This window comes from Tenrec ecaudatus, chromosome 2 (assembly GCF_050624435.1).
Source record: "Tenrec ecaudatus isolate mTenEca1 chromosome 2, mTenEca1.hap1, whole genome shotgun sequence".
Taxonomy (NCBI): domain Eukaryota; kingdom Metazoa; phylum Chordata; class Mammalia; order Afrosoricida; family Tenrecidae; genus Tenrec; species Tenrec ecaudatus.
The window spans coordinates 200,326,098-200,398,186 of record NC_134531.1 but is presented as its reverse complement, the minus strand read 5'-3'; the positions used below and the strand labels follow the sequence as shown (position 1 = coordinate 200,398,186).

General features: G+C 38.2%; 4 protein-coding genes and 1 non-coding gene across 5 annotated transcripts; 4 read left to right on the top strand and 1 right to left on the bottom strand.

Annotated features, from left to right (window-relative positions):
• The first annotated feature begins 3,062 nt into the window (after positions 1 to 3,062).
• On the top strand, positions 3,063 to 3,986 carry LOC142441226 (olfactory receptor 2AK2-like). The gene has a single exon (XM_075543279.1). It carries the CDS (start codon positions 3,063 to 3,065, stop codon positions 3,984 to 3,986), a length of 924 nt encoding a protein of 307 aa, XP_075399394.1.
• A 21,931-nt stretch (positions 3,987 to 25,917) lies between these two features.
• On the top strand, positions 25,918 to 26,850 carry LOC142441225 (olfactory receptor 2T33-like). The gene has a single exon (XM_075543278.1). The coding sequence runs from the start codon at positions 25,918 to 25,920 to the stop codon at positions 26,848 to 26,850; it is 933 nt and encodes a 310-aa protein (XP_075399393.1).
• Positions 26,851 to 49,326: 22,476 nt separating this feature from the next.
• LOC142441224 (olfactory receptor 2T33-like) lies at positions 49,327 to 50,259 on the top strand. The gene has a single exon (XM_075543277.1). The coding sequence runs from the start codon at positions 49,327 to 49,329 to the stop codon at positions 50,257 to 50,259; it is 933 nt and encodes a 310-aa protein (XP_075399392.1).
• Positions 50,260 to 53,468: 3,209 nt separating this feature from the next.
• Positions 53,469 to 54,392, top strand: LOC142441223 (olfactory receptor 2AK2-like). Its single transcript, XM_075543276.1, has one exon. The coding sequence runs from the start codon at positions 53,469 to 53,471 to the stop codon at positions 54,390 to 54,392; it is 924 nt and encodes a 307-aa protein (XP_075399391.1).
• Positions 54,393 to 71,247: 16,855 nt separating this feature from the next.
• LOC142441881 (small nucleolar RNA U3) lies at positions 71,248 to 71,459 on the bottom strand. The gene has a single exon (XR_012783174.1). It is a non-coding gene; the product is annotated as a small nucleolar RNA U3 (small nucleolar RNA).
• Positions 71,460 to 72,089: the final 630 nt, after the last annotated feature.

The following is a 72,089-nucleotide window of genomic DNA, read 5'->3' as shown; positions in this document are numbered from 1 at the left end:
TATTGGGGGCCCATACAATTCTTATCACAATCCATACATCCATTCATTGTGTCAAGAACATATGTACATTTGTTGCCGTCATCATTCTCAAAGCATTTGCCTTCTACTTGAGCCCTTAATATCTGCTGCTCATTTTCCTCTTCCCTCCCCACACCCCACAACCTCATGACCCTTCATAATTCATAAATTATTATTATTTTGTCATATATTACACTGTCCAATGTCTCCCCCCACCTTCTTCTCTGCTGTCCCTCCCCCAGGGAGGAGGCTTACATAGATTCTTGTAATCAGTTCCACCTTTCTACTCCACATTCTCTCCACCCTCCAGGCATCACCACTCTCACCACTGGTCCTGAAGGAGTCATCTGTCCTGGATTCCCTGTATTTCCAGTTGCTTTCTGTACCTACGTACATCCTTTGGTCTAGCCAGATTTGTAATGTAGAATTGGGATCATGATAGTGGGGGGGGGCTATCATTTAAGAACTAGAGGAAAGTTATATGTTTCATCGTTGCTTCCCTGCACCCTGACTGGTTCATCTCCAACCCACAACTCTTCATTAAGGGGTGCCCGGTTGGCTACCAATGGCCTGATGAATTTATTTTTATCTAATCGATTCCTTTTCAGTAACCTTCAGGATAACGTTAAATGTTTACAGGGATCCTTTAACTCCTACTGTGTATTCAAAATGTAAAATATTTCATTTGATAGATTAAGAAATGGTTCTACAATTAGTATGCAAGTATAGAAACATTTTGAATCTTGTGTTTAGAAAAGAAATTATAAATATATATAATGTTGAGGTTTCTAAACTACTCTTTAAAGACACACACATTATGTCATTGGCTGATTTTTTAGTACACTTCTCATTTTTATTGTTTTCAGTAGTCCAAATTAAAAAATAGCATGATTGACATATTTTTAATAAGCTACATTTCATACTTGTAATTATTTCCATTTGAAAATGTCCTAATATGGAACTTAATTCAAAAGGTATGAAAAGTGTCAACCTTATGATCAAATGTTAGAACACATTTTAAAGATGAAGCTCATAGCAGAGTGGTTGGTGGTACATACAGTTACGTGTTCTACATGCAGTAAGTGTTGGAAGGATGGTTGCTTGATGCCGCTCAGAGGCACAGAGGAAGATCTGTCTATAGAAGCACATGGAAGACCTGTCAACCTGCTTGTGAAAAGTCACAGCCTTGGAAACACTAGGGAGACGTTCCATTCTGCACATATGGGTGTCTGTACGTTGGAATCAAATGGAAGGTAACGATATCAACATATTGATATAAAATAGTGTTAGTGCACATGTGGCTACACTGGTGATATTTTTGATAACTTAATAAAGTTGAGTTATATTATATCATTTTAATATAATTTATAGATTTACCATTTATCTATTTTAAAATTGCTATCTCCTCTTTCATATAACAATCATCTATATCCTCTTTTCACAATGCAGTTGTATTTTTCAAAGTAAGGTAGTTATTTTATGTTTGAGATATTAATTTTATCCATGCTGCAAGAAATCCAAGTTCTTGTTAATATTTACAATTTTTGCATGTTTTTGAAATGTAAACAGTAAAAAAAAACCCACACAAATAACATGATAGAATGAGTATTTTTCTCCTGCATGATAATATAGCTCCTTGTAATACTGCATTATGTAATTTTACTTTCATTAGTTGCAACAGCTATTTTTTCTCTATATCTCTATCTGTCCTTGTGTACCAGTATTTTATAAATTATAGTTTTATAATATACTGTATTTTGCCTCTCCATAACTTCACAGTCTTATCAACATTTTTAACTTTTCCTTTTAGTGTGCAACTTTTATGACAACTTTTTATTAAAATAATTCATCATATGCTTTAACCTGGAAATTTAGGTGGCATTTGCATAAATTAATTTTCAAAGAACAGCTATATAGTTACATTTAATTTTTCTCTATATTTAAATTCTATCAATGCATTATATTTGATATTCAAAACATGTCATTTTCTTAAACAATTTTTGAAATATTGTTAGTCATCACATTTATTATCAGAGAATTGAAAATTTTATTATAATATTATATATAATAATAACATATTGGAATTTTACCAGGTAGCATGATTCATCCAATTGATTTATTATCTTCTTTTAGTTATTTGAATAAATTTTATTTTTCAAATTTTCAGAGATAAATTAAGTGTTTAAGCAAAAATTAAAGTTAGATATGATATAATCTTTCAAAATTCACCATTATTTCATATGTGGTATAATTTTGATTTTAGGATTAACATATCTCATGTAATTTCAGAAGTAAATTGGAATGAATGGACTTTTTGATGGTTTTATATATATATATATACAAGTCTTATTCTAGGCTACTCTAATGGTTTCTTTCCTCTTTTGACATTATTAAAATCCTTTCTCCGATGTTTGTAATTATCTTACATTCTAGGTCAATTGTGCATTTTACTTTAACTCATCATTGCCAGCCCTCTATTTGACTGGCCTAATGCAGAGCAAAATATAGAAAAGCACTATACAACACTGAAAAGAAGAAATTGTGTGATTCACTTTTAGAGTTTCAGGATCTACCACAACTAGGCCTACCTAAGAGATGTTGTGGATTTGATTCCAGCTCACAAAAAATAAGGCAAACATAGAAATAAAGTGAGTGACGTGATATTTTTGTTCCCCAGTACAAATAAATGAATGCTTACCCTTAATGTAACTTGTTAAGGGTAAAAATACATGATGGAAAAGATTGAAATAATGTAAGAATACCAAAATATCATGCAGAAACACCAAATGAGCATGACATTGACACAATCTCATCTCTGTTTACAGGAAGAAATCATCGTGTTCATATTGGGGGTTTTTGTCAGAAAGGTGATTGTTCATTACGCATGTTTAATGTGTTGGAGAGGGACTTTTATTTATCTTAGGTGATTAAAAATTATATAGCATTTAATTATCATTTTGTCACTTTGTTTACTCTTTAAGGACAGTCAATGTTGTGAAATGGGGATTTCAGATACTGCCTGACTCCTTTCTTTGTTTTAAGCCATGAAGACAGAAAATCAAAGTTGTGGAGCAGAGTTTATACTTCTGGGTCTTTTCCAATTTGGCCGCATGAACATTGTCCTCTTTTTGGCCATCACCGTCCTCTTCTCAGTGGCTGTAACAGGGAATGTTATACTGACCTACCTCATTAAACTAGACACTCGACTCCACACTCCCATGTACTTTCTCCTCAGTCAGCTATCCTTCATTGACATGATATACATCTCCACCACGATACCCAAAATGGTAGCCAATTTCATATCAAATAATAAGACCATTACTTTTGTAGGTTGTGTGATTCAAACGTTTGTGTTTTTACTCCTGGGTGGAACTGAAGCCCTTCTTCTTGGTTTCATGTCGTATGATCGATATGTTGCTATCTGTCACCCTCTACATTATCCTGTGCTCATGAGCAAGACAATTTGTCTGTCCATGGTCACAAGTGCATGGGCAAGTAGTTCTTTCAATGCTTTAATGCATACATTGTATGTATTTCAACTTCCATTCTGTAGTTCTAGGCTCATTAACCACTTTTTCTGTGAAGTCCCGTCTCTGTTGCCTTTGGTGTGTCAGGACACTTCCCATTATGAGTATACAATTCTCTTGAGTGGCTTTATTATTCTGCTAATACCATTCTTGGCTATCATAGCTTCCTATGCCAGGGTGCTTACTGTGATATACCAGATGAGCTCAGGTAGAGGGCAGAAAAAAGCTGTGTCCACCTGTTCCTCTCACCTGATTGTGGCAAGCCTATTCTATGGGACTAGTATTTCCACCTATATGAGACCACATTCTTTGCGTAATTCTAAACAGGATAAAGTGGTTGCAGTGTTTTACAGCATGATCACCCCACTTCTTAATCCATTTATCTACAGTTTAAGGAATAAAGAGGTCTTGGGAGCCTTGAAGAGAATGATGGGAAAATGAATATTTGTGCAGAAAATGTGGCATTTAGAATCAATGTTACGTTGAAACTGCTCAACATAAAGCAAGCTATTTTTTGTTTTTATTTGCTGAACATATGTGTATGAAGATGTGTATATGTATGTATATAGCATAATACTAATTCAGCATTTTCAAGCATATGATTCAATGATTTGAATTATACCATGCACATTGTACAAACATAATTATAATAACTGCCAAATTTCCAATCACCATAAAGAAAAACCTCAGTGCCACTCTCTCTGTTTCCTCTAGTACCTAAAAATAAACTTTGTTCTCTAAGTGTTTGCCTGCTCTTGTATTGTTATAAAAGTGAGATCAAGGTAGCAGACAGACATTGGGGCTTTACTCAAGTACTCCCTCAATGCAAGAACTCCTTGTACTAATAACCTGGAACTCCGTGATTCTCACCTTTCCTTACCTGGTCATTGAAGACAAAATGGGTGCATAACCAAATGTGGTGAAGAAGGTTGATGGTGCCTGACTATCAAAAGACATAGCACCTGAGGTCTTAAAGGCTTGAATATAAACAAGTGACCATCTAGCTGAGAAGCAATCAAGCACACATGGAAGAAGCACACCAGCCTGAGTGATAATGAGGTGCTTATGGGATCAGGTATCAGGCATCAAAGACCCAGAACAAAAACTCATATCGACGTGAAGAATGGGAAGTGCAGAGTGAAGAATCAATGCCCATCTGTAGACAATTGGACAACCCCTTACAAAAAGGTCACAGGAAGAGAAGAACCAGTCAGTGTGCAGTGTAGCAATGATGAAACACAACTTCCCTCTAGTTCTTTAAAGCTTCTTTCCCACCACTATCATGACCCCAATTGTACCTTACAAATCCAGCTAGACCAGAGCCTGTACACTGGTACAGATAAGAGTTGGAAACACAGGGAATCCAGGACAGATAAACCACTCAGTACCAATAATGAGAGTAACAATACCAGCAGGGGAAGGGGAAGGTTGGGGGAACTGATCAGAAAGATCTACATATAAACCCCTCCCAGGGAAACGGATAACAGAAAAGTAAGTGAAGGGAGACATTGGATGGTGTAAGACACGAAAAAACATATATAAGTTATCAAGGGGTTGTGAGGGATGGAAGGTGGGTAGAGGGCAAAATAAGCTGATACCAAGGGCTCAAGTAGGAACAAAATGTTTGAAAATGATGATGGCAGCACATGTACAAATGTGCTTGACACAATGGATGGATGGATTGTGAGAAGATCTGTAAGAACCCCCAATAAAATGATTTTATAATTCTAAAAAAAAATGAGATCAAATAATATTTGACATTTCACTGGGCATAGTTTTCCTTGGTTCATCCATTTTATAGTATGAATCAGAGTGTAATATATACTATAATTATATTCTTTTATTTTTATGGCTTAGTGCCAATCCATTGCATATTTGTTGTACACCTTTTGGGCTTGCACTGAATTTTAGCCCCAAATCCAAGAACAGTTAGTTCTATGACATGGCCCTGCTTTATGCTCACCCTCATGAAGAGACTGAACATATGGGTGCTACAGACAATGTGGTGAAGAAACCAGTTGGTGCCCGTTTCTCAGAAAGAAAAGCATCTAGAATCTTAAAATCTTGTTTCCAAACAAAGAGCCATTGAAGTGAGATATCTACTTAATCCACATGAAAGAAGCAAGTAGCCTGTGCGATCAAGGCATTGTAAATAACATAATCCACATCTAATGGAGGGAATGGAGCTGCAATTGTGGACACCTCATTTGCAGAAGGCTATGGATAATGGTGGAAGGCCAGAATCCATTTGTAGGGACCACATATGGATTAAGCCTCTGTTGAATCCACTTTGATTATAGTTACAGGAAGTTAATAGCCCTGTTATCAGATAGAGAAAATTGTCAAGTTGATTATGTCACATGTGGTTAGATCAAAATATAATAACTTATCATTTGATCTTCCTTTCGACAAATTTTAATGCTGCATTAGTTGAAAGAAGAAGAAGAATACTTGGATTAAGTTGCAGGTTCATCTGCTCAGACCAGAGCCTAAGGATATGAATATCCAAATACGCTTGCTACCTGGAAAAATACAATGGAAAGTGGATTGTTGCAGATACAGTTACATTAAGATTTAGCAGCTTATCACCTGATCGCCCTTATGAGTCCTTTAACTATCTTTTAGTTTTTAATATTTTAGATGTTTCATTGATGATTTATGTTTTATTTTATTATTCTTGTTGCTTTCTTATATTTGTTTTTTAATGATTTTCAGTATATAAAAATCAGGAATACATAAGGCTATAGAGACAGGAAATAATTGTGAGTGCGAGAATGAAGAAATTACTATAAAACTGATATTGTGTAATCCTTCTCCATGTGATCAAACTATTGAAGTGTATGATATGTGAATTGTATACCCATAAAACTGTGGAAAAACTGAAGAAAAAAAAGAGTGTATATGCCCAGAAAATTGTTGAAAAAACTTATGTGATACATAGGTTTCACATATGTTAAAGACATTTTTTTTCTTTTAACAAAAGTCATGTCTGACTTCAATATCCAAATTCTCCATTATTCTTGAAATATTTGCAGAAGAAATAAAACAAAAGAAAAGTTAAGGGTGACAGGAAAATCAGGACTAGTTAAGATTCAGCCATCAGAACCTCCTGCTGCCAGACCAGAATATTTGGAGGTAAGGTGAAGGAAACTGGGAGGTGGAGTCCTGAAATTAGAATTAGGGTACTAAGGTCTGTCCTGAACCCTTTGTTTGTGTGCGACTTCCACTCACAAAGCGAACCAAGAATGTTCTAAGTATCTCTAGGTTCTGTGAGTTGGGCTCGTGGACTCCAGCCTAAAAGCTCCTCCCGCCTTTCATCAGGTGTCGCAATTCCTCGGGCCGACACCACAAAGGGGACATATGTCCAAGCCTGAGGAGTACCCCATGCCAGAGTTTCCCATGCTGTTAGCTTCCTTGAGCTTGCAATAGTTAACCTAAATAGAGCCATTTTATATTAAGCAATCATTCTGCACCAGTCCTAAAGTGCAACTTCGGGCCTTAGAGCATTAAAAAAAAAAATCCAAATAGCCCCTTGTTTCTAAAACCAGCAAAAGACTATCCTGTACCAGGAAATTGTGCAGCCGCAAAGTCTCCTTGCTCAGTGGCGCTGCTTAACTGCAAGTTCTGCTTGCTTGCACAGCTTGCTTGCACGACTCAGCTGTTGAATGAAACCTTATAAAAACCCAAGTCTGTAAGCAAGAGGGACCGGCGAGTTATTTTTCCTTTCGGGCTCCTGGTCCCTGCTCAGGTTCTTCTTATTAATATTTTGTCAAAAAACTTTTCTATTTCTTTCAATCTCACGTCTCAGTTGTTCTTCTCCGGCTCATGGACAACAAGGTCATAGGCTAGGGAGTGGGGGTTAACAGGTAGCCATAATTTGGAGTAGAATAAAAAGTAGAATTTTACCTGAGGCAGATCGTGATGTTGTAAGGTCTCTCTCTCCGGGCTAAATTCCAATCTCAGTCCTTGGCTTCACATGTGAAAGAATTCACGCCAAAGGCGGGCTCATGATCCAAGTGAATTTGACGAGAATTAAAAGAAGCATCAGGTTTTACGCAGCACCCATAGGATTCCCTTTTACCATGCGGGCTGGCAGAGACTGCTCAAGGTCACGCAAGGATCTCTCTCCCAAGTTTTCTTCCGAAACAGACCAGGCAAGTCAAGACAAGACAAGGCAAGCACCTCTCCCTCTCGGTTCCTGCCTTTTCAAGGATTCCCGGGCGAGGCGTGGTGAACAAGCCCAGGTGGATCCCATTGGCTGAATTGCAATCACCTGGCCCAGGTGGGCTGCTCCAGGTGTAAGACCCATCCATGCCCACCAGCGGGAAAATCCAGCTTTGTCCTATGCTGGCTCTCCTGGGTATGCATCAATGGACTTCTCATCCCTGATGCTAGTTACCTAACAATGTGGGAGAAAATAGGTTGATAGAGTCCAGGGGGAAAATTCAGTTCCACTTGGCCAAGAAGGAAACAACCCCCCTAGACCTTCCCCTGTGGGTGTCACCATGACAGCCCTCAGATCTGAGCACCTCACAAGCATAATATAAAAAAGAGTGAGAAAATATATTATTGGTAAAAACTCAAACCCCAGGCTTGTTGCTCAGCTATAAGGAAAACATAGAAGGAGTCCCTTAACATAAATCTGCCTGAAAAGAAGTCCATGTTAAGGAATGCCAGAATTTAGCTTCAGGGCCTGGAGGCATTTTGCATAACAAAAACACACTGAAGCAAGTCTAAACTTCGAACAGAACACAGAGCAAGAGCCCAGAGCCAGAGAGACAATTTAATTTGATTTCATTCTAGCAGGCCAGGGAGAAAAAAAAAATTAAATCCTCTGATCCAGCAGTCTGCAGGACAATAGGCTCAGCTTCCCTCTCAGTGATTCTATACACAGAAATGGAGGTCTTGACTGTCCTGGGGCCCTACATGGGGCTGTGGGAACACCCTCTTCCCCCTGCTCTATATATAGTACTACATACAGCACAAGGCAGGTATACCAGTGAATTCCAGCACTCAATACTACAGTGCAAACTGATAACAGGCCACTGGTACAATCTTGTCTTTGAGAGTAATCCCACCCTGCATCTGTGGAACTGTAAGATTTCCCTCTCCCGGGTTACACCTCGGTCCTTGGCTCCGCATGAGAAAGATTTCACGCCGAAGCCTGGCTCAAGATCCAAGTGAATTTAATGAGAGTTAGAAGAAGTTTCATGTTTTACGCGGCACCCATAGGATTCCTCCAGACCATGCAGCCTGGCAGACACTGCTCGGTGTCACACAAGATCTCTCTCCCAAATTCTCCTCCAAAGTTCTATCTCAAGTTATTTCTCAAGTTCTCTCCCCAGTTCCTCCAGTTCTTCCTCTCTCCCCCTGGCTCCTGCCTTTTCAAGGTTCCAGAGGGAGGCATGGTGAACGACCCCAGGTTGATCCCACTGGCTGAATTGCAATCACCTGGTCCAAGTGGGCTGATCCAGGTTTAATGCCCATCCATACCCACCTGCAGGAAAACCGAGGTTTTTTGTTCTATGCTTGGCTCTCCTGGGCATGCGTCAATGGACATCCCATCCCTGCCTATCTGCCTATCAGAACCTTACATCAAGAAGGCACACCACCGCACAAAACTGAGGAAGAAATGGAAATCCTACAGCCTCATGGACAGATAATCAAGTCTCAGGTATCTCCTACATTACCACAATATTTTTCTTTCTTCATTCACTCACAATTCTACAGACGGTTACAATAGGCTCAGGTTTTTGTTTGTTTATTTTATCTCTTTCTTCGTTTTCCCTCCTTTTCCTGTTCTCTCCCTGTCTTTCGTATCATACACCACTACTGCCTTCCAGATCACTACCCACTGCCTAGGGCAAATTAACCCAAATAAGAGGTAGAACTCCAGCCTGTGAAAGCCATTTACCGTGAGCCATGCTGCTGAGGAAACCTCAGTCTTACCTCTAAGGTAATATCGCCAACTAGAGCAATTCTGCCCGGCACTACTGGGTCAGTGCAATAAAAGGGCATACCAACTTGCCATCATCAGGCAGGGTTTAAACCCCTCTGGCCACACATTCAGGCAATCAGGGATCAACTATCTCTTTATTCTATATTTCTTCTTTCTCTCTTTATTTTCTTCCTTCCCTCTTTACTATCACAGCCAAACTTAGTGAGCGCAGTCGATTTTCTTTCTTTCTTTCTTTCTTTCTTTCTTTCTTTCTTTCTTTCTTTCTTTCTTTCTTTCTTCTATATTTCTTAGTTTTCTTCTCTCTCTCTGCTTTTATGATTCTCTCCCTCTATTTCTTTCCACAGGCCTCTGCTGGTTTTCAGACCCCTACCTTCTGCCTAAGTCAACTCTGGCCACCTAGTGGGGAGAGAAACATACTGCTGCCTATGACAGTAAAACACACATCATGAGATAGTGTTACATATAACACAACATGGGTTCAGTTATCCCTTTATCTGTTTTTTTTAATTTTCTCTCCTTCAGTTTCTTTTCTTCTTCATTTTTTTCTTTTTCTTTTATTTGTTCTTCTTTCACTTTTTCTTCTTTTCTCCTCCATCTGTGATTTATCTCTTTCCTATCACAGTCTCAGCAGATAAAGTTCTCTTTTTTTGCTGTTTTCTCTTTTTTCATTGCTTTCACTTTTGTTTAGTCTTTGTATTTTGTGTGTGTTGTGTGTGTGCGTGGATATTAGTTTGCTTGCCATTGTTGCCCCAGTGTTTGTTTTCTTCTCCTTTTCCTCTCTTTACTTTCACAAGCCACTCAAAGAGTTCATGCCACTCTCCTCCATCTAGAACAGCTCTTAAGACCCAATTTTGGGAGCTCCAGCCTGCATTTGTTGACTTTAAATGCTGCTGAGGAAATCATGCCAGTCCTCCTCCAAACACTAAGCAGCAGGTGTTCTCCCCTTCAAACATTGGGGGAGAAACCCAGCCTAGATTCTGGGTCATTTAAGTTACTGGGAGAATATACTGCCCACCACTGGCTGGACTCCACGTTGCTGTGGGAACATTCACCCAAACTCCAAGGTGATCACTCTGAGAAAGTTAATTCCCCCAGTCTGCTACATTGCTCTACACCAAGGAGGGTAAACCCACACGTCCTCCTTGGCACTTCAGTTGCAGAGGGAAAGCCACACGAAGTGCTCCAAGCATCCTGAGGCATAATTAGAGATCAACCAATGAAACGACATCCTCATAGGCCCACAAAATCCCAACCAGTGTCACATGAGAGGAATATCCAGCTCATATTCCAAATAATGGAATACTGGGAGGCTAGGGTAAGATTGAAACAGAAGCAAGATAAATCGGTAGCCTGACCCCTGAATACAGCTACAAGCAGGTTGTTCGTATAAGCACACATATGAGTCCTGCAAGAGACTTCCCAGTGTTTTTGACTCTGGAAGATGGCTCCAGGATCCTCTAATACAACGCAAACAGAACCAGCCCTAACAGCCTCAACTAAAAAGCTGGAGAAACAGAAGACAATTCTGGAAGAAGTCATGAATCTAACAATGTGCATAGAAGAAACAGATATTGACCTGTCACAGAAAGAAATTTTCAGAGTGCTGCTTGGAGTCATACAGGATAGGAAGAAAGCAATATAGGAAAAGGTAGAAATGATTAATGAGATAAAGGCAACACACTATTTGACAGACTATGCCAATAGACTTGAGGAAACAGAGAATCACAAAACTGACCTACAAGATAATCAAACAGACCTCGGCAAACCGGAAAAGCAGTCAGATAAGGCAATCAGAGAAGCTGCAGAAAACTTGAGAGCCATGTCTGATGCTATGAAGCATAACAATATTAGAATAATTGGTTTACTGCCACAAGACACAATGAAGAAGTCAACAGTGAAAATAGCAAGATAATTCATAGAGGAAAACTTCCCCAGCTTATAAAATGAAAATCAGCCACCATTCAGGTGGTAGAAAGTACACCAACTAGACTGAATCCCAAGAAATCACCAAGACAAATAGTAGTCAAATTATCCAACTATGAGGAAAAGAAGATCATAAAATAAGCTAGGGAAAAACAAATAGTCACATATAATATTACTTCAATAAGAGTATATTCAGACCTATCAGCAGACACGATGAAGAAGAGACGGGAATGGAGTAATATTTCCAAAAATTTGAGAAAACAATGCAAACCCAAGAATTCTTTATCTGGCCAAATTATCTATTACGATAGATAGAGAAGTAAGCGTATACCAAGACAAGGAAAAACTCGGTGAATACATAAAAAGAAATCCAGCCCTACAAAAGATCATTATCAATCCAGTATGGGCAGAAGATCAACACTGACCAAGGGCAAATAAGTGACCATCACATAGAACAACTCCACCCATAGGACAATAAAAAGAAAACAGCCTCCAGGATAGCACTGGCTCAACAGTAGAAAGAAGGCTAAAATAGATCACACACACAACACAAGCAGATATGATACGTAGGTAGGAAAATACCCAATACAAAAGAACAAGATAACATCACAGAGTCCACAGATGGATGTAATAATACTGAATAGCAATGGCCTGAACTCAGGCATTAAAAGGCAGAGGTTAACAGACTGGCTCAGAAAACATAACCCATTAGTGCTCCCTCCAGGAGGCACATCTCAAGCTAGCAGAGAAAAACAGGTTGAGAATTAAAGGCTGGAGATCAATATACCAATCAAATGGCTATGCAAAAAATATCAGGGGTAGTGATCTTAATATCTGACAAAATTGACCTCGAGTTAGAGGCCATAACAAGAGACAAGGAAGGACACTATATAATGCTCAAGAGATCAGTAGAAAAAGAACCAGTGATCACAATAAAAATATACGTGTCCAATGAGAGACCCGTGAAATTTGTAAATCACACACTTAAATAAAAGAAAAAAGTAACCTCAAGCTCAACAATTATAGTTGGTGACTTTAATACACCACACTCTGAAAAAGAGAGTTCACTGGTACTTAAACTCAACAAGGAGGCTACAGATCTAAACAGCACATTTTTTTCAGAGCTTTACACCTACAGGAAAAAAAATTCACATTCTTTTCAAGTTCACATGGTACATATTCAAAAGCAGATCACATGCTGGGAACAGTTGAAGTTGAGTAAATTCAAGCACATAGAAAATACACAGACATCTCTGTTCAATTACTGTGCCATAAGGCTGGAAATTAACAGAAGGATTTTGAAGAAAACAAGGGCAAACAACTGGAGCGTGAACAATTCTCTGTTATAAAAGGAGTGAGTTTTGCCCCAGATCAGACATAAAGCAGGAAGTTTCTAGAAACCAATAAGAACGAAAATACAATGTACCAAAACCTTTCGGATACAGCAAAGGCATTTATCAGAGGAAGCCTGAGAGCAATAAATGCACACATGAAAAAAAGAACACAGACTCGTGGATGATAAACTGGCACCTAACTTACACCAATTTTAGCATAGTTGAACAATCCTACTAATATCAAGAGCATAGATATAATAAAAATCAGAGCTGAGATACAGGAAATTTATGGAAAAAAATCAATGCAGCTAAAAGTTGGTTCTTAGAAAGAATTAACAGAGGTGATAGACCCACTGCCAACCTAACCAAAGAAAGGAAGGAACAAACGACTATTGCAAGGATGAGGGATGAAACAGGGGATATTACAACAGACGCTAATAAAATCAAAAGGATAATTATAATACTATGAAGGCCTATACTCTAATGAATTCAACAACTTGGAAGACATGGACAAAGATTTGGAAACACAATACCTCCCTAGACTATCCCAGATGGTTGTCAAGAACCTCAACATACCCATAGCAATGGAAGAAATAGACACGATTATTACAGGATTACCAATAAAAAAATCTCCCCGGACCAGATGGCTTTACAGAAGAATTCTATCAAGCATTCAGGATAGAACAGACATCAATTTTACACACTCTTCCACAACATAGAAAAAGACAGAAAACTCCAAAACTCTTTCTATGAAGCTAGTATAATGCTGATACCTAAAGCTGGCAAAGATCCCACAAGAATTGTGAACAACAGACCAATATCCCTAGTGAACACCAATGCAAAAATTCTTAACAAAATACTGGCCAATAGAATACGAAAGCATATAAATTCACCATGACCAAGAGGAATTCATCCCAGGGATGGTTCAATGTACGAAGGACCATCAGTATTATTTGCCACATTGGCAAGAGAAATGATAAGAACCACATGATAAGATCGATGGATGCAGAAAAAGCATTCCACAACATCCAACATGTATTCTTGTTTAAGACATTAAAGAAGACAGGGATAGAAGGAAAATTCCTCAATATACAGGCTATATTTGAAAAACCAGTTCCACTGAAACTGGGGACTAGACGAGAATGCCTGCTGTCACCACTGCTATTTAACATTGTACTGGAGGTCTTAGTTAATAGCATAAGACAAAGAAAATATATTAAAGGTATTCATTTAGCAACAGAAGAGGCAAAATTATGATTATTCACAATTGATATGATTCTATACATTGAAAATCCCTTAAGTGGAGTGTTTGGAAGCAACAGAGGAATATGGTAGAGTGGCACGATATAAAATCAACAAACGGAAGTCTATCAGACTGCTCTACACATCAGATAAGAGCACATTATTGATAATTAAAAATGTAGTATCCTTTATAATAGCTAAGCACAAATTGAAATATCTATGGATATACCTCACTAAAATATGAAAGATTTATATGAGTAAAATTATAAAGCACTACTATATAAAAAACAAGAGTGACCTCAACAAATGGAAGATCAGCCTATGCTCATGGATTGGTAAACTCAATATAGTAAAGATATCAGTTCTGCCCAAAGCACTATATAAGTTCAATGCTATTCTGATACAAATACCACCATCCTTCTTCAAAGAATTGGAAAAACTGAATACCTGCTTCATATGGAGGAGCAAGAAACCCAGATGTAGCAGAGAACTCCTAAAGAAGAAGTACAAAGTGGGAGAGCTTGCGTTATCTGACTGTAGCATGAATTATACAGCCAACGTAGTCAAAACAGTGTGGTACTGTTATAATGAGAGAATTTGAGATCAACGGAAAAGAGCTGAACACCCAGAAATAAAAACATCAGCATACAGGCAACTGATCTTTGATAAGGGTCCAAAAAATATCAAATGGAAAGAGATGTTCTCTCCAATAAATGGTGCTGTAAAACGTGGATATCTACCTGCAGAAACTTAAGCAAGACTCTTATCTCACTCCATGCATAAGAATAAACTCAAGGTGGGTCACAGATCTTGAAATAAATCCCAAAACAATTAGGGTCATTAAGAGGGAATTGCGTCAAACCTGAGAACCTTGGCACAGGGAATATTTAGGCTATTGGAAATAGGGAAGGAGACAAATGCAGAGGAATCACAAATAGACAAGTGGAATATACTGAAGGTAAGTCACCTGTGTACATGGAAATAATTCAACAAGAGAGTAAAATGACAGCCCAATGGCTGGGAAAACATATCTAGCAATGACACATCAGACAAAGGTCTTATTACTAAAATCTACCATACTTAGCAAACTTACAAGAAGAGAAAAACTAATTACTCACTGAGAAAGTGGCAAAGGACCTGAACAGAAATTTCACAAGGTCTCAAATCTGAATGACCAATAAACATATGGGAAAATGTTCCTGATCATTAGCCATAAGAGAAATGCAAATTAAAATAACTATGAGATACGGACTAACACCTTCAAAGACAGCCCTATTCAAAACATCAGAAAGCAACAAGTGTTGGAGGGGCTATGGTAAGACAGGAACTTTCATTCACTTCGGGTGGACCTGTAGGTATATACAGCCACTAAAGAATGTGATTTGGCAATTTCTAAAACAGATGGAAATTGAGCTACAATATGACCCAACAATCCCCCTACTGGGCATATACCCAGAAGAGACAAGAAATAAACCAAGGCCAGACATCTGTGCTCCAGGGTTCATCACAGCACAGTTCACAATTGCAAGGAGATGAAACAACCCAAATTTCCATCAACAGATGGATGGATTAAAAAACTGTGATACAACTAACTGAGAAACAACAAACTCCACATGGAAGCAGCACAGGCTTTGAAGGGATCAGGCATCAAAGACCAAAAAATAAATAAAATCATAGTATTGTGTATGAGGAGTGGGGACCCAGGGCCCATCTGTGGGAGATGGGACATTCTCTTGCAGAAGGGCTGCGGGGAGTGGACAAGCCATTCAGGGTGTGGTGTAGCAATGATGAAATATAAAAATTTCCTCTAGTTCTTGAATGCTTCCTGCCTCCCACAATCATGATCCCATTTCTACCTTACAAATCCAGCTAGGTCAGAGATTGTACACTGGAACAGATAGGAACTGGAAACTTCGGGAATCTAGGACAGATGAACACCTTAGGATCAGTGGTGGGAGTGTCGATACCGGGAGGGTGGAGGGAAGGTGAGGGAGAAGGGGGAACAGATTATAAGGATCTACATATAACCTCCTCCCTGTGGGACAGACAGCGGAGAAGTAGCTGAAGGGAGATGCCGGATGTTCTAATATATGACAAAATAATAATAATTTATAAATTATCAAAGGTTCATGGGAGAGCACATCCTGGCCCATCAGCCCTGGAGGTTGATATCTCTGTTCCAAACAGCCAATGCACAGAGTGCAGCATATAGCCGATCCCATTAGGAGACACGATGTCCTTTGCTGACCCATGATCCTACAGGTGACAACAGTCGAGACTCAGTGTCAGCATTGGCTGGTCTGACCCCACCACAGGCAAGGAATACACTAAAGGTGTGCGGCAGATCTTCGGCGCAAGGGGTGGTGGTGGGGAGCAAAGCAAGGAGCTCCAGAAGGAGTGCAATGGATAAGCTTTGGGGCCAGAGCGTGGCACCCTATGGGACTTGACTGGAGGACTCTCCTAGAGGTCAAAAATCAGACCTTGATCAATTTATAGGTTTTTCTTTCTTTTTATTTTTTAAAAATTAATTAGTTCTTTTCTTGGTCTTTGGTTTTCTTTTTTGTTGTAATCATTTTGTTTTCTTTTGCCCCTTTGTCTTGCTATGCTTGATTTTGGGTGTATATTATCTCTGCAGATCTATCTATATAAGATGGGCAGGATGAACAGTCTGGAGGAGAAAAAAACGGGACCGATGGCTCCGGGGGACACGGGAGGGGAGAGACTAGGGAAAGGAGGTGGTGTTGACCAACCCAAGGACAAGAAGTAACAGGTGATCCAATACTAGAGGCAAGGAGGGTGTGAGTGACCTAGTATGAATTCAGCAAGGGTAATGTAACCGAGAGAAATTACAGAAACCCAAATGAAGGCTGAACATGATAGAGGGACAAGATGAAAGCAAAAGGAAATAGAGGAAAGAACTAGGAGGCAAATGACATTTATAGAGGTCTAAATACAGGCATGGACATAAGTAAATATATTTATATAGGTTGGTGGGGAAATAGATCTACGTGCATATAATTATATGTTCAGTATTAAGGCAGAGATAGCCATTGGACCTCCACTCAAGTCCTTACTCAATGCAAAAACACTTTGTTATATTAAATTGGCATTCCATGATGCACACCTTCCAAACATGATCTCTGAAAACTAATGTGTGCATAATGTGGTGAAGAAAGCTAATAGTGTTTGTTTATCAACAGATATGGCCTTTGGCGTCTTAAAACCTTGCAGATAACCAGGCGGCCATCTAGCTCAGAGGCAACAAAGTCCATGAAAGAAGCCCACCAGCCTGTGTGACCACCAGGTGTCGAAGGGATTAGGTATCTGGCATCAACGAACAAAAAATCATATCATTTTAAATGGGGAGAATGTAGACTGGAGACAAAAAGCTGTAGGCAACTGGACACCCCTTCTGTAGGCAACTGGACACCCCCTTACAGAAAGGTCATGGAGAGGAGATGAGCCAGTCAGGGTGCAGGATAGCCACGATGAACATACAGCTTTCCATAAGTTCTTAATTGCTTCCTACCTGCCCCTCTCATGATCCTAATTCTACCTTAAAAATCTGGCTAGACCAGAGGATGGACACTGGCACAGGTAGGAACTGGAAATGCAGGGAATCCAGGACAGATGATCCATTCAGGACCAGTGGTGAGAGTGGCAATAGCAGGAGGTGGTGGGGAAGTGGGGGAAAAAGGGGGAACCGATTATAAGGATTCTCATATAAACTCCTCCATGGAAGATGGGCAACAGAAAAGTAGGTGAGGGGAGACATCGACAGTGTAAGATATGGAAAAATATTAATAATTTGTAAATTATCTAGGGTTCATGAGGGAGTGGGGAGTTGGGAGGGAGAGGGAAGATGAGGAGCTGATTACAAGGGCTTAAGTAGAAAGCAAATGTTTTGAGAATAATGATGCCAATAAATGTATAAATATGCTTTACATATAATGAATGAATGTACGGATTGTGATAAGAGTTGTACAAGCCTGAAATAAAATGATAAAAAAGATAAACAATGAAGGAAGAGTGAGCAAAAATGAAATGCAAATGACTTTTTTTGAGTTGGAAAACCCCATGGTATACAATGCAAAATGACAAATCCAAGAAGAGGATGGCACTAATCATTAAAAACAACATTTCAAGATCTATTGTAAAGAATAATGCAGTCTGTAATGGAATAATATCTACATACCTACAAGGAAGACTTGTTAATATGAATTTTACACAAATATATGCACTAATTTCCAAAAACAATAATGAAGAAAGATAATTCTACCAGTTTTCTTCAGTAGAAATAGATTCAGCATATAATCAGGATGTATTTACAGTTATTGAGATTGTAATGCAAAAGTTGGAAAGAAACAGTAGTTGAAAAATATGGTCTTGAACACAAAAACAATGCGGGAGACTGAATAGAAAAATGTTCCAAGAACAATGACTTAATCATCGCAAATATTAAAAAATAATTTAAATGAAAATTATATATTCATCTTGTTTGATAGAATAAACAGAAGTAAAATTCACCATTTATCTGGAGCTTGACAATGGAGAGGCTCAATTTCATCAGCTAAAACAAAGGTAGGGAGCAGCTGTGGAACAATCTGTGATTTGTTTACGCCCGAGCTTTGTTAAATTATGTTGTGTTAAAGGTGAAACAATTCAGATTACTTAAAATGCAAAGAAACTGAAGCACTTGCTGACAAAGATAAAAGATTGCTTTTATTTTTCTGTGTAAATGAAACCCATCCTCAAAACTGGACCCATATGCAACATCTTGATAAATGAGAAAAAGATGGACATTGTCAAGAATGTAGTCTTGCTTGAATCCATGATAAATCATCATGGAGACAACATTTGAGAAATCAAATGCTAATTATTGTGGGAAAATATGCTCTACAAAAACCTCTTTACAGTGTTGAATACCAAGGGCTTTATTTTTTTGAGGACTAAGGTCCTACTAACCCAGGCTAGGATATTTTCAATCACCTCATGCATGTGAAATTTGGACATCAATAAAAAGCTGGAAGAAGAATCCGTGCATTTGAATTGGGGGCTGAAGAAGAGTACTGGAAGTACCATCACTGCCTAAAGGTCAAATAAATATAACATAGAAGAATACCCAGAGTATTACTTTGAGCAAGGATGGTAGAACTTGTTCTTTTATATTTTGGACATATTTTCAAGATAAACCAATCCCTTGAAAATAGACCAGTCCCTATTTTCAGGATGTCCAGACCCAAGGCATCATGTTTGGTAGAGTGGAAATGAAAGAAAAGGTGATTCTCAATAAGTTGGTTGAACAATGGCTGCAACAATGGGCTCAAATGAGACAGCAATTTTGATGATGGCACAGGACTGGGTAGTTCTTCCTTGGTGTGCAAAGGGTTTCAATAGACTGAAACCTAAAATTTTACAAAATGAAAAAGTCTGAAATCTGACCTAGAATATAATGCAGATTCATTTAGAGACCATGTCAACTGCATGTTTGACAGAGTCAATATAATTTGAAAGGTGATGTAGGATGACATGAAAAGCACCATATATAAGGAAAGCAAGAAATCACACAATGGGAGAGAAGAGAGACAGAATTGGGTGTAAAATAAAATTGAGAACACCTCTAAATTCTATTCCAGAACAGTATCTAAAGCAAATGTTAAGACAAACCAAACCTCACAACTGGACCAAGGAGTAGCACCGGGATAAATAGAGAAAAGATTGAAATTGTCAAGGAGTTTGTCTTGCTTGGATTCCCTGGTCAATATGCATGGAACCAGCAGTCAGAAGATCAAATGATGGGTTACAACATGGACACATGCTGCACAAGACATTTTTACAGGGTGGGAAAGCAAAGATGCTACTTTGAGGACTAGTGTGTGCCTAATCCAAGTCATGGCATGTTCCACCATGTGGAAGTTGGACAGAGAATTAGGAAGGTCAAAGCAGAAACAATAGATTTGAAGTGTGGTGGTGGCAGAGACTATTGAAACTTTCTGTCCAAAGGACAAACAATTCTGCTTTGAAAGAAGTACAGCAACCAAGCTCCTCAGAAACAAGGATGACAAGATTTTTACTCTGTACTTGATTGTGTATCGTGCTTGGTAAAGTACAGGGGCAGAGAAAAAGAGGAAGGTCTTCAATGAGATTGATTGAAACAGTGGCTGCAACAATGAACTCGGGATGAGGAACATTGTGAGAATGGCCCAGGATGTGGTAGTGTTTCCTTCAGGTGTACATAGTGTCGCTGTGGATTGGAACTGACTTGGTGGCACTTAACAACAGCTCTGCCTCTCTTATAACCTCACGGCTGCTATGTTCTATTGCATGATCTCCTTACTGAATGGTAATCTCATTGAATACTAATGAACCCTCTGCTTCAATTTCTGATGACGCTGGTCTCTCAGTCGCTTCAGGCAGAGATCTTGAATGTGCGCCACTCTTGGCTCTCTCCTTCCTTGATGACTCTAGAATTTCTATCTGTTCTTGCTTTTGCGATGGTTCATTTTTATAGCCAAAGAAATGACAACTGAAATTGACTCATTTTTCCTGTTAGTGTTACGCCTGTTCTATTTGCACAGTCTCATCCAATTCATTTTTGGGATTTACAGAGACCTAAATAAAAAAAGCCTTATTAAATTATTTCACTTCATCACGGCAAGATATTGTCAAGTCTGGTAGTTATTTTCAGGGTACCATTTTCTGGGGCAATGCATTTCTAAGAGTACATCCCTTCCCTATACTTTATTATCTCTTTCTTAACATACTGAGCATTTTGAAAGTGTAAGTGCTAAGTACCATTCTCAGATATGAGATAGTTCTTGATATAAACATACTATAAGGTGGGTATAATTTTTATAAATGGGTTTCATCCTTGTTTTAGTGTGTTAATCATATCTCGAGATACAAAAATGAATTGTGTGTGGAGGTACTCAGTGGAGAAGGTATTTGATCATCAGTATTCTTCAAATGGTTTCCCATTAGCATTTTATTAGCCTGTAGACCAGTATTCCCTAAGGCTTTCCCCAGGTGCCGTGTGTCTTATATCCGTAATCCAAGCATTAGCTGACACTCGAATGTCAATTCTGGAACCAGAAGCAGGTTAGTAACTTGACTCTGGGATGGCCTGTTTTGCAGGGTAATTTACTCTAGAGCTTTCGGTGTTTTCTACTTATTTTGTTTTATTTTAAGAACTATATTATAATCATACTGCTTCAAAATCACAGAAATTAAAGTTCCAAGTTACCTCAATAACATATGACTATTTCCTTTTACTTTTATGCCAATCATATTCATCACCTTGAAAAATTTTGGTTTTTATTATATCAATTGCCTTGATATTCAAGACTATTCCAGATGATATATTGTGTTCCATGGAAATATACCAGTTCTATGGTAATTCCTGGTGAACAATTGTGAAAAACTTGCAAGATACTTCTGTGTTAATTAATGCGCCCATACACCTTTCTTTGGCGGTAATATTTTTTAGAATGATATCCAGAACTTATGGCAAAGTTTCCAAGGACCAAGACTAACTCTATGATGCTTGCTCCATATTGCCAAATTGCCTTTTACAACATTTATAACTTTTACCCTGTGAATACTTTTCATTACGTTTCAACTGGTAACACTTGCCATAATGAAGCACTTAAATCAACATTTGAGCATATATAAATAATAAATACTTGGTTTAAACTATGTTGTTTTAAAATTTCTAGTGAGACAAAACATTCTTTCATATTTATGTTGCACAACTATCATTTGATCAAATAGTAAAAGACAGGGTTTCATTCTAGGGACTCTATCATAATATATTCTGATATAAGTTGAATACCTAATTTTAAGAATAGTTTTCTTATTGTTGCATTTATTTTTTGTATTTGCATTAACCTGTTCTTTATTTTCCTTTGGGACAAGCATAATAATGATAACATCAGCAAAAGCACAACCATAAGTATACTTCTTTTTTAATTCAAATATGTTCTTAATTGAGTGTTAGCTGTACAGGAATTTTTAGAAGAGTTGACTTTTGTTTGGTTAATACTCTAACTCTAAGGATAATTTACTAGTATCTTTAACAGTTTTTTCTTGTGAAACAGACATGTGTGTGTGTTTGTAGCTAAAAACTATACTGATGGTTATTTAGTGAAAGCATATTCTCAATAATTAATTTAGCCTTCTATGCATACTACCTTAATTTCATTCTTACAACAGGCCTGCAAGATTTTAATTGAACTAAACTGAATATAAGGTATAAGAGAAGTAGGTGATTAACTTCATACAAGTTACAAACGCTCACATACAAACTGTAAGCTAGCTCTATCTGATTCATACTATCTGATTCATATATTCTCATCCTCCACCTCTCCACATCCTCTTACTCAAACTGTGGAGTCTCTGGAATCTTTAATAGAGCAATGTGATTAAAACTACAAACAGGGAAGAAATTCCTCTTTCCTTTGATCAAATCAATGTTACTATATATTAATTTGCTCTTATATTTATTAAAATATATGTTTTCTCCATGCTTACGCTTTGCAATGATATTATTGAAAGAGTCTGAGATTGTGCCCACTGAAAATGGCTACAACACATATTTTGTCTTCTTTTGTAATTATAACTTTTGTAAAAATGATTATTCAGGATAGATTACAGGTTTGAGGTAAGACATTTATGATTCAGTGGTAGAATGTTTGCTTTCAACCTGGGAGATCCAGTTCTGATTCACAGCTTCAACATCTAGGTGCAACCATAATCTTTCATTGGAGGTTTGCAAGTTGCTGTGATTCTAGACCAGTTTCAGAAGTTTTCCAGATTAAATGGAGAAGTAAATTATACGTAACCACCTCCTTACAAAATTTCAGCTAATATCTGTTCTATGAATCAAGATATTTGGATCAACTGCTGATGAGGATGGCAGAGGCCTGGGCAGCATTTACTGTCATTGTGTCTGAGGTAGCCATAATTAGGATGACTTGAAAACACCTGAAAACAATGTGCTGGGTAGTTCATTCTTTATTTTACTTTGTTTTACTTTCTAAGTACTGACATTAGTAAGATAATTTTTGAAAGATAATTCTGTGAAGCTCAAATGACTGCGGAGTTTACTTTCATAAGCAGGCATCCAGCCTCATGCTTCCTACTTTTGAAATGAGAGACAAATAAATTAAGCTTTCTAATTCTTCATCTGAGGATCTGGAACAGTACCAAAGTTTCCGCATTTTGTTACTGGGACATTGGACAAGACAATCTGTATCGAGTTAACATAGTATTTTGAACATTGTTTTCTACCATTACCAAAATTCTTATGTCTGAGGTCCTTCATCTGTATCATTTAGATGTGAAATAAGAGTGACTTTTACTTTAAAAATTTTGAGCAAATTATGGTAAAAAACATACTAGATCAGACTACAATATTGGTCTGAAAAGGAGTAATGTAGTCCATATGGGAACAGAGAAGTTTTGCTAATATCTGGAATAGGAAAAATTTTTCTAATTTCTGGAAAAGATAAAAATGAAATAATGTATTTAAAATAATAATTCTAGAATCACATATTATATGAAACTAGAAAATGAAACCACATTTTTATCTGATTTTCAATGCATACAATAAAATAAAAACAACTAGGCAGTCTTTTTTTACCTCATTTTCTCTTTCTTTGATATTGTTGAATCATACATCATGTTCATGTTTTTACTTACTACTTTTTTCATTGTAAAGGTAATTTTAATATATGAACAATTCCATGAAATATATTAAATATTCTCCATATACACTGGCTATTAAATGCATAAGGACACATTTAAAATTTAGCAATCAAAGAACATAGTAGGTTTGGAAAAATTAAAATTAACTGTGATCATGTGTTATGTTCAAAAGAAATTCATAAAAGTTAGAGAGAGGGCAGAGGAAAAAGAAATCCAAATGATACAAAAAATGTTGGTTATGTGGAATAAAAATAAAATTATTGATAAGTAATTCTGCTCTTTGTTTAGAGAAAATAATGTCTTATTTTAGATATATGTATAAATAGTAATTTATTATTTAAAATCTTTGGTTAGAATATCTATCGATAGATAATATATGATTATAATCAGTACATCCATTGAACTCATGCACATTCTTCTTTACATTGCATTTCATTTTTCTTAAAGAAATTAAGATATAATCATTTGCTTGATTTTGCACATAATCACATTAATTTTTAAGCACATGGCTCAAATTTATTGAGCTTCTAATTAATGTCATAGTTTTTAAACTCAAGCAAGATTTTATTTATATTATAGGTTTTTAGATCCATGCAGGTAAAGAAAAATATTGTTAATATATTTGAACATGCATTACCAAGGAAGTCATGTTGCATCTCTGAATTTAACAATTCCTGTTCATTTTATTTAAAATACACATATATTTTACATGATATTTGCTTTGAAAATGTCAGATTCAACTACTTACCCATAAAAGGGTAAAAGTAAATGAAATGACTCATATACTATGTTCAAATACTGCTAGTAGAAAACAATTCCTTATTCAATAGTAAATCTAAAGAAGACTTTCAGGATCACATTTCCATGATCTTGGAGCAGAGGAATGTTGGAAAGCTGACCTGAAGCACAGGACAATAAAAATTGGTTATCCATTTACCAAAGTATAGAGTACTCTTCAATGGAAGCCAGGACTATAAAACAGTAGTCCAAGAAAATAGTCGATCAATTTTCAGTACAAAAGACAAGTAGACTGACTCCAGGGGAGTAATGAATTTCCCCCAATACTACATTTGATTGCAAAGAAATTATGTACAGGGACTTATAGTTCTGGCTCCTGCTCATCAGGTTGTTTAACTAACTATAGTTCATTTTTCTATGTCCAGTATGCCTTGACCCAGAACGGACGACTTAACTGATTGAACTCTAAGCTTATGACCTTTAATTCAACTGCAGCCAGAGAACTAGAGATCTGTCCGTGCACACAATGTAGTAGAAATGCTAACCATGTTTGATGGAATTCGAAAAGAAATCCATTAGAAAAGAAGCATGCTGTTGTCCTAGTTAATTGCTCTATAGCTGGTTCTGACTCATTGGGACACAACGTGCAAGAGAACAATCCGTTTCCTGGTTCTGTGCCATGCTCACAATTGTGACTATGTTGTTGCAGCCACTGTGTTGCTCCATCACATTGCAGGTCCTCCTCTTTTTCTCTTATCCCGTATTTCACAAAATGTGATGTCTTCCTCTCGATCCTGGTCCCTCCTGATAACACGTACAAAGTATTTGAGGTCAAGTCTCACTATATTCACTTCTAAAGAACATTCTAGCTGTAATTCCTCCAAAATAAATTTCTTTGTTCTAAAAATCTATGATACTTGAAGTGCTCTCTGACAGCACCATAATTCAAATGCATCAATTCATCTCAGATCTTCTTAGTCACTGTTTAATTTTACATATATATATAAAGCACCAGCAAACACGATGACTGGGGCAGGTACACCTTACTCCTCAAAGTGATATCATTGTTCTTTAGCATTTGGAAAGCTAGATATCAATGACCACTCCTGCTGCAGAAAGTAGCTCAAACATGACAACATATATGATGATGACACAGGAGAGTGTAATGTTTAATTTTGTGCAAAGAAGGTCGCTGTGAATTGGAAACAACTCAATCGCATCTAACAATAAAAAACATATGCACATTATCCAGGTTACATGCTATCTTTATGTGAATCCAAAAGAGTTGTGTGGTAAAAGCAGAGATGGATAGTAAGATACTCTGGTAAAAATCTTGTTAGTTACTGAAAGATTAAAGTAATGATTTGCCTTCCATGTCTGCAATTTCATAAGTCAAATTTTCATAAGAAGTTATCCAATTTTCCTTTTAAACCAATCTTCTTTCTTAGGTTTTCCAAGCACCGTTAGAGGTATGGAAAATGCAAATAACACCAGCGGAATATATTTCATTCTTCTGGGGCTTTTTAACCACACAAAGCTGCACCAGTTCCTCTTTGCTATGGTGTTCTTGATCTTCATCACCTCACTGATGGGCAATGCCCTGATGATTACCCTCATCCTTGTGGACCCTCAACTCCACACACCCATGTACTTCTTGCTTAGCCAGCTTTCCCTCATGGACATGATGCTGGTCTGCACTATTGTTCCCAAAATGGCAGCAAACTACCTGATGGACACGAGGTTCATCTCTCCCACCGGCTGTGGAACCCAGATATTCCTGTTTCTCACATTTGGAGGTGGTGAGTGCTTCCTCTTAGCAGCCATGTCCTATGACCGCTACGTGGCTATATGTCATCCACTGCGCTACCCTATTCTTATGAGCCAGAGGCTCTGCTTGCTCATGACGACAGATTTATGGCTTCTGGGAGCAGTTGACGGGCTAATGCAAGCTGCCACCACTTTGAGTTTCCCTTACTGCCACTCAAGGGAAATCAACCACTTCTTCTGTGAGGCGCCAGCACTGATCCGACTTGCCTGTGCGGACACCAAGGTCTTTGAGTCTTTCATGTACATCTGCTGCATCCTGATGCTCTTGATCCCTTTGTCTCTCATTTTTGCCTCATACAGCCTCATTCTGGCTGCAGTGCTTCGAATGCGGTCAGCTGCAGCCCGGAACAAAGCCTTCACCACCTGCTCCTCTCACCTTGCAGTTGTGGGACTCTTTTTTGGGACCATCATGGTCATCTACATGAGGCCCAAGTCTTACAGGTCAGAGGACCATGATAAGGTGGTCTCAGCTATTTATACCATCTTTACACCTCTCTTGAACCCTCTTATATACAGTGTGAGAAACAAAGATGTTAAGGGGGCATTGAGGAGGTTCCTGAGAAAACCTTTGATGTAATGCCTACATTGCGAATATTTTTTCAAAATTGTGGCACACTAGCTGGTTTGAGATTAAAGTTCCAAAATATTGTTTTATTGCACTATTAATTTCATTTAATGTTCTCTCTTTTGTAATTCAGTATACTTTCCATTTCTTGGCAATATGCTTGCATTGTTTTATATGATTAATTTTACATTTGTATAATTAATTAACTACATTTGATTTGTGTCAAACAATTTAGTCTTATGTTTGCTCTGAAACTAAGGCTTCAATAAATGAGCATTAGTAGTATGTTAACTAACCAGTATATAAAACATTGTTCACTAATTGACCATATAACCTATATATTTCCATAATGTGGAAATAATTAAATGGAATGAAGATATATTATTCAATAGATCCATAATAATTTGAAACATACATGTATATTCTAAACTTATATAGTGAAGTTAAAATAAATATCAAAAATGAAACAATATGAACAATGAACCTCAAACATAAATCATGTTTTAAAAATTAGTAAAAATATTTTTAATATGTTGCAAACAGATATGCTCATTATATATATAATTATTGCAAGCATGTCCATAGTTAAGTAGATCTTGAGATACACTATTGTGAATTATAATTGAGTTTTCATGATATATGTGAAAATGTAAGACGTAGATATGAGGTAAATATTTTTGTAATAAAAGTTAAATATTTTACTGATTCTTTTATATGTTTTTCCTTACTATTATAAGTCCTTCATATAATACTTCTCCAAAAGTGCGGTTAAGGGTATAAAAATATATGTTAATACAATGTTCTATACTTTAATACATATTTACATATGTATTAAATAAAGCACATATCTGCAAACATAGAATTAAATCATTATTAAATCATATGAATAAATGGTGTTTGTAAGATTGCATATATAATGTTGAAAGATCTTGATTACTGGAAAGAGGTAAGACACAGAGAAATGTTGCTTTCCATTTTACACTCCTTTCTACACTTGGCTAAGTATATGAAGTGACTACTTACAGAATAAGCTTTAAATACTTTTGAATAAAAAATAATCTGGGTCAAACCGTATAACACTAGTGATATAAGCTAAATAAAAACATAATGTATATCATGTAGAAAATAAATAATGGATTAAAAAAGAAACCTGCTTGTCTGAGCAAACAAGTCTCAATTTAAGAAAGGGCTCCAGGCAAAGATCCAGTAGAAGTCGGTGAAAATTTCAGCATGATTTGAGACAGTACCTCACATAAACACTTAAGTAAAAAGCCTTCTGAGAATGGTAAAAATCTTGGAGATTCTCTTCAGCTTTTGTTTTTTAAGCCATTAATAAAAAATTTAAGGTCCTGGAGTAAAGCCTCAGTGTCTCTGTAAACCACAGTCTGATGTTCAATTCCATCCGCAGTTCCATAGGAGGAAGGTGAGTCTGTCTGCGGGAGTAAAGTTAGTTAAGTCCAATCAACTTAAGGGCAAGGAGACTGATTTTGTTGTTGGTAGATTAGCAAGGCCATATGGAGTGCAAGCTTTGGAAGAGTTTATAAATGTTGATATTTGTGGCTTTTGTTTAATTAAGTAGATAACAATAGCTTTATGAAAAACATTTCCAAGCATTTTGTTTGTTTTTGTTGTGTTCTTTCTTCCAGGTAGGAATACCAACCGGTTTTGTTTAAAATGTTAGATGACTAAATTGGCTACTCTTTAATTTTAGGGTAGAGAACGTCTGACCTGAAAATCAGAGGCAAAGAACAAGGAAAACAATTCCCAGAGAGTTATGCAGAGTCTTAATCAGGAATTGGCATCAATTTATATCACCATTGCAGGATTGATAGAGATCAGTGATTCTTTCTCTCCCTAATCCCTGGTTTAAATATAAGTGTTTTAAAAATAGAACATTATAAATTGATACAACAGTATTGGTGAAGAGGAATTGAGACTCCTAGTGTGTATTCCCTGCTGACACATATGCCTGTTTTAACGAAAGTTCTTTTTCAGTAATGTGGGGGCTCAACATGAAACTTGAGTTTTCAGCTTCCAGTTGTGTCATTCATGGGGTATAATGATAATGGATGGGGTAGAAATGAGCTGTCTCTGATAAAACTTGCTGAAAGTGCATATACATTTTTAAAATAAATAAATGTATGAATTCCCTACTTATTGACTTGAAATGGATTACCAATAGTAGTGAACCTAAGGACAGAATAGAAAGGACCTATCAAATTTACAAGGCAGTGCAGCTTTAGGGAAGCATATTGCTATTTCTTTCTGTTGATGCGTTTGAACCACTGACCTTAGCTAACAATTTTGCACCAAGGCATTGTGTAGCGCATGTTTTTATCTATACACACCGTGTTGAAGGGGACTCTGGAGGTGTTTTGGACTGCTGATCTCAAGTCTATGATTCAAACCCACCAGCTGTCTCATGGCAGAAAGTGGGACCTATGTGCTCCCTTAAAGATCCAACCTTTTTTTTTTGTCACATGAACTAGAATCAATGTCATTATTGCTGAATGGCATTGAGTTGATCCCTACGCAAAGTAACCCTGCACAAACAGAAATAAACACATCCCAGTCTTGCAACATCCTCACAATTATTCCCAGGCTTGAGCTCATTGTTGCAGCTACTGGGTCAATCCATGTCCTCAAGCGCCTTCCTCTCTTCCACTGACCCTCGGCATCACCAAGCATGATGTTCTACCCCAAGGACTTTTTTCTGTTGATAATATTTTGAAAGTATAGAAGTTGATGTATTAACATATTTCCCTCTCAAAAGCATTACGGCTGTATTTCAATGGAATGAGTATCAGTTTGTCTTGTGACCAGTTAATGGCACTTTCAATATTTTTTTTAGTCCTGCAATTCAAATGCACACATTCTTCTTCAGTATGAACACTGCCAGATGAAACAACATTTTGCATTAAAGCCAGTCTTTCTTGAACACTGGCACTAAGTAGCCTCCGAAACTGAAACCTTTATCCTGGTGCCTCTTGCTAAGCTTGGCACCATGCTTTCTTTAACATTTTATAAAATTATTTTACAGACATTCCAGAAATGATTTTAGCATGGCATGGTCTATCAAAATTCTTTAATGACATGTAGTGAGTGCCCAGAGATGCCAGAAAAAACATGACAGAGGATATATATAATTGACAAATATATATTTATATACACATAATACATACATACATACACACACATACACATATGCCAAGAGTATAAAGGATATGTATCATAAACCTGGTGCAGCAAAATAGGAAGTAAATATGTGTGGTATTACACAATCTGGTGTCCATTTGGACTCAAGTGGATTATGATTGAAGGTTGGAGTCTAGTCTATCAATTAGACAATGAAGCCTCAATGTGGACATGGATTTCTCCTGAGATTTTGGGAAATCCTGTTTTTACTCCTTGGAGATGAGAGAGACTTTCTCTTGGCTACATCCTTGGAGATTCTCTAGTGACAAGGCTCACTACCTGTGAGACATTCCTAAAGAGAATCCACGTTGACCTACCCTAATGCAGCCAAACCCTGAACCTCGAGAAGCCACACAGAGACCTCTGCCAGCGCTGACATTCTGACAAAGCCACTGGATCTATAAGACTTCTCACACACTGGTCTTTGATCATCCAGCACTCAGCATCATTGCAAGTGTTTTGTGAGTCGGAAGAGAACTTTGTAGATTGGTATCATATACACGGGTGAATAATATTGGATTTTTGAACTTGATCTGTACCGCGCTGATATTTTTTTTCTCAGTATCCAAGTGCTCTTCTATATAAACCTCTTTCTTAAGGTTAGCAGACCAACGTGTAAACCACTATACTATGAGTGCTCCTTATAAACCTCTTTCTTATACATATATGGGTTTCTCTGTATTTGTTTCTCTAGCCTACCCAGAATAAAAGAACATATATATGCCATATACATACATACATATATATATAAGCATATCACAGATAGTGAAACATATATTTGCTGTTTCCCAGTGTGAATGAATTCAGGGAAAAAAATCCCTTGAATTCTGATATTGAGGGGTTATTTGTGCAAAATAATAAACAATTAAGGTAATATCTAAAAAGGATGGAAAGAATGTAACAAATTAATAAGTCAATTTTCAACATTTCAGGAGGTAGAATATTATCAACAACTTACACAATTGTAGTAAGAAGTCCAAGTGACAATGAAGACATTGGAATATATATATATACTACATATATATGTTATACTTAAGGAGCTGATGAAACATCAATGAAAAAAATTCTAAAAATGAACGTGATCATTACATATGACATTTGTTTACACCAAGAAATTTGGATGTCTGGAACCTGGCCAACCCACTGGATGTTTATGCTTATTCTAAAGAAAAATGATATAACTTGATGTGGAGATTATCAAACATTATTATTAATATCAAATGCAAGCAAAAGTTTGCAAAAAATCAAGTATTATTGCAGCAGTGCATCAAGGGATATCATTGCTAATACTTGATGGATCTTGGCCCAAATAAGAGAACATCAACTATGTTTACCTCTATTTTATAGGCTATGCAAAGGCATTCAACTGTGTGGTCAAAAATGGTGCAAATTAATAATGCAAAAGAACAAGAGCACCACACATTTTGACATTCTACTTAATTTTAACCCAAATCTAAGAACAATCGCTTCTATGACATGGCCCTGCTTGATGTTCACCCTCATGAAGTGATTGAAGATAAGGGTGCTGTAGGACAATGTGGTGAAGTAACCAGATGGTGCCCAGCTTTCAGAAAGAAAAGCAACCGGAACCCTAAAATCTTGTTTACAACAAGCAGCCATCTAAGAGAGACATCTACTAAATCCACAAAAAAGAATCACGTAAGCCTGTGTGATTCGGGCATTGTGAATTTTAAATCCATATCTAATGGAGGGAATGGTATCAGAGCTTAAATTGTGAACACCAGGTTTGCTGAGGCTATGGATGAGAGTCGAAGCCCAAAAGTAAGCCTCTGCTGAAGTCACTTTGATTATAGTTATGAGAAGCTAATAGCCCTGTTATCAGACAGAGAACATTTTCAAGTTTATTATGGCAGATGTGGTTAGATCAAATTGTAATCTCTTTTGATTTTACTTTTGACTGATTTTAATGCTGTTTAGTTATAAAATAATAATAAGGTGGAAGAGGACTACATTTGGAACAGGCAGCAGGTTAATCTAGTCTGACCAGAGACTCCAGATGTGAATAGACAAATAGCTTTGTTAATTGTAAAACTGCAATGGAAAATAGATAGTTGCAGATGCAGTTAGGATAAAGTTATTATTTGATGTCTTTTATGAGCCATTTAAAATGTGTTAGTATTTAATCTTTTCAGGTTTTTGTTGAGGTTTTTATCTGTTTTACTTTATTATTCTTGATCTTTTCTTATGTTTTTTTGTTTTCTACGGTTTTTCTGTATATATATATAATTCAGCAAAACATACATCTATGGAGATATTAACTGGATTAAGGATTTCTTAGGGGTTTTGTCAGGGGGATTTGGAGAAATATAGAGTAAATAACTGAGTGAAAGGATGAAGAAAATACTTTAAAACCTGTATTGTACAACTCTTCTTTATGTGATCATACTACTGAATTGTATGATATGTAAATTATATGCCAATAAAATTGTTGAGAAAAACAGAAAAGTATCATAAACATTAGAGAAAGATATTTTTCTATCCTAAGAGGAATGTCATATCTGACTTCAAAATACCCATTCTACATTATTCTGGAAATATTGGCAGAGAAGAGAAAACAAAAGCAAAATTTAAAATAGGACTATGTAAGATGGCACAAACTTGTCAATCATATACCATGAGTAGTACTCATCCATGTCTTCGTGAAATAGTAATATTACTGTGCTGTAGGAAGCTATGCCACTCATATTTGAACTGTCAGCTTGCACACTCATGGATATGCAAGACTAAGAAGAGACTCAGAAGAAGACAAAGGCTGTCAAATTGTAAGGAATTAGTCACTGAAAACCTTATTAATACTATCAGGGATTTATATTGTACCAGACAGTGATTCCCTAGGTTGGAAGTTACTCAAAAAATGAATAGGGAAGAACTCTTGTACTCAGATTAGAATAACCTTAGTGAAATTGATGGAAAATATGGTTGAGGCCTTCGTTTGTGCAATAGGACATGACTAAAAGTGAGATGAAACATCTGCAAATATCCAATTGTTATCAGAATGTAGAATGGGCTAAGAGTGGATCTAGTAAAATTAAAAGTTTCTAAATTGAAACAAAATGTGTAGGGGAAATGGCCACCAGCTAGGTAGCTCATGGCCAGAGCTCTGTGGAGATCAGTGAGTGGGGAGAGTTGGGGGCTGGGTAGGGTCATCAAGTCTGCCTGTCGATTCCCAAGACCAATCAGAGCACCTCTCTGAAGCAGATGCTAACTTAGAAACGATCGCTAGTGCTCCCTGATCTGTCTTGTAGTGCTCAGGACAGCTGCCCTGCCCTCACCGGCACAACAGGACAGGCAGGTGCATGGCAGAGGCCTTGCCTTGCTCGGTGCTCCATGCAGAATCGTCAGCCAGTTCCCCACACCCTGTCCCAGGGTGTCCATGGTCCCACATGATTGCTCCAGCTGGCGTTCTCTCCTTCCCTCCTACATAGTCTCATGTCCCACCTGGGCACCCCTTGAAGACCAATCAGCCATTTCCTGCACCCTCTTCCCAGGAGGCACATGCGCAGACACGACAGCACAAGCAGGCAGATGGAAGAGGCTATGGCCCAGCCTTTGTGCTCCCCCAAACCACCAAGCAGACCTAGTCCCACACTCAAAGGTCTCAGCCCAGAGGTACCCGCCCCATCTCTGCACTTCTCACAGATCCATCAGCCAGCTCCCTTTCTGGCCTCCCCCTTCATCCCTCACCCCCACCCCCAAAGCTTCCCATCCTGCCACATCATTTAAGGCCTAAGAGGCAGGTGACACAAGTCTGGCAGAAGCTTCTACAGCTGTGGCATATGGACCCAAGGTTTTGGGGCTTGCCTACTACATTCTCCCTTCTCCCAACTCAATCCATGCCACCCTCTATGCTTCAAGCGGTGAATGGCCCTCCTCCCACCCACCTACCTGTGGGAAGTGCCCCTAGCCAGAAACAGATTACCCAATTCCCAACCCATCCCCTAAGTATGCTCCCCTGCATTTTGGTTAACATTTTCTATCAGACTGCAGCATGCACAGCTGCAAACAGCCCCCAAGGAGACCTCAAGGTGACTGGAGCACAAACCATAGACCAAGACTACAAGGAAACCCCAACAGGACAAAGATAAAACACATCCCTCAAGGCAGCTGGCTAACGGCAGCCTGCAGAAAAACCAACACCAACCTCCCAAAGAGAGAGTCCAGGGCCCTGAGACACAGGGAAAATGGCACCTAGTTCCCATGAGTTGACCAAAAAAAAACAAGCTGCTTCCACAGTTTCAATACGAGAAGATAAACAAATTCCAATGCCAGAGGACCACCTTGAGCTAACAGCAATCATTGAAAAGGCAGATGTTGACCTCCAACAGCAAGAAATCTTCAGAATGATGCTTGTAGCCATACAAGACATGAGGGAATCATTACAGAGAACGGATGAAATGATACAGGAAATAAATGCCACGCACCAAAGGGAAAGACAAGAGTCAAGGGGCAAAATAACAAAAACTAATAGCAAACTCACGGACTTCACCCAGAGAACAGAGGAGACAGAGAACCGTACCAGTGACCTAGAGGATTCACAAGCAGAAATAAATAATCGTGAGAAAAAAGTCTAATAAGTCCATCGGAGAAGCTGAAGTAAACTTCGGAGCTATGTGTGACGCTATGAGAAGGAACAACATCAGAATTATCAGCTTGCTGGAGGAAAGCACATGAAGGAAACCAACATCCAAAATAGTGATGGAATGCTTGGAGGAAAACTTCCCTAGCTTAATGAACGAAAACCAGGCAACTATGCTGGAGGCAGAAATGGCACTAGACTGAATGCCAAGAAGAAATCACCAAGACAAATCGTTGTTAAACTATCCAACTATGAGGAAAAGGAGAAATTTATGAGAGCAGTTAGGAAAAACCTGGCAACCACATATAAAGGCAAGCAGATAAGACTATGCTCAGACCTATCAGCAGACACTATGAAGAAGAGAAGACAGTGGAGCAGCATATTCCAAGAATTGTAGGAAAATAATGCAAAAGTCAAGAATACTCTATGCAGTCAAATTATCTATCAAAGTTTATGGAGAAGTGAGATTCTTGCCAGACAAGAAAGTCTCAAAGAATATGCTAAAGGAACCCAGAACTACAAAAGATCCTTGCCCACACAATGTGGGCAGAACAACACTAACCCACCACATGCAAGACTGGCATACAGAACAACTCCACCCAGAGACCACCAAAGGGAGAACAGCTCCCAATAAAACAAAGGATCAAAAGTGGAAAGAAGGCAAGTATGAACCACAAACACACACATGCACAACCCACAGAAAATAATTGCAGGTTGGAAAACACTCATTAGAAGGATAAAATGACATAACCGAGTCGACAAATAGAGGCAATAACCCTGAATATCAATGGATTTAACTCAGGCCTTAAGAGACAGAGACTAAGAGACTGGCTAGGAAAACACAACCCCTGGATCTTCTGCCTACAGGAGACACATCTCAAGACGACAGATAAAAATAGGCTGAGAATCAAAGGCTGTTAGAAAACATTCCAAGCAAACAGCAATTCCAAAGAAGCAGGGGTTGAAATTCTAATCTCGGATAAAATTGACCTCAAAGTGCACACCATAAAAAGAGATATAATATTCAAGGGAACAGTACACAAAGAACCACTAAGCATTATAAACATTTACTCGCCGAACAAACACTCAGCAGAATATGTCAATCAAACACTCCAATAGATGAAAAAATAAATCACAGCCTCAACAATTCTAGTAGGTGACATCAATACTCCATTCTCTGAGAAAGATAGATCATTGGAAAAGAAACTCGACAAGGAGGCTAAAGATCTAAACAGTACAGTTAGGCAATTTGACCTGATAAATACCTACAGAGATCTTCACCCAAATGAAAAAAAAATCACCTTCTTTTCAAGTCCACATGGCACATATACAAAAATAGGCCACATGCCATGGCATAAGTCGAACGTACATAAATGTAAGCACATTGATATCATACAGTCATCTCTCTCTCTGACCACTGTGCTATAAGATTGGAAATCAACAAAAGCAAGATAAAGAAATGAAAGGAAAACAATTGGAAGATGAGTAACTCTCTGTTGCAAAAGGAGTGTGTACTGGCTTAGATCAGAGATGAAATTAGGAAAGTTCTAGAAACCAACGAGAATGAAAACAAGACATTCCAAAACTTATGGGACACAGCAAAGGCAGTCATCAGAGGAAGTCTCATAGCATTACATGCACACATAAAGAAGGAGGAGAGGCTTATGGTTGATACACTGGCACAAAATTGTAGCAGCTAGAGCAGAGTCAACAAGACAATCCAACTAATAACAAAAGAAAAGAAATAATAAAAATTAGATTTGCGATTCAGGAGAGGGAAAATAAGAAAACTGTGAAAAAAATCAATGCTGCTAAAAGCTGATTCTTCAAAAGGATAAATTGAATCAAGAGACCTCTCATGAATTTGACCCAAGAAAGATAGGAACATATTTCAATAGCAAGAATGAGGGATGAAAGAGGGAATATTGAAACTGACGCTAGTAAAATCACAAGGATAATTACACAGTATTATGAAGGGCTGTACTCCAAAGAAGTCAAACACTTGGAAGACATGTACAAATTCTTAGCAAAGCAATACCTCCCTAGATTAACCCCAATGGCCATCAACAACCTCAACAGACCTATATCAATAGAAGAAATAGACAAGGTTATCAAGGAAAGATTACCAACCAAAAAATCACCTAGACTAGATAGGTTTACATTCAGGGAAGAACTGACACCAATCCTCCAGAAATTCTTGCAGAACAGAGAAAAAGATGGCAAATTCCAAATTCCTTCTGTGGAGCTAGTATAACTCTGATACCCAAACCAGGCAAGGATCCCACAAGAATTTAGAACTACAGACCAATATCCCTAAAGAATATCGATGCCAACATCCTTAACAAAATACTAGTCAACAGAGTACAAATGTATTAAAGCAAACAATGCAACATAACCAGGTGGGATTCATACCAGGGATGCAGGGATGGTTCATTAGTATCACTTGCCACATTGAAATGAAAAAGTATAAGACCCACATGATAATATCGATATACGCAGAAAAAGCATTTGACAACATCTAATACCAATTCGTGTTTAAGACAATAACGAAGATAGGAATGAAATGAAAATTCCTCAATATAATATAAGCTATATATGAAAAATCAACAGCTAATGTGGTATTCAATGGAGAAAAGAGAGTTCAATTCTTTTGAAAAAGGAGACTAGATAAGAATATCCCTTGTCTCTACTACTACTTAGATCGAACTGGAGGTCCTAGCTAATAATATGTCAAAGAATGGACATCAAAGGTATTCGTCTGGGGAAGCAAGAACTGCATCTATCGTTATTCACAGATGATATGATTTTATAAATGGAAAATCCTAAAAGTTGCACGAGAGGAATACTAGAAGGAATAGAGGAATATGACAGACAGTAGGTTGTACGATCAACAGACAGAAGTCTACTGCACTACTGTACCCATTGGATAAGGCCACAGAAGAGGGGATCAGAGAAGGAGTGCCTTTCACAATAGTCAAACACAAATGGAAAGATGTAGAGAGATACCTGACGGAAAATCTAAAGAGCTGTATGACAAAAACCATAGAACACTCTTAACAGAAACCAAGGGTGACCTCAACAAATGGAAGGACCTTCCATGCTGCTGGATCAGTAGACTCAATATATAAAGACGTCAATTCTGCCCAAGTCACTATATAAATTCAATGTTATCTGATCCAAATTCCGGCATCTTTCTTCAAAGAATTGGAAGAACAGATTACCAACTTCATATGGTGAGGGAATAAGCAGAGAACACCTATAAGAAGGATATATTTGGAGGGTTTGCTTTATGTGACAGTAGCACCTATTATACATCCACAGTGGTCAAAGACCGTGGTATTTGTATAATGATAGATATTCAGACCAATGGAAAAGGATTGAAAACCCAGAAATGAAATCGTCAGCATACAGACAACTGATCTTTGATAAGAGCCTCCAAAATATCAAATGGTAAGCCAATTCACTCTTCAATTTGTAGTGCTGGAAGAAATGGATATGTAGCTACGGAAAAATGGAGCAAGACCCTTACCTCACTCCATACACAGGAATAAACTCTATTAGGGCTATTAATAAGGGAATTGGGACAAACCTGAAAACCTTGGCACAGGGATTACATAGGCTATCGGAAATCAGGAAGGACACAAACACAGAGGAGGCACAAATTGACTAGTGGGATATACTAAAGATAAAAACACTTGCGTACATCGAAAGATATCGCGAATTAAAATAAGAGACAACAGAGAATGGGAAAAAATCTTTGACAATGGTACATCAGACAAAGGTCTCATTACTAAAATCTATAGTAGTCTGCTAACTTACAACAAAAAAAGAACCAATTGTCCACTCAGGAGGTCGGCAAAGGACCTGAGCAGGAGTTTCTGAAGGGCAGAAATCCAAATGGCCAATAAATATATGCGAAAATGTTCCAGATCTCTAGCCATAAAAGAAATGCAAATTAAAATAATCATGAGTTAGCACCTAACACCCTCAAAGACAGTTCAATTCAAGAAATCAGAAAGTAACAAGTGTTGGAGGGTATGCGGAGAGATAGGAACTCATGTCCACTGCTGGTGGACCTGCAGGTTGTACAACCATTATGGAAATCAATTCAGTGATATCTGAAATAATTGGAAATTTAGCAACCATATGATCCAGCAATCCCCCTACTGGGCATATACCTAGAAGAGACAAGAAACAAACCATGGCCAAACATCTGTGCCCCACTGTTCATCACAGCACTATTCACACTTGCAAGGCTTTGGAAACAGCCCAAATCTCCATCAACAGACTAATGGATTAAAAACTCTGGTATATGCATACAATGCAGTACTATGCATCCCTAAAAACCAGTGGTGAATGCATAAAGCATACCACCCCATGAAAGAACTGAAGGAAATTATACTAAGGGAAGGAAGCCAAGCTCAAAAGGACAAGTTACTACATGAGTTCGTTGAGGTAAGCTAAAAAAATTCCAAAGGGGCCTAGAGAAGCTACTATATACACACGTCCCTGGAGTGATATCCAGGTAATATGGCAGGGGCCAGACAAAACCCATAAATATATAACGTAGCCCACGAAGAAGCAGGAGTGGAGGAACACATGGGTAGTCGGGGGAACAGTGCACTCACCCACACAGGAGAGTGTTGATTGTGTCTCCCCAGGGAAAGAGGGACCATACTTCAACCCAGGGCTCCAAGACAATAATACAATTTACTGAAGTGAAGCGGGGAACCTATAGAGAGGCCTGAGGGGCTGGCTGCATTGTCAACTAAGTGGACAGCAGCACCCTCCCCTGCAGAAGAATTCACTTCAGAGGACAGATACAACTCAAGGAGAGGAACTTCTCTGATCAGAGCACACAGGGGCCAAAGAGGGCGGAAGGATGAAAAAACAAGTGAGGCACAACCTGGCTCACCAAGCCCAAAGGACAATGTTTCTGCTCAGAGCAGCAATGCATCGAGACGACCACAGGATCGGCTTCACCTTGGGACACAGTGTTCCTCACTGCCCCATAACACCAATGGGGACGACAGTAAGGATACATGGCGTGGATTGTGCCTGCCCTGAGCCCACTACACTAAAGTCAGCCACTGGGGTCGTGCAGTAGAGCAGCAGGGGAAGCAGAGCAATGAAGTCCCCAGGGATAGATATGGGGCCAGGGCATGGGGCCCCATCAGACTCGACTGCAACCCACACATTAAAGGCAGCAATTAGACCCTGAACTATTTATAGTGATTTTGTTGTTGTTGTTGTTATTGTAGCTATTGTTTATTTTCTATGGTTGCTTCCTTGTACTTGTGATATGATGTGATGGTGCATTTTGTTGTCTTTGCATGTCTCCCTGGAAGGGATAGGCAGGATAAAAAACCTGGAAGAGGATATAATGGGATGATAGTTCTGGGGGGACATGGGAGAGGTGGAGCCGGGGTAAAGGAAGTGGGTGTTAACAAACACAGGGACAAAGGAACAAGAAGTGATCCAAATGCAGTGGCAAAGAGGGTGTAGGAGGTCTGGCAGGGCTGGGTCAAGGACAATGTAACTGAGAGGAATTCCTGAAACCCAAATGAAGGCTGAACATGAAAGTGGGACAAGAGGAAAGTGCAAAGAAATAGAGAAAATAACTACAAGGCAAATGGTAGTTATACAGATCTAAATACAGGCATAGACAGATGTACATATATTTATATATGATGAGAGGGAAATAAATCTATGCACATATATTTATAGGTTTAATATTAAGGAAACTGATGGACAGTGAGTCCCTACTCAAGTATTCCCTCAACACAAGAACACGTGTTCTAACAATTTGGAAGTATGACATGCTCACCTTCCTGGCACAATTACTGAAGCCAACGGGTACACAAGCAAATGCAGTGAAGTAAGCTGATGATGCCCGGTTATCAAAAGATATAGAGTCTGGGGGTCTTAAAGGCTTGAAGATAAACAGGCGGCCATCTAGCTGAGAAACAACAAAGCCCACCTGGAAGAAGCACACCAGCCTATCCCGACATGTTCGCTGAAGACAAAGTGGGTGCATAAGCAAATGTGGTGAAGAAAGCTGATGATGCCCTGTGATCAAAAGATATAGAGTCTGGGATCCTATAGGCTGGAAGATAACTGAGAAACAAAGAAGTCCACATGGAAGAAACACACCAGCCTATGACATCATAAGGCATTGAAAGGATCAGTTTTCAAGCATCAAAAACCAAAACAAAACAAAAAAAAAGTCACAGCATTGTCAATGAGGGGGAGTGCGGAGTGGGAACCCAGGGGCCATCTGTGGGAAATTGGACATGCCCATGCAGAGGGCTGCAGGGAAGAAGTGAGCCAGTCAGAGTACAGTGTAGAAATGATGAAACAATTTTCCTCTAGCTCTTGAATGCTTCCTCCGCTCCACTATCATGATCCAAATTCAACCTTACAAATCCGGCTGAATTGTAGAATGCACACTGGTACAGTTAAGAACTGGAAGCACAGGCAACCCAGGACAGATGAACCCCCTAGGATCAGTGATGTGAGTAGCGATTCTGGGAGGGTGGAGGGAAGGTGAGGGAGAAACAGGGTACAGATTACAAGGATCTACATATAACCTCTTCCTTGGAGGTCAGACAGTGAAGAAATGGGGGAAGGATGACATTGGATGGTGTAAGATATGATAAAATAATATTAATTTTTAAATTATCAAGTGTTCCTGGGGGAGATGGTAATGGGGAGGGTGGGGGAAATGAGGAGCTGTTACCAAGGGCTCAAGTAGAAAGCAAATTTTTGAGAATGATGAGAGGAATGAATGTACAAATGTTCTTGACACAAAGGATGTATGTATAGATTATGATAAGAGTTGTATGAACCCCCAATAAAATGATTTAAAAATCTGAAACAAAATGCATAAAAATGAACAACATAGGTATAAGTAAGCAAAAATGAAATGTAACTGCTTTTTATGCCTTGGAAAACCCCTTGGTAGACAATGTAGAGGATAACAAATGCAATAAGAGATGGCATTAATCATCAATAGAACATTTCAAGGTCTTCCTTAAAGAATAATGCACTCTGTAATGAAATAATATCTACACACCTCCCAGGAAGACATGTTAATATGAATTTACACAAATATATACAACAACCACTGAAAACAATTATGAAGAAAAATAATTCTACCAGTTCTCTTCAGCTGGAATTGATCAAGCATGTAATCAAGATGTATTTATATTTACTTGAGATTGGAATGCAGAAGTTGGACAGAAACAGTAGTTGAAGAATATGGTCTTGGTCTCAACAACTTATGCGGGAGACATAATAGAAACATGTTGCAAGTCTAATGATTTAATTATCCCAAGTATTTAAAAACACAATTTAAATGAAAATTATATATTCATCTTGCTAGATGGAGTAGAGAGAAGTAAAATCCACTGTGTATCTGGAGCATGACAATGGAGATGCTCAATTTCATCAGCAAAACAAAAGTAATGAGCAGCTGTGGAGCAATCTGTGATTTGTTTATACTCAAGTTTTGTTAAATTATGTTGTGTTAAAGGTGACACAACTCTGCTTACTGAAAACGAGAAGGACATGAAGCACTTGCTGACAAACATCAAAGATTGCCGTTATTATTCTCTGTAAACAAAGTCCAGCCTCAAAACTTAACCATTATACATCATCTTGATAAATGGAAAAAAGACTGATGTTGTCAAGGATGTAGTCTTGCTTGAAACCATGATCAATCATTATGGAAACAACGGTTGATAAATCAAAGGCTGCATGGTCGTGGGCAAACATGCTCTAGAACCCTCTTTAAAGTGTTGAACACCAAGGGCTTTATTTTGAGGACTAAGGTCATACTAACCCAGGCCAGGGTATTTTCAATCACCTCATGCATGTGAAATTTGGACACCAATAAAAAGACGGGAGAAGAATCCGTGCATTTGAATTGTGGTGCTGGGGAAGAATATTGCAAGTACCATCCACTCCTTAAATGTCAAATACGGACAACTTAGAAGAATACCCACAGTTCTCCTTAGAGCAAGGATGGTAAAACTTTGTCCTATGTATTTGGACATATTTTCAATATAGATCAGTACCTGGAAAATAGACCAGTCCCTTTTTCAGTATGTACAGACCCACGGCATCATGCTTGGTAGAATGCAGTGAAAGCAAACGTAATACTCAACAAGACGGTTGATTCAATGGCTCAAACCTGGAAACAATTGTGAGGATGGCACTGGACCGGGTAGTGCTTCCATGGCATGCATAGGGATGTAATTGGCTGCCACCAAAATTTTACAAAATGAAAAAGCCTAAAATGTGACCTTGAATGTAATCCAGATTTATTTACAGACCATCTCAAGAACATCTTTGACAGAGTCAATAGGATTTGAAAGGAGTTGTAGGATGACATCAGGAACATCATATATAAGGAGAGCAGAAGTCATTGAAAGGAAAGAAAAAAAGACAGAACTGGGTGTAAAATAAAATTCTGAATACCTCTGAATTCTATTCTAGAACAGAGTATCTAAAACAAATGTAAAGACACACCAAGTCCTCACAACTGGACCAAGAGGCAACATGAGGATAAGTATAGAAAAGATTGAAATTGCCAAGGCTTTTGCCTTGCTTGGATTCCCAGTCAATATTCATGGAACCAACAGTCAGAAGAACCAATGATACATTACAATGCAAAAATTTGCTACACAAGACATTTTTAAACCATGTGAAAGTAGGACAGAGAAAGTTGGACAAAACAGAAACAACGGATTTGAATTATGGTGGTGGCAGAGACTATTGAACTTCTCTGTCCAAAGGACGAACAATTCTGCTTTGAAAGAAGTACAGAAACCAAGCTCCTCCGAAGTAAGGATGACAAGATTTTTACTCTGTACTTTGAATGTGCTATCATGCTTGGTAATGTACACGGCAGAGAAAAAGGGGAAGGCCCTCAACGAGATGGATTGAAACAGTGGCTGCAACAATGAACTCAGGATTAAGAAAATTATGAGAATGATCCAGGATAGGGTAGTGTTTCCTTCAGGTGTACATAGTGCCCCTGTCGATTGGAACTGACTTGATGACACTTAACAACAGCTCTGCCTCTCTTATACTCTCAGGGCAGCTAAGTTCTATCTCATGATCTCCTTGCTGAATGGTAATATCATTGAATACTCATGAACCCTGTGCTTCAATTTCTGATGACGCTGGTCTCAGTCGCTTCAGGCAGAGATCATGAATGTGCGCCACTACTGGCTCTCCTTCCTTGATGGCTCTTGAATTTCTATCTGTTCTTGCTTTTGAGATGACTCCTTTTTATAGCCAAAGAAATGACAACTGAAATAGACTCTTGCATTCCAATGGTGGTACACCTGTTCTATTTGCCGAATCTCATCCAATTCATTGGTGGGATTTACAGAGACCTAAATGAAAGAGCCTTATTAAATAATTTCACTTCATCACGGCTAGATATTGTCAAGCCTGTTAAGTTAATTTCGGCATACCATTTTCTGGGGCAAGCCATTTCTTAAAGTACATTCCCTTCGCTGTAATTTTATCATATTTTTCTTTACACACTGAATATTTTGAAAGTGTAAGTGCTAAGTACAATTCTCAGATATGAGATAGTTCTTGATATAAACATACTATAAGGTGGGTATCATTTTTTCTAAATGGTCATAGCCTAGTTTTAGTGTTTTAATTATCCTGAGATATGGAAATAAATCATGTGTGGAGGTACTCAATGAAGAAAGTATTTTGTCATCAGTTTTCTTCAAATGGTTTCCCATTAGCCCTGAAGCCCAGCATTCCCTAAGGCTTTTGCCCGTGCCTAGTTTCTTATACCAGTAATTGAAGCATTAGTTGATATTTGAATGTCGACTGTGGAACCAGAAGCAGGTTAGTACCTTGACCCTGGAATGGACTAACTTGCAGGGTGGTGTGCTCTAAAGCTTTCAGTGTTTTCTATTTAATTTACGTAATTTTAAGAACTGTATTTTGATCATACTGTTTTAAACTAACAGAAATTAAAGTACCTAGGCTGCTCTCAATAACATACGGCTATTCCCTTTTATTTTCTGACAGTGATATTCATCACCTTGAAAAATAATGGTCAATTACCATGACGGGTAACACAATTCCAGATGAAATATCATGTTCCATGAGAAATGTGTTGGCTTTATGGTAATTCTGAGTGCATGTTGTGAAAAACTTGTTAGATACTTCTTTACTAATTGAAACACCCGTATACCATTCTTTTTGCTAATATATATTCTTTAGAATGCTATCCAGAACTATGGAAAAGCTTCAAAAGGCCCAGACTCAGACTAGCTCTATGACTCTTACTTCATATTAGCAAATTGACTTTTGCAACATTTAAATTTTTACCAGGTGATTACTTTCCATTGTATTTCTACTGGTAACACGTGACCTAATGAAATGTTTAAATCAACATTTGAGGCTGTTTGGTTTTTTTGTGTCCATTGGACAAAGAATTGTTTTTAATCGTTTTATTGGGGCTCATACAGCCCTTAACACAATCCATCCATACATCAATTGTGTAAAGCACATCTGTGCATTCGTTGCCCTCCTCATTCTCTAAACATTTTCTCTCCACTTGAGAGCTGGGTATCAGCTCGTCATTTTCTCCCTCCCTCCCCGCTCCCCTGTTCCTCATGAACCCTTGATAATTTATAAATTATTAATTTGTCATATATTACACCGTCAGATGTCTCCCTTTATAAATGATAAATACTGGGTTCAAACTATGGGCTTTTTAATTTCTGGTAAGACAAAACCTTCTTTCATATTTCTATTTCACAATTATCATTTTATCAAATAGTAAAGGACAGGGGTTTGTTCTAGAGTATCTTATAAATTGGTTCGGATATAAGCTGAATGTCGAATTTTAAGAATAGTTTTTTTTATGGTTGCTTTGATTATTAGTTTCTGGGTTAATCTGTTCTTTATTTGCCTTGGGACTAGTACAAGCATGATAACATCAGCAAAAGAACTGTCATAACTATGCTTCCTCGTAACCCAATTACGTTGTGAATGACTGGGGTGTTAGCTGTACACAAATTTTTAGAAGAGTTGACATTTAGTTAATACTCTAGCTCTAAGGATAATTTACTAGTATCTTTAAAATTTTCGATCAATTTCCTGTTGGAAAAGAGAAAATTTCTGTATGCTTGTGTGTTTATTTGTGTGTGTACGTGTGTATGTGTGTGTGTGTGTGTGTGTGTGTGCATAAAACCATACTGGCTGTTATGTACTGAAAACCTATTGTCACCAAGTTAGCATTCTATGTAGACTACATTATTTCATTATTACAACTGCTCTGTGATATTTTACATGCATTAACTTAAAAATAAGGTATAAGAGAATCGATTCCTAACTTCACAGGATTTACAAATGCTCAAATATAGATTGTAATTTTGCTCTTTCTGATTCATATACTCTCATCCTCAAACTCTCTGCACCCTCTTACTCAAACTGTGGAATCTCTGATAGAGTAATGTGTGTGTTCAAACTACAAATGGGGAAGAAGTTTCCTGTTCTCTTTGATCAAATCAACGTTTCTATAAATTCATTTACATATAGATATATTAAAACTTTTTCTTCATGCTTACATTGTGCAATGATATTACTGCAAGGGATTTGTATTGTGCCCACTGAAACAACTACAGCAGATATTTTGGCTTCTTTGAGTAATTATAACTTTGTAAAAAGATTATTCAGGATAACTTTCAGGTGTGAGGTAAGGCATTTATGATGAAGTGGTAGAATTCTTGCTTTCAACCTGGGAGATGCAGGTTTGATTCACAGTCATGGCATCTAGGTGACAACTACAATCTCTCATCGAGACTTGCATGTTGCTGTGATTCTCAACCAGTCTCAGCAGATGTACAGATTAAATGGAAAGTAAGTAATACTTAACTCGCTACTTCTAATGAGGATGGCAGAGTCCTGGGCAGCATTTGCTTTCGTTGTGTACGAGGTAGTCATAATTTGAATGACTTTACAATACCTAAGAGCAATGTGCTTGTTAGTCCAGTCTTTATTTTAATTTGCTTTATTGTGTAACTTTGTCATTATTAAGATAATTGTTTAAAGAAAAATTTGTGAAGCCTGAATGTAGAGTTTACTTTCTTAACCAGGCATCTGATCTCCTGCTTCCTACTTTCGAAATGAGGGGAAATAATTTAATTTAATTTTCTTGTACTTCATCTGCAGATCTAGAATAATACCTAGGTTTCCACATTTAGTTATTGTGACATTGGATGAGGAGGCAATTTTTTTCTTTTAAACATTCTATTAGGGACTCATTCAACTCTCATCAAAATCCATCCATAAATTAGTTGTGTAAAGCACATCTGTACATTCTTTGCCCTCAGCCTTTTCAAAGCAGTTGCTCTCCAATTGGTTCCCCTTTCTCCCTTCCTCTCCCCTTCTTCCCCCTATGCTTCTGGTATCACTATTTCCACTCCTGCTCCTGTGTGTCCTGCACTTCAATCCCTTTCTATACCTGTGTACATGCTGTGGTCTAGTCTGAAGTGAGAAGCAGCACCGGGATCATGGTAGTGGGGAGTGAGGAAGCCTCAAGGAACCAGAGGATTATTGTGTGTTTCATCAATACTTTACTGCACCCTGGTGATTGTTCCACTGTCTATAGGTGGGCTTTGGATCTCTACTCCAGCCCCCATCGTTCTAAAGAGTAGGTTTTTTGGTATGTGTCTGCTGATGCCTATTACTCTGTTCCTATGACTCCTCATGATCTACCAGCGGTATGCTTCTCCCATGTGGACTTGTTGCTTCACTGCTGAATGGAGGCTTGTGTAACTTCAAGCGTTTAAGACCCCAGACACTACATCTTTTAATAACTGTGCACCATTCACTTTCTTCACCACCTTTGCTCATGCACCTGCTTTGTTATCTGAGATTGTATTGGGAGGGTGAACATCTGAGATTGCCTATTGGATAGAACAAAGTGTTCTTGTATTGAAGGAGGGTAGGAGAAGAGGGCCGAAGTCCAACCCCTACCTCCATGTATTGCCATATAAATATATGTACATAGGCGAAAACCTCTATTTTGTGGATTAATGTATTTATATATGTTTATACCTCTATCCATTGCTTTGCATCCTAGGTTCTTCCTCTGTTTCCTTTTTAATCTTCCTCCAGGTCCACTGACACTTTCCCCTTATTTCTCCCTCTTGGTAATTCCTCTTAGCTAGTTTTCTGTTGCTCCAAAGGCCCCGAACCCCACTGCCTGCCTCAAATCCCTATCTCTGCCTTGTAATTGACTTTAACACCCCAGGTGTTCCCCTGTCCATGGCACAGCCTGCTCCCCGCCCCCTTTGTCCACCACCCACCTTCCAGGTCTCCCAGGACCAATCCCGCTGCTCTCTCCTCGCGCATGCCTCTACCGCCTATCCTATATGGGTAGGTACACCGATTATGACCTGGTCCAACCTGATTTTAAAAAATGAAAATAGTAAGTGAATAAGAAAATAATTTTTTTTAAAAAGAGAGAACAAATATACAAAACTCCTGGGTCTCTTCGCTGGCCTTCAAGTCTGTCAGGAGCTGGAGCGCCCCTTGGGGTCTCTTCAGGGGCTTCATAGCTCTGACTTGCTCCAGCTGCTGCTCTGGTATGCTCAGTTTCGGTTTGCTCATTTTTGGGGCTTCAGACCGTGCTGACTCAATACCATGTTACCCCAGAAATGTCCTCCATCGCATTCTGCTCCAGTAAGGGAACAGCGCGTCACATGTTGTTATCTGTTGCCCAGTCCGTTCTGTGTCCCATGAGTTTCCTGCAGGGACATCATCCTGCAAGCCTGGTGTGATGGGCATGGGGTCCAGTCTAGCTCTTTCTTTCTCTTCCTCCCTCCTGCCAGCCTCAGTGTGGGTGTCCTGCTGTCCCCTCCCCAATCTGTTGGTTCTGTTCTGCTCTCCTCCACTTCCAGGGAGGGGTCAGTTTGGCTCCGGTTGGGGCCAGCCCTGTAACTCTCCTTCCATGCATCCCTCCATGTGGCCATGCTGTCCTTATGGTTGGTGCATCATGGTAGGGTCTGAATGCTCACTGCCGACTATGTGCACACAGGACCAGGACTCTCGCCCTGGGTGGATTAGTGCCCCACTCCTTCTGTCTTTATTTTACTTTCATTGCCCTTTTTCTCCCTCCCGCTTTCCTCCTTTTCGAATTCCTGTGTTGAGTAATTGTTTAATTTTAAAATATAAGGCCGTGGAAAATACCATGGATTGGGTCAGGTGTACTTTGGTCTTCAAAGTGATATCTTTGTTCTTTAATATGTTAAAAGCTAGACAAAGATTAACACATATGCTGCAGCCAGGAGCTCAAACATAACATACGTAATGATGACACGAGAGTATAATGATTAATTCTGTGCATACAAGGTCACTGTTAGTTGGAGCCAACTCAATAACATCTAACAATAAAAAGAGCAAATGCATATTAACCAGTTTATGCATTATTATTATGTGAATCCAAAAGAGATGTGTAATAACAGCACAGATGGATTGTAGGATGCTCTGGAAAAATATCTTGTTGGTTACTGAAAGATTAAAGTAATAATTTTCCCTCCATTACTGTTACTTCATAATTCAAATTTTTGTAAGAATATATCCAATGTTCCTTTTAAACAAATCTTCTTTCTTCACCATTCTTAGGTGTTCCAAGCAACAGTACAGGTATGGAAAATGCAAATAACACTAGCGGAATATATTTCATTCTTTTGGGGCTTTTTAACCACACAAAGATGCACCAGTTCCTCTTTGGTGTGGTGGTCTTGATCTTCATCACCTCACTGATGGGCAATGCCCTGATGATTACCTTCATCCTTGTGGACCCTCAACTCCACACACCCATGTACTTCTTGCTTAGCCAGCTTTCCCTCATGGACATGATGCTGGTCTCCACTATCGTTCCCAAAATGGCAGCCAACTACCTGATGGACACGAGGTTCATCTCTCCCACTGACTGTGGAGGCCAGATATTCGTGCTCATCTCTTTGGGAGGTGGTGAGTGCTTCCTCTTGGCAGCCATGGCCTATGACCGCTACGTGGCTATATGTCATCCACTGCGCTACCCTATTCTTATGAGCCAGAGGCTCTGCTTGCTCATGACAACAGGTTCATGGCTTCTTGGAGCAGTTGATGGGCTAATGCAAGCTGCCATCACTTTGAGCTTCCCTTACTGCCACTCTAGGGAAATCAACCACTTCTTCTGTGAGGCGCCAGCACTGATCCGTCTGGCCTGTGCGAACACCAAGCTCTACGAATCTTTCATGTACGTCTGCTGCATCCTGATGCTCTTGATCCCGTTGTCTCTCATTTTTGCCTCATACAGCCTCATTCTGGCTGCAGTGCTTCGAATGCGGTCAGTTGCAGCCCGGAAAAAAGCCTTCACTACCTGCTCCTCTCACCTTGCAGTTGTGGGACTCTTTTTTGGGACCATCATGGTCATCTACATGAGGCCCAAGTCTTACAGGTCAGAAGCTTATGATAAGGTAGTCTCAGCTATTTATACCATCTTTACACCTCTCTTGAACCCTCTTATATACAGTGTGAGAAACAAAGATGTTAAGGGGGCATTGAAGAGGTTCCTGAGAAAACCTTTAATGTAATGCCTACATTCAATATTAGTCTTCAGTATTTTGGCACAGTAGCTGGGGACAGGTTACATTTCCAAAATATTGTTTTGTTATACTATTAATATCATTTAATTTTCTCTATTTTTTAGTCAAATCACTTTCCATTTCCTTACAATATCCTTGCATTCGTTTATGTTATTAATTTTACATTTGGAAGATGAATTAATTAATTTATTAATGATATTTGTGTTGCTGCTCAAACGTTGTAGCGGGAAATTAGCTCTGAAATTAATGCCTCCTCGTTAGTAGTAAAGTTACAGGCTAGTCTACAAAACATTGTTTACAAATATACCAATTAAACTGTATTTTTTCCATTTTGTGGAAATAATTAAGTAGGATGAGGACATACACACTCAATATACAATATTCAATATATGCATAATAATTTGAAACATAGATTGAGATTCTATCCTTATATAGTGAATTTCAAAATATTTGTCAAAATATGTGTCAAAATACAAAAGAAGCAATGTGAACAATGAAACTGCACCATAAAATATATTTTGAACATTAGGAAATATTTATAAGAATGTTGCTATGAGATTTGCTGATCCTAAATGTAATTTTTAAAAGCATGCCCAAAGCTAAGGAGATTTCAAGACAGACTATTGTAAATGACTATTGGCTTTTCATGATGTATGTTAAAATGTAAGATATAGATATGAGGTAAATACGTTTTTACTTGAAGCATATTTTACTAATTCTTTTACATGTGTTTCCTTACTATGTTACATCCTTCATAGATTACCTCCCCAAAAATGAGGTGTGGGATAAAAAAATATATGTTATTACTATGTTCTATTCTTTTTTTTCAGTTTTATTTTTTAACATTTTATTAGGGACTCATACAACTCTTATCACAATCCATACATATACATACATCAATTGTATAAAGCACATCTGGACATTCAATGCCCTCATAATTTTCAAAGCATTTGCTCTCCACTTTAGCCCTTGACATCAGGTCCTCTTTTTTTCCCCTCCCTCCCTGCTCCCCCATCCCTCATGAACTCTTGATAATTTATAAATTATTATTTTGTCATATCTTGCCCTGTCCAGTGTCTCCCTTCACCCCCTTTTCTGTTGTTCGTCCCCCAGAGAGGAGGTCACATGCAGATCCTTGCAATCGGTTCCCCCTTTCCAAACCACTCACCCTCTACTCTCCCAGTATCACCCCTCACACCCCTGGTCCTGAAGGTATCATCCACCATGGATTCCCTGTGCCTCCAACTTCGTTAATACATTTCTATGTATATAATATAAAGCACATATCTTCAAACAGAATTGAATCATTCTAAATTCATATGAATAAGATTCCATCTATAATGTTGAAAGATCTTGCTTATTGGACAAAGGTAAGTCACAGAGAAATGTTGCTTTTCATTTTGCATTCCTTTCTACCTCTGGCTATGTATATGAAGTGAATACTTAGAGAAAAAGCTTTATCTCCTCTTTCACATAAAAATCATCTATATCCTCTTTTCACAATGCAGTTGTATTTTTCAAAGTAAGGTAGTTATTTTATGTTTGAGATATTAATTTTATCCATGCTGCAAGATATCCAAGTTCTTGTTAATATTTACAATTTTTGCATGTTTTTGAAATGTAAACAGTAAAAAAAAAAACCCACACAAATAACATGATAGAATGAGTATTACAGTAATTGGAAACTCATGGCAGAATTTTCCCTTTTATGTTATGAATATTTTTCTCCTGCATGATAATATAGCTCCTCGTGATACTGCATTATGTAATTTTACTTTCATTAGTTGCAACAGCTATTTTTTCTCTATATCTCTATCTGTCCTTGTGTACCAGTATTTTATAAATTATAGTTTTATAATATACTGTATTTTGCCTCTCCATCACTTCACAGTCTTATCAACATTTTTAACTTTTCCTTTTAGTGTGCAACTTTTATGACAACTTTTTATTAAAATAATTCATCCTATGCTTTAACCTGGAAATTTAGGTGGCATTTGCATAAATTAATTTTCAAATAACAGCTATATAGTTACATTTAATTTTTCTCTATATTTAAATTCTATCAATGCATTATATTTGATATTCAAAACATAAGTCATTTTCTTAAACAATTTTTGAAATATTGTTAGTCATCACATTTATTATCAGAGAATTGAAAATTTTATTATAATATTATATATAATAATAACATATTGGAATTTTACCAGGTAGCATGATTCATCCAATTGATTTATTATCTTCTTTTAGTTATTTGAATAAATTATATTTTTCAAATTTTCAGAGATAAATTAAGTGTTTAAGCAAAAATTAAAGTTAGATAAGATATAATCTTTCAAAATTCACCATTATTTCATATGTGGTATAATTTTGATTTTAGGATTAACATATCTCATGTAATTTCAGAAGTAAATTGGAATGAATGGACTTTTTGATGGTTTTATATATATATATATATATATATATATATATATATATATATATATATATATATATACAAGTCTTATTCTAGGCTACTCTAATGGTTTCTTTCCTCTTTTGACATTATTAAAATCCTTTCTCCGATGTTTGTAATTATCTTATATTCTAGGTCAATTGTGCATTTTACTTTATCTCATCATTGCCAGCCCTCTATTTGACTGGCCTAATGCAGAGCAAAATATAGAAAAGCACTATACAACACTGAAAAGAAGAAATTGTGTGATTCACTTTTAGAGTTTCAGGATCTACCACAACTAGGCCTACCTAAGAGATGTTGTGGATTTGATTCCAGCTCACAAAAATAAGGCAAACATAGAAATAAAGTGAGTGACGTGATATTTTTGTTCCCCAATACAAATAAATGAATGCTTACCCTTAATGTAACTTGTTAAGGGTAAAAATACATGATGGAAAAGATTGAAATAATGTAAGAATACCAAAATATCATGCAGAAACACCAAATGAGCATGACATTGACACAATCTCATCTCTGTTTACAGGAAGAAATCATCGTGTTCATATTGGGGGTTTTTGTCAGAAAGGTGATTGTTCATTACGCATGTTTAATGTGTTGGAGAGGGACTTATATTTATCTTAGGTGATTAAAAATTATATAGCATTTAATTATCATTTTGTCACTTTGTTTACTCTTTAAGGACAGTCAATGTTGTGAAATGGGGATTTCAGATACTGCCTGACTCCTTTCTTTGTTTTAAGCCATGAAGACAGAAAATCAAAGTTGTGGAGCAGAGTTTATACTTCTGGGTCTTTTCCAATTTGGCCGCATGAACATTGTCCTCTTTTTGGCCATCACCGTCCTCTTCTCAGTGGCTGTAACAGGGAATGTTATACTGACCTACCTCATTAAACTAGACACTCGACTCCACACTCCCATGTACTTTCTCCTCAGTCAGCTATCCTTCATTGACATGATATACATCTCCACCACGATACCCAAAATGGTAGCCAATTTCATATCAAATAATAAGACCATTACTTTTGTAGGTTGTGCGATTCAAACGTTTGTGTTTTTACTCCTGGGTGGAACTGAAGCCCTTCTTCTTGGTTTCATGTCGTATGATCGATATGTTGCTATCTGTCACCCTCTACATTATCCTGTGCTCATGAGCAAGACAATTTGTCTGTCCATGGTCACAAGTGCATGGGCAAGTAGTTCTTTCAATGCTTTAATGCATACATTGTATGTATTTCAACTTCCATTCTGTAGTTCTAGGCTCATTAACCACTTTTTCTGTGAAGTCCCGTCTCTGTTGCCTTTGGTGTGTCAGGACACTTCCCATTATGAGTATACAATTCTCTTGAGTGGCTTTATTATTCTGCTAATACCATTCTTGGCTATCATAGCTTCCTATGCCAGGGTGCTTACTGTGGTATACCAGATGAGCTCAGGTAGAGGGCAGAAAAAAGCTGTGTCCACCTGTTCCTCTCACCTGATTGTGGCAAGCCTATTCTATGGGACTAGTATTTCCACCTATATGAGACCACATTCTTTGCGTAATTCTAAACAGGAGAAAGTGGTTGCAGTGTTTTACAGCATGATCACCCCACTTCTTAATCCATTTATCTACAGTTTAAGGACTAAAGAGGTCTTGGGAGCCTTGAAGAGACTGATGGGAAAATGAATATTTGTGCAGAAAATGTGGCATTCGGAACCAATGTTACATTGAAACTGCTCAACATAAAGCAAGCTATTTTTTGTTTTTATTTGCTGAACATATGTGTATGAAGATGTGTATATGTATGTATATAGCATAATACTAATTCAGCATTTTCAAGCATATGATTCAATGATTTGAATTATACCATGCACATTGTACAAACATAATTATAATAACTGCCAAATTTCCAATCACCATAAAGAAAAACCTCAGTGCCACTCTCTCTGTTTCCTCTAGTAACTAAAAATAAACTTTGTTCTCTAAGTGTTTGCCTGCTCTTGTATTGTTATAAAAGTGAGATCAAGGTAGCAGACAGACATTGGGGCTTTACTCAAGTACTCCCTCAATGCAAGAACACCTTGTACTAATAACCTGGAATTCCGTGATTCTCACCTTTCCTGACATGATCATTGAAGACAAAATGGGTGCATAACCAAATGTGGTGAAGAAGGTTGATGGTGCCTGACTATCAAAAGACATAGCACCTGAGGTCTTAAAGGCTTGAATATACACAAGTGACCATCTAGCTGAGAAGCAATCAAGCACACATGGAAGAAGCACACCAGCCTGAGTGATAATGAGGTGCTTATGGGATCAGGTATCAGGCATCAAAGACGCAGAACAAAAACTCATATCTATGTGAAGAATGGGGAGTGTAGAGTGAAGAACCAATGCCCATCTGTAGACAATTGGACAACCCCTTACAAAAAGGTCACAGGAAGAGAAGAACCAGTCAGTGTGCAGTGTAGCAATGATGAAACACAACTTTCCTCTAGTTCTTTAAAGCTTCTTTCCCACCACTATCATGACCCCAATTGTACCTTACAAATCCAGCTAGACCAGAGCCTGTACACTGGTACAGATAAGAGTTGGAAACACAGGGAATCCAGGACAGATAAACCACTCAGTACCAATAATGAGAGTAACAATACCAGCAGGGGAAGGGGAAGGTTGGGGGAACTGATCAGAAAGATCTACCTATAAACCGCTCCCAGGGAAACGGATAACAGAAAAGTAAGTGAAGGGACACATTGGATGGTGTAAGACACGAAAAACCATATATAAGTTATCAAGGAGTTGTGAGGGATGGAAGGTGGGTAGAGGGCAAAATAAGCTGATACCAAGGGCTCAAGTAGGAACAAAATGTTTGAAAATGATGATGGCAGCACATGTACAAATGTGCTTGACACAATGGATGGATGGATTGTGAGAAGATCTGTAAGAACGCCCAATAAAATGATTTTATAATTCTAAAAAAAAGTGAGATCAAATAATATTTGACATTTCACTGGGCATAGTTTTCTTGGGTTCACCCATTTTACAGTATGAATCAGAGTGTAATATATAGTATAATTATATTCTTTTATTTTTATGACTTAGTGCCAATCCATTGCATATTTGTTGTACATCAGAGTATTGATACATGCGTACTTTGATGGACACATACATTAGTCCGCCTTTTGTGAGCAGAGATGCAAACACTCCCCAGCCTTGTGCCATCCTCACAGTTATTCTTACTTTCTCTGCTTCAGCTCATTGCCTCCGTCTCTGTACGAACCCTTCTCTTTGAGGGCCTTCCGCCTTTCCACTGCCCCTCTATTTTACCAAACTTGATTTCCTCCTCCAACGACTGACCTCTCCTGACAATATGTCCAAAGCATGAAAGACAAAGACCCACCATCCTCGTCTTTAAGAAGAACTCTGGCCCAAATTCCTCAAAGACAGATGTGTTTGTCATTTAGGCAGTCCGTGGTATTTTTAGTCTTCTTTGCGACCACCGCAATTCAAATGCAATGATTCTTCTAAGGTTTTCTGTGTTCAGTGTCTCACTGTCACATATATATGAGACAATAAAGAACACCATGACCAGGGTCCTGAGAGTCATATACTTACACATCAATACTTTAAAGAGGCCTGTGTAGCAGAATTACCTAATGTAGCACATCTTTTGAGCTCTTGACTGCTGCTTCCATGAGCATTTATGGAAGATCCAAGCAAGACAAAACCCTAGACAACTTCAGTGTTTTCTCCATTTATCATTATGTTACCTTCTGGTCCAGTTGTAAGGATACTGATCATCTTTACGTTGACTTGTGATCCACACCGAAAGCTGCAATCCTTGAATTTCTTCAGGATATACTTCAAACCCTCCTCACTTTCAGCAAGCAAGGCTGTGCCATCTGCACATCACAGGTTGTAAAGAGACCTTCCTCAAATCCTGTCAGTGCACCACACTGTGGTGGCCTGTGTGTTGTGATGCAGGAAGCTAGGTCACTAGTATGTCAAATGCCAGCAGGATCACTAAAAAAATAAATGAATAAGGTTTCAGTGGAGTTTCAAGACTAAGAAGAGATAGCATTTTGCCCATTTTGGAGGAGGTTTCTACTGAAAACCTTAAGCATAGCTTGGAAATGTTGTCAGATGATGAATGGATGCCTAATGGGAGGAAGCAGAACCTTGTGGGAGATAGTGCCAGAGGAGGAGCCCCTTGATTCTGAGGTCTCTTGAAATACATTTTCTCTGAGTGGAGTCGACCATGGTAACTTAAGTGGAGAAAAAATTGCAAAAGTGTAGCATATAGGATCTTCTATGCTGACAGGGCACAAACTCAAGGTAAAGAGAAACAGCTCCAACAATATGCTAATTATCAGAACTTGAAATACACAAAGTATGAATCTAGGAAAATTGCAAGCCATCAAAAATGGATGGAATGCTTGAAGATTGATGTCCTAAGCCTTAGTGTGTTGAAAGGTATTGACCATTTTGAATCTGAAAATCCTCTCATTTACTTTGCCAGGAATGCACAATCAAGAAGAACAGCACTGCATTCATTGTCAGAAAGAATATTTCAAAAGCGATATTGAAGAGCAATTCTGTGCTTGATGGTTTATGCCTAAACTGGAAAAATCTGAAGCCATGACGGAACATTCCTTTCTAGGATTGAACGATTAAAGGAAGCTTATGGTCAGGCCTCACATAGGCCCATGGTATAAGAACTCTTTGTTCTTAAGAGTATCTTTATGCCCCCGATATATGTACAGCTTACATATATCTCCCTTGTAAACTTTTGAAAAGTCATTATCATTTTATGATAAAGAATATTATAAATCATTTGCCTATGGCATGAGGTTAATCTACAGATAGTATTATTAATTTAGCCAATGGTATAGAATGTAAAACACAATAGCAAAAAGGAATTTATAGAAGTATAGACTGGGTGTGAACCACAGTATATGAATTGTTGGCTTCATTAGATTATAATCTTAAGTGACTGGACACTAGTTTAACAAAAAATGGGAGTTGGCAATCAGCCAACATTTCCAAGAATAGTCCCATATTGCAACTTAAGGCTTGACATTTTTCTTGAGTTCTTTCGGTTTAAGATAAGATGAACGTGCTTTGGTTTTCTAACTCTAGGTTTTTGGTCATTTCATTATAATATTTGACTGTTTTTTTGAGCTGCCCTTTGAAATTTTCTTTTCAGTTTTGACTTCATTATTTTTTCCATTTGCATTTGCTACTCTAAAATTAAGAGCGAATTTTAGAGACACTTCTGACATCCACTTTGCTTTTTCCTTTCTCTTCTCTTTAATGACCTTATGCTTTCTTCATGAATGATGTTCTTGATGACTTCACCCAGCTCCTCGGGTCTTCTGCCCATGTTCAATGCATCAAACCTGTTCTTGAAATTCAGGTGGGATAAACTAAAGTTTATATTTTGGCTCTTGTGGATCTATTTTTTTTCCTTTTTAGCCTGGACTTACAAATGAGCAATTTATAACGTGTCCACCAGTCAGCTGCTGGCCTGATTTTCGTTTTTTTTTTTTTTTTTTTTTGTTTAGGTGGTTTTATTTGGCCTCTAGTATTGAGCTCTCTCCATCATCTCTTCTCATAAATATATTCAATTTCATTATTGTGTATTTCATCTGTAGAAATCCATTTGTATGGTCATTTGTGTTGTTGAAAACAAGTATTTGCTATGAACAATTCTATTACACGATCTCCAGTTTTATTTCCATTACCAAGTCCATATTTTCCATGTACTATTCCTTTCTTTTTGTGTCCAATTCTACATTCCAATCGCCAATAATTATCAATGCATCTTGACTTCATGTTTATTCATTTTCCAACTGAAGATATTGGTAGAATTGTTCCATTTCTTCCTCACTAGCTTTTGTGCTTGATGCGTAATTTGATTAATAGTTGGGTTGATTGGATTTCCTTGAAGGCAGAGATACATACTCCTATCGCAGATAGCATTGCTCTTCATGAATGATTTTGCAATGTCCTTTGTGACAGTAAATTCAATGCCATTCATCTTGATTGTTTTATTGCTGATATAGTAAATCATAATTTTCTGATTCAAAATAATCAAAATAGTCTATTTCACCTCACTGACGACTAGGATATTGATCTTTATATAACCCATTTCATTGTTTGACACCTACCAATTTTCTTAGGTTCATACTTTATACATTTCAAATTTTGATAATTAACAGATGATTATAATTGTTTCCCTTTACTTAGTGTATTGTCCCATCAGTAAATGACGATCCTAAGGCTCTACCCCATTAGGCTTTACACCATGCACATCATCATGGAAGACTCCACTCCAAAAAAGTCCTCTTCAGATTATTGAAAACCAAGTCTGTTACTTTGAGTATTAGGTTTCTGGAGTAGGTTATACCGCAGTTCTTTGCTTCACAAGCTAAATGAATTCGCACCAAAGCGTATTTCATAATCCATGTGAGTTTTTATGAAGGAAATGAAAGGAAAAGTTTCAGGTTCTACAGTTTCAAAAGGGTACATGCTATTTTTTGAAAGTGTGCCAAGCCACGTGGAAGCCACACTGGCGTTCACAACTGGGCACACAAAATCACGTGGGGAAAAGCACCCACATGTGTCAAATTTTGTAATCCCCAGAGACCAAGAAGTCAAGAGGCCAAGAGCATGTGGAGACCTGGAGTGGCCCTCCTTAGTGAGGGCAGAGCAAAATCAGACTGTCATTGGGCCTAGAGGGGGGCCAAGGGAGCATGCAGGCGGTGCTTCCTGTCTTTATTCCATCCCACCATTGGCTGGTGGACGCGTGGTTGAAGGTATTGGTTGATTTCATTAGCTGTGTTTAGGCCCATCCAGGTGATGTCATGGCCTAGGCGAGATTTTTGGTTTCACCTGTGCTAGGGGTATTAGTCTGTCCATGCTCAGTTCAGGTCTGCCCATAAGTGTCCAAAGGCTGGCTGATTTATTTCCAACCCCTGTATGTGGCCCTGCCAAGAAATTTCTGCTAGCATAGGCATTTGGAGAAGACAACCCCATTTTGTCCCCATACCTAGCTACCTTTCATGAGGATTACAGTATGCCTGATCCCAGTCATTGTCTTTTCAGTGAACTCATAACCCTGTAAGGAACACAAGAAAGAATCTATGTGTTTGAACAGTGTTGCTAAGAAGAATATTTAAAATACCATGAACTCCCTAAAGGACACGCCAATCTGTCTTGCCAGAAGTTTTGGGCAGAGTGTTCCTTAGAAGGAATTTTTCTTTCACGTTTTTATATATAAGACTTTTTCTTACATACTTGTGACATGTTGTTAGGAGAGTACTCTCCCTTCAGAAGGACTTCTTGTTTGGTAAAGTAGAGAAACAGAGAACAAGAGGATAGCCCTTGACAAGACGGATGGACAACAATGGGCTCAAGCACAGGAGCAATTGTGAGGATACAGGGGTTCTCTAAGTGTTTGTGTTATGTTTTTTATAATGTCTCTTTAGGTCAGAACTGACTATATGGTGATTTCACGCAAACTTTTTTAATGATTCTTTCAGAATACATATTGAATAAGTAGGTGAGGGGATACAATCCTGACCCCCACCCCCTTTGCTGGTTTAAAGGAATGAATTACTTCCCTGTTTTGCACTCACAAATGCCTCCTGATCCATGTACAAGTTCTGGATGTGTATAATGAAGTGTTCTGGGATTTCCGTTCTTTTGTTAGCCTCTCAATAGTTTCAGTGAGAAACTGAAAACCAGGAAAAGAGTGTCTGCAGACAAATTCTCTACATTCATAAATAAGAGTCTGGGAGGCAGACTGGTGGAGGAATGTCTTCATGCTCATGAGTTGGAGATGAATTCCAGTCACATTCTGTCAGAGTTACCAGCCCCTAATACATCATTATGGGCCCGGTACATTCAATTATAGAGCAATAATAAATAAAGATTATAGTAATGTCATAGAGAGCATGAGATAGAAAAGAGATTGAAATAATGGGATCAGGCACACTTCATGGCAGCATGTTCACCTCAGCCTCACTTGGCGGTCCAAGTGGAGAGAGATATCTTTAATGCTAACAAAGACTTTTATATTCTCAGGGGACATGCAAGCCCCCTAATTACAAGCAAAGACATACGTCACAGGAAAGGGTTGTGCTATAGGTGATACAGCAAGGAGAGGGGGACAATCTAAGGATGTACATGCAGTAGGAAGGGGAGGGATTGGGAGCACACATGTGACAAAAAGGGCGGAACCTCGATTCAGGATGGCAGCCTAATTTTGGATGTCACTGGGCAGGTTTGACCTGTTCTCAGGAGCTCCATAGAAATCATTATCAGTAGGGTTTAAACCAACCCTACAGGGACCAAACTGATGACTGCAAGCCTTTCGGGAGATGTAACCAATTGTCCTTAACAGCAAGGAGTGGGCCCTATTTGTGGTGGGACTGACAATAATCTGGCAACTGAATCCCTTCAAGGAAGTAATTTGACAATCATTGACCATTAGCTTCAATCCGTTTCCTAAGTCTAACATATATTTGGGGGAGATAACTTGGGAGAAATCTTTCTGTTTCCCACAACATTCTCCTAACAAAGTTATCCCCCGCAATGATCCCCCATAAAAACATCAACATAAAGATTCTTCTATTATTTACCCCCAGTGGCTAGCTGCATCAAGAACAATCAGACCCTATTGTCTGCCCCACGCTAGGCATACCCTTCTTATAAGGATAAGAGATTGTCAGTCTGGAGAAGAATTCAGGCCACCTCAGGTCAAGTCAGCTCAGGGGACATCAAGGTTAACTACCAACTAACTCTAGAACCCACCCATCTTGTGTATGTAGTTTCTTGTCATGTGAATGCCTCTAGTATATCCTCTTCCTGTCCTGTGTATGCACATTCACAAGAGTTTATAAGCTTGGAAGGAAACGCATTATCTCTCTCGATTCGGTGAGCTTACAAGGTGAGCAATTGCATGTATTGTCTTATTTTTCTTTAATTTACCCTTAAATTACACAACTACGCCCCCCTTGGACACATTCAGTTGTGGAGGCTGGTCCACTATATGATCCACACAGTCAAATGTCTAGGCATAGTGAATAAAACAACTTTCTGGTATTCTCTACTTTCAGTCAAGAATCAGATTCTTACAAGATCCATTTGGCATCAGGAAATATATCCCTTTTTCCATGCTCTCTTAGGAATCCAGCATGAACCTCTGGGAGTTCCCTGGTGATATACTCTTTCAACTGTTCTTGGGAACTCTTCTGCACACAAGCCACTACAGTAAGACCAACTGACATACAAGTGGTAGAAGATAAAGTGTATGCAATATTTTATAAATTTAACCTTCTGATAAATGTTTTAAAAATAAAAACAAATATTATCGTCTTAAAACGGAGAGTTAGGGACTGTTTTCCTCCCCCCCCCCCCCCGAAACTGATGATGCTAGCAATATTAGTTCACTTCTTTATTGTTTTAAAATACCAAAAACATGAAATTCTCAGGCTGTTATTATTTTTAAGTGTTTAATTCAGTGACCCTATTAATTATATTTAAAATGCTGCAAAATCACCACCATTGACTAATTTTGTCACCCCAAACAAAACAGTAATCAAACAATAATTTCTAAGGTCCTTCTTCTTTGTTGCTGACTTCCATTCTGTTTCATCACTGTTTTGTCAGTTTTCAATGATCTACTGTAGCATATGAAGAAATGAACACTGCTATAAATATGTTCTTTTCAACATAAATAGAAATTTATATTGTATTTATATCTCGATTAGAATTTGTAGTTTGTTTTTAAACATTTCAAGTGTTCAGTTTAAATAAATAGATAAATAAAATGTTTAAAACATGTAACAGTTTACATTCATGAAGGGATATGATATCCTAGTTGTAAACATCTTCAACTTTAAAGTAGTCTTTTTTCTCCATTTTTAATATATTTTTCTATGTTTGATACAGTCAGATCCAGAAATATTTGACTCTTATCACATGTAGGAAAATCCATGGAGAAGTTCAACCCTATTTTGTAGACCATTAAGAACCTGAGCAATTTGATGGAAGTGAGTTGATAGTTGTGAGCACTGGTAGTGTAGTGGTTATTCATTAGCTTGTGATTTGCACGGTTGGTAGTTCAAAACCATGAGCAAGTCCACAGAAGAATGACTGAGCTTTCTACTCCCATAAGCAGTTTCAGTTTTGAAGATCCACTGGGTTCTCTTGAAGAGAGAGGGTTATCTCTGAGTCAGCATTGACTCAATGACAGTAAGAGTGAAGAGTTTAAGGATTTTCAGTACTTCACCAGCAAGTTTCAAAAGAATGCCTTAATTCTATTCAATAAATTATTAGCTACACTTAAAAATTAGAGGGGAAAGGAAAAAGAGGAAGAACCATGACAAAATGGATTGACACCATGGCTGAAAAAGAAGTTCATCATTAGCAATTCTGAGCTGGAAAAGGACTGGGAGGGGTCCACTGTTGTACCTGGGGTGCATGATAAGTCAGAACACAGTGGACAGTAGCCAACAATAATGACACTTTGACAAGTTAACATTTCCATTGTAATTATTAGAAAAGAATTAATTATATAAACTTATTTAGGAAAAAATATTTTTGAATACAATGTTATCAATCATAAACTAAAGTGTTACTCTAACATCAGGTGGCCACCTTAACTAAGGACAGCAGCCGCCACTTCTGATTACAAGGCTTATTCCGCCCATCTTCCCACCCAATTAAGTGACATCAAATTGCCTAAGCCGGTGCCCAGCCCACTTGAATTATCCACTCCAACCAGAAAGATGTGAGGGATTTATCACATCCAAAAAAAATTATTAATGGCCCAAAGCCTTAAATACCCGAGATCATCCTTTGTTCTCTCTCTTGCCTCTCTTGCTTCTGGCCTTTGGTCCTCTCCACCACCCCATGCCTGGCTTCCCCAGCTCTGACTCTTCTTGCTGTTCCTTTCTCTGCCAATTCAGCAGCCGAAGCTGAGACTATGGCACCAGAGGCAATTAAGCTGTTTAACTTTCTTCATAGTGGTTCTCATGGTCTTTATACCTTTTGAGTTTGCTAATTCTCTGGCTTTAGACAAAGGGCCATCCTTTATCTGGCTATCCTAAACTCCTTTGATTTCCTGTTCCCTACATCTTCACCTTCCTCAGTAAATCTATTAAAGGTCTCATTCTGTCTCTTGTCTCTGCAAACCTTACAGTACAAATTGAATATACTTGTGTAAAAGTTATAGTATATATTACCAAAAAACAAAAATGCCCCCTTCATTACATCCAAAAGGAATGAGTACATCTGTGAACATTGTCGCAGGCTACACTAAAAATGAAAATTGAAGACTCTCCTCAAATTAGTACATCAATTCAATGTAATTCTCATTGCAATCCCAGTCATAATAAACTAGATGGAAGTAAGTTTGGTTTGGCGTTTGACAATACTATGAGATTATGTTTTAGTGTGTAAATTTACAATTTGACAAGAATTTGCTTAGCATTGCAAAAGAATATGACAAAAAACAGTTAAAATTAATACTATAATTCTATGAAATAACAAGATTATCATAAAACCACAATATTTAAAAGATTGTTACCCTGTTCCTACTATAATCCAATGGAACAAAGTAGATAATCCAGAAAAGACTCATTATTGAAAATTAATTTCATTACAAAGGTTATCCTGCAGAACAGAAAAAAAATGATAAAATTTTAAATGAGAGTTGCTGGATCAATTGAATATCCATGTATTAAAATTAGATATGAAAACATGGGGAAACGTGCTTAATTAGATAACCTTAAGAAGATACTTTCCAATAGAGGAATACTAGAAAGAAACCCCAAGAACTATTAGAATCAACTTTGCTGAAACTCTGGATTTGCAAAAAGTTTACAGCAATCTAAAAATGGATAAATCAAGAAAGGATAAAGCAATAGTAGCAGAGGAGTTACCACAGAAATTGGCAGACTAGTGAGCTTTAAATTTAGGATCGTCCAATGATTAAATCATTAAACCAGTGGGGAAAATACACTGGTGTAATTATTTAAAGCCATCTGAGGGTACTATCAGTCTTTAAAGGATTTTAATAGACCATGCTAAGGAACAATTCCAGCACAACATTGTGCAACAAAGACTTGCACAGATGAAGCAAAACGCATACGCCCAACATTTTGTATTCAAGCCAGTCTTTCTTGCACTCTCACACTAACAAGACACCCAAAAGTGCAACACATACCCTGCTGGCTCTTGCTCAGTTTGCCGCAATACTTCCTTTAATATTCTATAACATTATTTTACAGACATTCCCGAAATTATTTTAGCATGGCATGGTCTCTCAAAAATTTTTAATGATATATAGTGCTGGAAAAAAATGATTGAAGATATATATATATTTGGCAACTTTTTATGACATAGATGTATACATATATGCCAATAGTATATAGGATATATATCATAAATATAGTTCTGCAAAAGTAGGAAGTAAACATGTATGGTAGTTACACAATCAGTTGTCAGTTGGGGACTTAAGAGGATTAAGAGTGAAGGGGTGGAACTAGTCTGTCAAAAGGATCATAACCAATGAGGCTCTGTGTGGGCATGACTTTCTCCTGAGAATTCTGGGTACTCCTGTATTTCCTCCTTGGAAGCAAGAGGCACTCCTCTGGCTGCTCACTCCCTTGGAGACTCTCTATGGACAAGACTTATGGCACTACGCTAATAGAACCTGTGCCCTGGGAACTGAAGAGACCACATGGAGACCCTTGCCAGCACTGAGAAGCTTATGACACCACAAAATACGCAAGATTTCCAACCCACTGGCCTGTGATCTTCCTGCATTTGGAATCAATGCATGTGTTTTGTGAGTCTGAAGAGGACTTTACAGATTGGTATCAGTCATTTTGGCTAGCATTCGACTTATGGACTTGATCTGGCCTGAGCTGGGATGTTTTCTCAACATTTAATTGCTCTTGTATATAAACACATATGATTCATATACTTGTATGAATCTCCCTGTATTTGTTTCTCTAGTCTACCCAGACTAGCATAATATGTATTATATAAATGCATAACTCTATGTAATTATATACAACAAAACCAGGGAATAAATAGATACACATACATGTCATATACATACAAACACATATTTATATATTGTATATTTGTATATTGATAAATACAATATGTAATATAAATAAATATATATTTCAACCAAAGTGAAAAATATATTCAGTGTTTCTCAATCAGAAAGAATTCAAGAAAAAAAACCTTGAATTCTAATATTAAGGGGTTATTTGTGCAAAATATTAAAGAACTCAAGTAACATCTAGGAAGGATGTAAAGAATATAATAAATCAATAAGTCAATTTTTAATAATATCAGGAGGTAGCATATGATCTAAAACTTATGGAATTGTAGTGAGAAGCACAAATGACACTGAAGACATTCACACACACACACACACACACACACACACACACACACACACATTAGACTCAGGGAGTTGATGAAATAGCAACTGAAATATTTCCAAAAAATGGATGCAGCAATACTCCATTTGTTTATGCCAAAAAAAATTTAAGAGAGGTTCTTGGTCAACCAACTGGATGTTTACGATAATTCAAAAGTAAATGATACAATTTAATGTGGATATTATTAAAAATATTAATATCAAATGCAAGCAAAGTTTCCCAAATATTCAAACATTATTACAGCATTACATCAAAGGATATCATTGCTAATGCTTGCATCTTGGCCAAAATCAGAGAACACCAACTATGATTACCTCTATTTTATTGACTATGCAATGGCATTTGATTTTGTGGGACAGAAATAATGCAAATAAATAAGCAAAGCAACAAGAATAGCATCACACCTTTTGGGCTTGCACTTAATTTTAGCCCCAAATCCAAGAACAGTTAGTTCTATGACATGGCCCTGCTTTATGCTCACCCTCATGAAGAGACTGAACATATGGGTGCTTCAGACAATGTGGTGAAGAAACCAGTTGGTGCCCGTTTCTCAGAAAGAAAAGCATCTAGAATCTTAAAATCTTGTTTCCAAACAAAGAGCCACTGAAGTGAGATATCTACGTAATCCACATGAAAGAAGCAAGTAGCCTGTGCGATCAAGGCATTGTAAATAACATAATCCACATCTAATGGAGGGAATGGAGCTGCAATTGTGGACACCTCATTTGCAGAAGGCTATGGATAATGGTGGAAGGCCAGAATCCATTTGTAGGGACCACATATGGATTAAGCCTCTGTTGAATCCACTTTGATTATAGTTACGGGAGGTTAATAGCCCTGTTATCAGATAGAGAAAATTGTCAAGTTGATTATGTCACATGTGGTTAGATCAAAATATAATAACTTATCATTTGATCTTCCTTTCGACAAATTTTAATGCTGCATTAGTTGAAAGAAGAAGAAGAATACTTGGATTAAGTTGCAGGTTCATCTGCTCAGAGCAGAGCCTGAGGATGTGAATATCCAAATACGCTTGCTACCTGGAAAAATACAATGGAAAGTGGATTGTTGCAGATACAGTTACATTAAGATTTAGCAGCTTATCACCTGATCTCCCTTATGAGTCCTTTAACTATCTTTTCGTTTTTAATATTTTAGATGTTTTATTGATGATTTATGTTTTATTTTATTATTATTGTTGCTTTCTTATATTTGCTTTTTAATGATTTTCAGTATATAAAAATCAGGAATACATAAGGCTATAGAGACAGGAAATAACTGTGAGTGCAAGAATGAAGAAATTACAATAAAACTGATATTTTGTAATCCTTCTCCATGTGATCAAACTAGTGAATTGTATGATATGTGAATTGTATACCCATAAAACTGTGGAAAAACTGAAGAAAAAAAAGAGTGTATATGCCCAGAAAATTGTTGAAAAAACTTATGTGATACATAGGTTTCACATATGTTAAAGACATTTTTTTCTTTTAACAAAAGTCATGTCTGACTTCAATATCCAAATTCTCCATTATTGTTGAAATATTTGCAGAAGAGATAAAACAAAAGAAAAGTTAAGGGTGACAGGAAAATCAGGACTAGTTAAGATTCAGCCATCAGAACCTCCTGCTGCCAGACCAGAAAATTTGGAGGTAAGGTGAAGGAAACTGGGAGGTGGAGTCCTGAAATTAGAATTAGGGTACTAAGGTCTGTCCTGAACCCTTTGTTTGTGTGCGACTTCCACTCACAAAGCGAACCAAGAATGTTCTAAGTATCTCTAGGTTCTGTGAGTTGGGCTCGTGGACTCCAGCCTAAAAGCTCCTCCCGCCTTTCATCAGGTGTCGCAATTCCTCGGGCCGACACCACAAAGGGTACATACGTCCAAGCCTGAGGAGTACCCCATGCCAGAGTTTCCCATGCTGTTAGCTTCCTTGAGCTTGCAATAGTTAACCTAAATAGAGCCATTTTATATAAAGCAATCATTCTGCACCAGTCCTAAAGTGCAACCTCGGGCCTTAGAGCATTAAAAAAAAAAATCCAAATAGCCCCTTGTTCCTAAAACCAGCAAAAGACTATCCTGTACCAGGAAATTGTGCAGCCGCAAAGTCTCTTTGCTCAGTGGTGCTGCTTAACTACAAGTTCTGCTTGCTTGCACAGCTTGCTTGCACGACTCAGCAGTTAAATGAAACCTTATAAAAACCCAAGTCTGTAAGCAAGAGGGACCGGCGAGTTATTTTTCCTTTCGGGCTCCTGGTCCCTGCTCAGGTTCTTCTTATTAATATTTTGTCAATAAACTTTTCTATTTCTTTCAATCTCACGTCTCAGTTGTTCTTCTCCAGCTCATGGACAACAAGGTCATAGGCTAGGGAGTGGGGGTTAACAGGTAGCCATAATTTGGAGTAGAATAAAAAGTAGAATTTTACCTGAGGCAGATCGTGATGTTGTAAGGTCTCTCTCTCTGGGCTAAATTCCAATCTCAGTCTTTGGCTTCACATGTGAAAGAATTCACGCCGAATGCGGGCTCATGATCCAAGTGAATTTGACGAGAATTAAAAGAAGCATCAGGTTTTACGCGGCACCCATAGGATTCCCTTTGACCATGCGGCCTGGCAGAGACTGCTCAAGGTCACGCAAGGATCTCTCTCCCAAGTGTTCCTCCGAAACAGACCAGACAAGTCAAGACAAGACAAGGCAAGCCCCTCTCCCTCTAGGTTCCTGCCTTTTCAAGGATTCCCGGGGGAGGCGTGGTGAACAACCCCAGGTGGATCCCATTGGCTGAATTGCAATCACCTGGCCCAGGTGGGCTGCTCCAGGTGTAACGCCCATCCATGCCCACCAGCGGGAAAATCCAGCTTTGTCCTATGCTGGCTCTCCTGGGTATGCATCAATGGACTTCCCATCCCTGATGCTAGTTACCTAACAGTGTGGGAGAAAATAGGTTGATAGTTAGAGTCCAGGGGGAAAATTCAGTTCCACTTGGCCAAGAAGGAAACAACCCCCCTAGATCTTCCCCTCTGGGAGTCACCATGACAGCCCTCAGATCTGAGCACCTCACAAGCATAATATAAAAAAGAGTGAGAAAATATATTATTGGTAAAAACTCAAACCCCAGGCTTGTTGCTCAGCTATAAGGAGAACATAGAAGGAGTCCCTTAACATAAATCTGCCTGAAAAGAAGTCCACATTAAGGAATGCCAGAATTTAGCTTCAGGGCCTGGAGGCATTTTGCATAACAAAAACACACTGAAGCAAGTCTAAACTTCGAACAGAACACAGAGCAAGAGCCCAGAGCCAGAGAGACAATTTAATTTGATTTCATTCTAGCTGGCCAGGGAGAAAAAAAATAATTAAATCCTCTGATCCAGCAGTCTGCAGGACAATAAGCTCAGCTTCCCTCTCAGTGATTCTATACACAGATATGGAGGTCTTGACTGTCCTGGGGCCCTACATGGGGCTGTGGGAACACCCTTTTCCCCCTGCTCTATATATAGTTCTACATACAGCACAAGGCAGGTATACCAGTGAATTCCAGCACTCAATACTGCAGTGCAAACTGATACCTGGTCACTGGTACAATCTTGTCTTTGAGAGTAATCCCACCCTGCATCTGTGGAACTGTAAGATTTCCCTCTCCCGGGTTACACCTCGGTCCTTGGCTCCGCATGAGAAAGATTTCACGCCGAATCCTGGCTCAAGATCCAAGTGAATTTAATGAGAGTTAGAAGAAGTTTCATGTTTTACACGGCACCCATAGGATTCCTCCAGACCATGAAGCCTGGCAGACACTGCTCGGTGTCACGCAAAGATCTCTCTCCCAAATTCTCCTCCAAAGTTCTATCTCAAGTTATTTCTCAAGTGCTCTACCCAGTTCCTCCAGTTCTTCCTCTCTCCCCCTGGCTCCTGCCTTTTCAAGGTTCCAGAGGGAGGCATGGTGAACGACCCCAGGTTGATCCCACTGGCTGAATTGCAATCACCTGGCCTGATCCAGGTTTAATGCCCATCCATGCCCACCTGCGGGAAATCCGAGGTTTTTTGTTCTATGCTTGGCTCTCCTGGGCATGCGTCAATGGATATCCCATCCCTGCCTATCTGCCTATCAGAACCTTACATCAAGAAGGCACACCACCGCACAAAACTGAGGAAGAAATGAAAATCCTATAGCCTCATGGACAGATAATCAAGTCTCAGGTATCTCCTACATTACCACAATATTTTTCTTTCTTCATTCACTCACAATTCTACAGACGGTTACAATAGGCTCAGGTTTTTGTTTGTTTATTTTATCTCTTTCTTCGTTTTCCCTCCTTTTCCTGCTCTCTCCCTGTCTTTCGTATCATACACCACTACTGCCTTCCAGATCACTACCCACTGCCTAGGGCAAATTAACCCAAATAAGAGGTAGAACTCCAGCCTGCTATTTGTGGGAGTGCTGCCCACAACATGAAGCAGCTGTGAAAGCCATTTACCTTGAGCCATGCTGCTGAGGAAACCTCAGTCTTACCTCTAAGGTAATATCGCCAACAAGAGCAATTCTGCCCGGCACTACTGGGTCAGTGCAATAAAAGGGCACACCAACTTGCCATCATCGGGCAGGGTTTAAACCCCTCTGGCCACACATTCAGGCAATCAGGGATCAACTATCTCTTTATTCTATATTTCTTCTTTCTCTCTTTATTTTCTTCCTTCCCTCTTTACTATCACAGCCAAACTTAGTGAGCACAGTCGATTTTCTTTCTTTCTTTCTTTCTTTCTTTCTTTCTTTCTTTCTTTCTTTCTTTCTTTCTTTCTTTCTTTCTTTCTTTCTTTCTTTCTTTCTTTCTTTCTTTCTTTCTTTCTTTCTTCTATATTTCTTATATTTCTTCTCTCTGCTTTTATGATTTTCTCCCTCTATTTCTTTCCACAGGCCTCTGCTGGTTTTCAGACCCCTACCTTCTGCCTAAGTAAACTCTGCCCACCTAGTGGGGAGAGAAACATACTGCTGCCTATGACAGTAAAGCACACATCATGAGATAGTGTTACATATAACACGACATGGGTTCAATTATCCCTTTATCTGTTTTTTTTTTTAAATTGCCACTCAGACTGCACTTTCCCGTCGCCCCGCCCAGAGGCGGGGAGAACAATCATCAATGGCAAGCGGCCTCTGCACAAGGCGGCGCCCGGAGCCGGCTTCACGCTCAGGGGAGAGTGCTGCGCCTCCTCCTCGTGGGTTTCGGTGCTCTACACGCTCAGAGGAACTTCTCTAGTCGCCGACTATAGAAATGATCCCTGAAAGTATAGTCTTTATCTGTTTTTTTTTTTTTTTAATTTTCTCTCCTTCACTTTCTTTTCTTCTTCATTTTTTCTTTTTCTTCTTTTTTGTTCTTCTTTCACTTTTTCTTCTTTTCTCCTCCATGTGTGACTTATCTCTTTCCTATCACAGTCTCAGCAGATAAAGTTCTCTTTTTTTGCTGTTTTCTCTTTTTTCATTGCTTTCACTTTTGTTTAGTCTTTGTATTTTGTGTGTGTTGTGTGTGTGCGTGGATATTAGTTTGCTTGCCATTGTTGCTCCTGTGTTTGTTTTCTTCTCCTTTTCCTCTCTTTCCTTTCACAAGCCACTCAAAGAGTTCATGCCACTCTCCTCCATCTAGAACAGCTCTTAAGACCCAATTTTGGGAGCTCCAGCCTGCATTTGTTGACTTTAAATGCTGCTGAGGAAATCATGCCAGTCCTCCTCAAACACTAAGCAGCAGGTATTCTCCCCTTCAAACATTGGGGGAGAAACCCAGCCTAGATTCTGGGTCATTTAAGTTACTGGGAGAATATACTGCCCACCACTGGCTGGGCTCCACGTTGCTGTGGGAACATTCACCCAAACTGCAAGGTGATCACTCTGAGAAAGTTAATTCCCCCAGTCCGCTACATTGCTCTACAC

Excerpts from the sequence above, each read along its gene's own strand:
- LOC142441224 (XM_075543277.1), top strand. The coding sequence starts at position 49,327 with ATGGAAAATGCAAATAACACTAGCGGAATATATTTCATTCTTTTGGGG.
- LOC142441226 (XM_075543279.1), top strand. The coding sequence starts at position 3,063 with ATGAAGACAGAAAATCAAAGTTGTGGAGCAGAGTTTATACTTCTGGGT.
- LOC142441223 (XM_075543276.1), top strand. The coding sequence starts at position 53,469 with ATGAAGACAGAAAATCAAAGTTGTGGAGCAGAGTTTATACTTCTGGGT.
- LOC142441225 (XM_075543278.1), top strand. The coding sequence starts at position 25,918 with ATGGAAAATGCAAATAACACCAGCGGAATATATTTCATTCTTCTGGGG.